Source organism: Stomoxys calcitrans, chromosome 2 (genome assembly GCF_963082655.1).
Source record: "Stomoxys calcitrans chromosome 2, idStoCalc2.1, whole genome shotgun sequence".
Taxonomy (NCBI): domain Eukaryota; kingdom Metazoa; phylum Arthropoda; class Insecta; order Diptera; family Muscidae; genus Stomoxys; species Stomoxys calcitrans.
Genome location: NC_081553.1, coordinates 68029984 through 68102072, shown reverse-complemented (window position 1 = coordinate 68102072; position 72089 = coordinate 68029984). Strand labels below are relative to the sequence as shown.

The following is a 72089-nucleotide window of genomic DNA, read 5'->3' as shown; positions in this document are numbered from 1 at the left end:
TCTTGGCTGACTGCGGTGCAGTTTCCGAATCTAGACCTGTAGTTTTTTGGGTTGCCTGTGCAGCGAATTCCCGAGCCCAATTTAGAGAATCTCTCTCCCTATCAGTGAGAGTTTTAGTAACATTCGCACCAAGCCTCTCAACAAACCTGAAAGCGATGCGTCTTCTATTATTTCAACCTCTTAAAGAGCGTGTTGGTTTGGCGGAGAAGGCCGATGGCCTAGGCAAATTATAGGTATACGTCCTTTAGACTCGAACCAGGTGTCCTCGTCAAAAGCCCCTGCTGACCAGTCGTCTGTCGTCTAGTGGAGCCTGGTGCAGCCGCTCCACCAGTCGAGGTTTCAGTAGCTGACAACATGCTACCGCTTGATACCACCACCGCAGCTAAGATTTGGGAACCCGAACATTTTTTCGAAAAACGGAGATAACAAACTTTAGGGGCCTGCCAAAAGGCGCCCGGATTACTTAGGGCCTTGAATTTTGCACACGATCTCGTGCATTTCCGCTCTAACCAGGCATTAAGCGTTATTGGCGGACATGCCAATCTCTGTCTGGTCCAGCCGCTCCACCAGTCGAGGTTTTAGTAGCCAATAGACAACATGCTACCGCGTGATACCACCACCGAAGCTAAGATTTGGCAACCCGAACAATTTTTCGAATTACGGAGATAACAAATTTTAGGGGCCTGCCAAAAGGCGCCCGGATTACCTAGGGCCTAACTCGCTCTAACCAGGCATTCAGCGCTATAGGCGGTCATGCCAATCTCTGTCCTACGGTATCACATCTTTCCAAGGCTGGTCATCAGCCGTTGATCAGATGTGTGGCATAGTCCGAAAGCCTCGAAGCCTTATGGATTTCATCAAAGACTAATGTGATCCGTACCTAACTAATGGATCATTTGGTACCATACATAACTTTGTCCTCTTCCTAACGTGACACGTTCGCATACTAACGCCGATTCGTTCGCATACTAACGCTGATTCGTTGGCATTTTAACGCTGATTCGTTGGCATACTAACGCTGTTTCGTTCGCATACTAAGGCTGATTCGTTCGCTTACTAACGCTTATTCGTTTACATGGAGTCCATTCTAAGCATACTCCCGGGCTCTAGATCTGCCGCTCCACTGGAAACAGACGCAGATCATCAACCGCCTAATGGATATCACTATCGCAGCTATCCTTGAGTGACTTAAATTTTTCTTCCAAAAATAATGACCTATTACGAGTTACAGGAAAATTCTTGCCTCCAGAAACTTAAAAACGGGCGAACAGATTACCATAAAATTTTCACAGATTGTGTCTGGAAGGAATTATAGGCTATATAATTTTTTTTTTTTGAGTCCAATTACCCAGGAAATTACCCAGGGTCAGCAGGGGAACACCTCAAGGAGGTGTACTGTCTCGTCTACTTTGGAATATAGCCATTACCAATATATTATTATCTCTGGAAGAAAAAGTTGTAAAAGCGGTCGCGTGTGCTGATGGCATGGCTATTGCGGTTAGGGGAAAGTCTCCCATCACTCTAAGAGATATACTTCAGGAAGCTCTACGTGCAATAGTTAAGTGGGCTATCAAAAGTGGTCTGGGTGTAAATCTGTGAAAGACAGGTTACCTACAGTGGCACCTATCTCCTTGGGAGGAAAGTATGTTCCATTTACTGAAAACGCAAAATACCGGCGTGTAATAAATGATTATTTAGAGGAGTATTATTATTTATTAATCTGGTTCAAATAAGATAATAATCAGTATTTGTCCTCAGATTATTACCAGCCACTGGAGTCCCGAAGGTCAGCTAGTGTCTTGGTATTAATTTTATTTTTATGTTTAATATGATTTTATAAAAAGGAAAACAAGACGATGAAGACTTAGGTTTGCAGTCTCTTTATTTGTCAAGATACGGTAAAGAATGACAACTTATAGCTAAATGTATTGACTTATAAAGGGACAAGTAAAATCATGAAAACAATCTAGTATCCAATGGAATTAAAATGGAACAATTTGAAACAATGAAATACAAAAGTAAAACATATTTTCTCTCAACAAAAATTACAATTTATGAGGGTAGTTGGGACAGTTAAGGAAAATATAAATTAAGTTCAAATTGTCAAACATATAATTATAATAATCAACATTCATAAAAATCAAGGTAAATAAATACGGCCGTTACATCCTCCCCCTCTGGTGCATTAATCGCCTCGATGATGTCACCAGGACTTTAATGGTTAGTCTTGTTCGTCAATCGTGTGGACCTTCTGGGTGTAGAAGTGTGAGTGTTGTGTTGGTTGCTTCTTCCAGTAGTGCCCGCATTCGGTTGATTGTTGTGTTGGGTTGCTGGTGTGTGCAGCCGTTGCTGATGTGCGTTTGTATTGGTTGTTGTTTTCGGACGACCTCTTTTCCGAATCGGGTAGATTGGTGCAGAAGCATCGCCTTCATATGGTGTGAGCGCTGAAACATGATGTGTTGATATTGGTGTGTTTGGGTCATCAGTCTTAGCTATTGTGTAACAAGCTGATCCTTTTTTCCCAATAATAAGATATGGCCCATCACGTCGTGGTGTAAACTTTGAAGTTAAATTTTGACTTGCTTTGCTTAAGACATGCGTTGAGACCAATACTTTGTCGCCAATTTGATAATCATTTTGAGATTTGCGTTTTCGATCAACGTTTTCTTTATTTTTGTCTTGCATTTTCTCTTGTGTTTCATTAGCGATTTCAAGGGTATCTGCTAATCTCAATAAGTGTGGTGTGATTTGCGGTATAAAGTTCTCACTTTTGATTATGGCTTTGAAGTCATAGTGCACTTCGGTAGGAGATCTCAATTCTCTTCCAAACGTAAGATATGCCGCAGTGTGCTTTGTACTATCACATTTTGCAGTGTTCATTGCGAAACGAATTGATGGCAACATTAAATTCCATTGGGTATGATCCTTGCCAACACAAATTGACAGTTGGGTTTTAAGATCCCTGTTCTTTCTTTCCACAGGATTCGCTTCTGGGTGATACACTGGAGTGAAAGTCTGCTGGATTCCCAAACAAAAAGTCAATTTTTGCATCAAGGCAGATATAAATTGAGATCCGTTATCAGTATGAATTCTGCGTGGAACGCCATATCGAAGTATGATTTCGTTCAGTAAGATTAAAGCACAATTTTCTGCCGATGCTTCTTTAAGGGCAAACAATTCCATCCATCTGCTGCAGATGTCTTCGACGGCGAGGATCCATTGATGTCCATTGCTAGTTCGTGGTAATGGTCCAAATAAGTCAACGGCTATAATTTCAAATCGCTGTCTACTACTGACGGTTTGCAACAATCCAGCTGGTTTCATATTACTCGGCTTGTACTTTTTGCATTCGTCGCATGCTTTCACATATTTCGTGATATCCGATCTAATTCCAGACCAATAAAACAATGGGGCAATACGAGCAATAGTTTTGTCTATGCCATAATGTCCTGCTGTGGCGTCTTTGTGGTATTTTTGTAAGATTTCTTCTCGTAAAGAGTTTGGTATGACAAGCTGGCCGTTTTCCGAGTCTTGTTCAGAGCAATAACGATACAGAATTCCGTCGACTATTATGTAGCCACGACTTGCGTGTCTGTATGAATTTTCATCATTTTGTTCAAATGAGTCAATGATTTTCTTGAGCTCGGGATCGTCAAGCTGGGATTTGCGAAATTCTTCGGATCCTTTTCTAGGAAAATCGATATCAATCGAGTTACATTCGCATGAAATGCAACATTGTTCGCTTTCGCATGGTGGACGAGAAAGAGTATCTGCTACGACGTTTTGCCTTCCAGGGGTATATTCGAAGCGTAGATTATAGCTTTGTAGAAATAAAGACCATCGTGCTAGTCTTCCTATTGGAGATTTTAAAGCAAAGAGCCATTTCAGCGGCTGATGATCAGTTAAAATGGTGATTTCCGAACCTTCTACATAGCCTCTAAATTTCTGTATAGCCCAAACAACGGCTAGAGCTTCACGTTCAGTTGTTGAGTAATTGCGTTCTGCGGGTATAAGCAGACGGCTGGCGTACTCTATAGGGTGTTCTTTATCTTTCTCCCCCTGCAATAGTACAGCCCCGATCGCGTAGTTGCTCGCGTCTGTTCTAAGAAGGAATGGTGCCGATTCTTGAACTTGTTGCAATACTGGAGGAGAACTTAACAGCTGCTTTAATTTATTAAATGCCTGGTTTTCTTCGTTCCCCCAGTTCCATGTAGCTTTCTTCTTTGTCAAATTCGATAGGGGTCTGGCAACTTTGGAAAAATCGGGAATAAATCGCCTAAACCAAGAGCATGTTTGAAGAAAAGACATGAGCTGTTTCAAATTCTTCGGTTTTGGCCGATTAATTATGGCTGCAGATTTCTCTGGGTCAATTTTAATACCGCTTGTAGTCAAAATATGTCCCAAGTATTTGACCTCTGATCTGCAGAAAAAACATTTTCTGTCATTCAAATGAAAACCAAACTTTTTAAGCTTCTCGAAGGTTTGATCTAAATCAGACAAATGGGTCTCAAAATTTGGAGAGCAAATAATAATATCGTCAAGATAAGCCAGTATTAAGAGCTTTGGCAGACTTGAGCGAAACTTGTCAATTATTCTTTGAAAAGTGGCCGGAGCGTTCTTGAGTCCAAATGGCATTCGGTTAAATACGAATATACCGAATGGTGTGGTGAAAGCTGTTTTAAGCTTATCTTCTTCTGCAAGTTTTATTTGCCAGTACCCAGATTTTAAGTCTAATGTCGACATATACGGTGTTGCTTTAGCTGCATGAAGTAGGTCATCAATTCGAGGTAATGGATATGTGTCGGTGACAGTTATAGCATTTAATTTGCGATAGTCTACGCACAGTCGAATTTCATTATCCTTTTTAGGTATAAGTACCACTGGAAATGCCCAGGGAGATTCCTTTTCTTCTATGATTCCATCTTGCAACATTTTATCCAATTCTGCCTTCAACTTCACTTTCATAGCTGGTGAGATCCGGTATGGTGGATTGGCTATTGGCAGATGATTTCCGGTATTAATTTTGTGCTCAATGTTGGCTATTGGAGCAACAATATTTTCAAATATGTCGTTATGCTTATTGATAACGCTTTTCAATAAATCTTTTTGACTTTCAGTCAAATGTTCAGCTTCGTTTTCTCGAAATTCAAAATCGATCGCGTTTAATGTAACCGCTTGCGGTAAAACTTCAGTTTCCGCTTGTTTTTTCATTTTCTTCAATGGAGGGAATAAATTATTTTCATTTGGGATTTCAAAATCCTGTGGTATAGCATCAGCAAATATTTTTGTGATACCTCCTGGAGAGTAGTCGTTGGCGGGAAATTCAGCAACATTATTTGGATGTGTTGGGTCTTCTTCGCCATATGCTACAAACCATGATAAAAAATCTTGAACGTTTTCTTTCTCCCTTTCGGTTTTTGTTGTACTAGCATTCATTTGACTACGTTTTTCAATAGCCTTAGATGGCGTACATTTAAATTCAAAGATTTTGGATGGTTCGTCAACAAAATGCCAAGTCCTTTGTGCTAAATCCATAACCATTCCACATTGCTCCAGAAAATCTATACCAATTAGGGTTCGATTGTTTCTTGCCTTTGGCAAGCAAACAAAACGAATTCGTTTAAAACGTTTGCCTATAAGAATACAGGCTATGGTCGATAAGACCATTTCTTTTCTCGAACTTCCGTCAGCCAATGTCACCTCTGCAAATACTTCTTGAAATGGGACCTCCTTTTTCTTCAATAACATAAAAAGTTCGTAACCAGCTATGCTTGTCCTGGCAGCTGTGTCCAGATAAGCTTCTTGGTCCGATCCATTGACATTTATATTTATGGTTGGAACATTTCTACCAACAATTGTGGTTTGAATACTATTTAAGTTTAGTTCCTTTGGGCTTTCCATTATCTCTTTGTAGTTGCATTTTGGACAGTTTGACCTGTAAAATCCTGCAGCACCGCAGCCATAGCAGTTCAATTTTACTTCATCTTTGGTCTTTCCCCTCTTTTCGACCTCTATTCGCTTGTAACATACATCGGCTGTGTGGTTCTTTTTACGGCAGTATGAACAACGAACATTTGTCTTTTCTCGAGAAAGTTGGGGTTTAATGACAATTTCTGTCTTATTTTCAGTCATGAATAGCTCTATTTCTCGAGCGCTACTGAGAAGGTCCTGAAACGTTTTCACAGCTTCTCTTGGCACTTTCTCCCGAATGTTGACATTGATTTGATAGTAGATCATATCAATAATAGCACGCTCGGAAACTTTTTCTTTTAACAATGCAAATAACCGCCGTTTTCTGCAGATAAAACTGTCAGTGCTTTCAGTCGGTTTCTGCTTGTCCTTAAAAATTTCGGAGTAAATTCTCCAATCAGATTTGATGGGCGCAAATGCACTTCTTAACAGATTAATAGCATCCTCGAATGTGCTAGCCTCATCTTTAACTCCTTGCCACCATGATGATGCATATCCTTCTAACAAAAGGGGCATACTAATAAGAGCCAAACGATCAGAAATGTGTGTCGATTCCTTGTAGACCAGGATTGTTGCAATAAAATCCTCCACATTTTCCTTATCACTTGAGCCGTTAAAACGTGCGCTGCAAGTACTAAATGTGGCGCTAATTTGCGGTCTTACTTGGACATTACTTAACAATGATGCAATTAACTGCTCGTTTAAGTTGTTATTATTTGACGAACTCTGGCTATTCCGATCGGAAAAATCTGCGTTCAGTGCTGAATAAGCCGTACTAGCATTTGGAATATTAGATGACGATTGATGCATATTTGCTGGGGCTGAGCCTTGAAATTGGAAATTATTTTGATGTGAACTGGTCGATGGCATAGTCCTACTAGTTTCGGTATTAGCAGACTGATCAATTGCCACTTGACCCATGTTCGAATTCTGATCGTTATTTACCGTAGAAACTGCATTATTTCCATTAGAATTCATGGTGTTATTTGGGTTTTGGCTATCCACAATACCTGCGCTTAAAGAATTCATGGTTGTTCTTGGCGTTTTCTTCATTGCAAGAATTTTCTTTATTAAGGCTTGATGGTAACCCTGTTGAGTCTATCTAAGAGAATATCTTTCTCCAGAAGAGTATGTATGTATGTTCGAATCTTAAAGATTGATGGAACGTAAAACACTTCGAATTCCAGTGAGAGCAAGAGAATTTAATCGACACCAATGGGAGAAACAGCTAAAGCTTTAAGCAAGACTTACTCCAACAACAACTTGTGTGTGATGAGCGAAACCAACATATGCACAAGCACAAGTTACGAAGTGATATTGGAACAGCGGCTTGGTAGGCAATGTGTATATCTCTTGATGTGATGATCACAGCAAAGCAACAACACACTGGTAAAACGAAATGCTGGGAAGAAGAAATGTTTTCGCAACAACAAAACCCTTTGCCTAGACTGTTGATAGACTGGAGCTGAAGCAACAGCAATGAGATGTGGAGTTAAAACATGCGGGAGTCACAACAACAACAACCAACCGTGGGCGATGACTCACGTATGGTGATTCCCTTTTTGTAACAACAACAAACAACTCAACCTGATGATAGCGACGGCAACAGCAGCATAAGTGGACGGCAATTGAATAAATGCGAAACACGTTTCTTCTTTTATTTTGCGAAAATTATGTTTTGCAAAAATTTAAATATTTTATGCAAAACTGTTGTAGAATTTTCAGCAAAATATTTAAAAATTTTACGGTGGGCGCCAATTGTAATAAATGATTATTTAGAGGAGTATTATTATTTATTAATCTGGTTCAAATAAGATAATAATCAGTATTTGTCCTCAGATTATTACCAGCCACTGGAGTCCCGAAGGTCAGCTAGTGTCTTGGTATTAATTTTATTTTTATGTTTAATATGATTTTATAAAAAGGAAAACAAGACGATGAAGACTTAGGTTTGCAGTCTCTTTATTTGTCAAGATACGGTAAAGAATGACAACTTATAGCTAAATGTATTGACTTATAAAGGGACAAGTAAAATCATGAAAACAATCTAGTATCCAATGGAATTAAAATGGAACAATTTGAAACAATGAAATACAAAAGTAAAACATATTTTCTCTCAACAAAAATTACAATTTATGAGGGTAGTTGGGACAGTTAAGGAAAATATAAATTAAGTTCAAATTGTCAAACATATAATTATAATAATCAACATTCATAAAAATCAAGGTAAATAAATACGGCCGTTACAAGCGTGTTTTGGTGGACAAGAAACATCTTAGAAGAGGCAAGGGGTAACTCTAGCCCTATACACCTGCAAGAGAGCCATTGGAAAAGTTGGGGGTTTAGGCCGAGTGTCATGCATTGGGTATATACTGCAGTTGTCAGACCTGAAATGCTATATGGTGTTGTGGTCTGGTGGACGGCGCTTTAAAAGCCCACCTAATGTTCAATACTCAACTGGATCCAAAGGATGGCTTGTTTGTGCATCACAGCCGCACTGAGAACGACACCATCTGAATTTAATGCAACATCTGATGCCTCTGGTCATTGTGGCTAGAGGCCGTGAGGCTAAGGGAACTTTCTCTTTGGTTATGTGGCGGCTATGGACACTATGTTATCCTTGATACAATATCCGATGTTCCAGGCAGTGTGAATAACACCCAACCTGAGCCGCGTTTTGATCAAAATTATTGTACCACTATTCCTGATAGAACCGATTGGAACTACGATATCCCTGGTAACAGAAGTTACATAGACTTCTATACGGATGCTTCCAAACTTAACGACCAGGTGGGCTTTGGGGTGTACTCTAAAGATCTAGAACTGGTCATATCGAAGAGGTTACCCGATCACTGCAGTGTGTATCTAGAGGAGTTTCTTGCACGAAACCTTTATTTACTTTAAAGGCCAAAAGTCTGGGCTACAATATAGGAGTCCAAACAAAGGTATAAGCAAGTAGAGCAAACATTTGCCCATGAACATTTCATTAAAGAACAGAAGCAAACTTCTCACATACCAATGAGTTCTGTCCGATTCAAGTTTGAGCGCAATTATAAAGAGCATCCTTTTTACAGCAGAGTCTGAACGGCGTCCCGTTGTGCGACAACTCTATGGGGAAAAATTTTTACGTGACTTCTATGCATGGCATAGTACCCCACAAATTTCGCCAACATTAGGAGGAGATAACCACACCTTAAAAATTTTCCAAACGTTTAGCATCATTGGCGGACTTGAGTACCTCTGCGCTTTAGTGACAAAAATTCGATATCCACATTCGGAGCGAAATGTTCCCATCTTAAAACTCTACCGAATCGAGACTTATATATCGACCATTGCAATATAGGGCTCAACTGAAAAGTATAAGAGCGTTAAAGGAAGCTCTGCGGAGGATGCCCAGTTCGGCTCCTACAAGCTTTAATGTTTGCCTGGTTTGGCAGAAATTAGGTAAAATTATGTCCTTCATTAAAAATTACTTTGTTTAAATTTTTAGCAAAATCCATGGTCTAATATCCGGCACGACGAACTTTATTTAAATTGGAAGTTATAAATATTTCCTAAAAGTTTCTCCAAGAAAACTTTTATTATTTCTTCGATAACGACTAAAGTGAGGCGTTTGTGATGTGACCTTGTCAAGAATAGAAAATTATCTCGACCTTTAAATTAATTATCTCTGATAATTTGTAGTTAAGCTAATATGCTTAAGAAGACAAGATGCGACAAAACAACCATTTACCAATTCTATTCATTTTAAATTAATTTTCTTATTGAGATCTTAACAAAGGTATGGAAAATTAGGCTATGGCATGACTATTTTGCCTCAAAACATATTTTGTTATGCGCGCTTGAACTCACGCACTCACATTTGTTCTCAGCCACTTCGTCAAGCATTCATTTTTAATGACTTGTCCAAGAATTCCCCATCACGATCTCCAGGGGACGTTTTAAAGTTCTGCATTGTTTGGTTCCAACAATAGCATGGTGTAAATTTATGTCATACGCATGGTCACTAGGTATGTGGGTAAGTGTATCAAAGCAGCGCTGTTGTATGAACTGAATGTTGGTGTATGATATCAAACCAAAAACAAAAAAAATGAATGAGGTAACATGAAAGTTTTAAGCGAACACACTTGTGTTATAGTTTAACAGCTTATTAGAGACAGTTTGCGCTTGCGCACTGCCATTTATGTTGGTTTATGTGGTCTACTGTTAGGCTTTCTTAGATAAATGTGAAGAGATTGTATTGTGGTAGCATACTTTTAAGTGGGATTAAGAAATTGCTTGGCATGTTTGTGTGATCACCACATTTTAAAATTTTAATTTGAGGCATATTTTATTGAGTTGTTTGTAATGCTATTGATATTTAAAAATTTATGGCCAAAACTTCTCTCTCTATTGATGGAGCTCAACGTCTATAGAAAAGAAGAATGCTGATGTAGTAGGGAGCGTTTATAGCCCTCCTCAAGTTTCTGCTCCACCCTCTTATTCGCTTATTTCTTAGCGAAGTGCTCGCCTCTCCATCAGGAGTTGAGGTTCCACTATTTGTCTTGTTCGAGGATACCATTTCGATATCCTCCTCACCCGTTTTATAAAGCTGGATTGTCCCAACTCCAGAGATCCCATCGCAAGTATACTCTCAAGTTGACAAGTTGATGTTGTATTGTCTGATCAGTGTGTTGTTGGTTGTCGAGAAGTGTGGTTTATTGCTCCACATCAGGTAAGGTCCTGCGAATACTGCGTTCCTGCCGAATCCATGGGTTCCGGTGGATTCCTGGTCCGTGGATTCCCACACCATTGACAAAGTGCAGAGCTTTTTCGTATAATATTTCACTCATGGATGTTGTGATGGACGAATGTCATTTCATTCACTCGGGAGTTCAAGGGACCGCAAGGCAGTTTGTATCCCGAATGAATGCATTCACCCTGGGATCAAGCGTTAAACCCCCGCAAGATCTGTTACGGAAACAAATATTTCAAAAACTTTATTAAATATTTATTTGTTGGTTTTAATACAGGATATTGTCTAGCTTTGGAGTGCAACGATTATTTTTAAGGTTATTGTTGAGGCATTTTATGCGCTTCTCGGGTGGCGATTTCTTTTCATTCACGAAAGTTCTACTAGAGCTTTCAAATGATTTATGGTTTACACAGAAAATAATTTTACAATACTCAATAACATTTTTACAGATTTTAATATCCACCACCGAAGGATGGGGGTATATTCATTTTGTCATTCCGTATGCAACACATCGAATTGTCCATTTTGGACCCTATAAAGTATATAAATTCTTGATCAGCGTAAAAATCTAAGACCATCTAGCCATGTCCGTCCGTCTGTCAGTTGAAATCACGCTACAGTCTTTAAAAATAGAGATATTGAGCTGAAACTGTGCACAGATTCTTTTTTGTCCATCAGCATGTTAAGTTCGGAGATGGGCAATATCGGACTATATCTTGAAAAAGCCCCCATATAGACCGATCCGCCGATTTAGGGTCTTAGGCCCATAAAAGCCACATTTATCATCCGATTTTGCTGAAATTTGGGACAATGTGTTGTGTAAGGCCAGTCGATATCCTTCTCCAATTTAGCGCCGATCGGTCCAAATTTGGATATAGCTGCCATATAGACCGATCTCTCGATTTAAGGTCTTGGGCCCATAAAAGGCGCATTTATTTTCCGATTTTGCCAATATTTGAGGAAGTCAGTTGTGTCAGGTCCATAGACATCCTTCTTTAATTTGGTCCAGATCGGTACAGATTTGGATATAGCTACCATATAGACCAATCTTTCGTATAAGGTTTTGGACCCATAAAGGTCGCATTTATTGTCCGATGTCCCCGCAATTTGGGACAGCGAGCTGTGTTAGGCCCTTCGACATCTTTTAGCAATTTGGCGTAGATTGGTCAAGATATGAATACAGCTGCCATATAGACTGATCTCTCGATGTAAGGTCTTGGGCCCATAATGGTGCATTTATTGTCCGATTTCGCCAAAATTTGGGAATGTGTGTTCTGTTAGGCGCTTCGACACCCCTCTTCGATTTGGCCCATATCGGTTCAGATTTGGATATAGCTGCCATATAGACCGATCTCTCCATTTAAAGTCTTGGCCTCATAAAAAAGCGCATTTATAATCCGAAATTTGACACAGTGATTGACACAGTGAGACCATCACCGCCTCCCCAAGAAGCCAATTTACTGGAAGATCAATGATTGAGGTCAGACAGATAAACCTCCTCCGGAGCGGCTACACACGCTCTGATGGAGAAAATCAGCCTTAACTCAGGAGCCATGGGCGACCAGCATAAAATTTTCTGGACTGAATCATGTCAACTAACAATTGTTCTATGCTTACACAGGAACTCGGCCGTGGACTTGTGCTCTTTGTCATACAAATTTAAATTATATCCTTCCCCTGAGTTCTCAATGTCAGTGCTGAGACAGGAAGATGGTATAGCATACCTGGCATTATTTTATATGCTTTTCGACTCCGACACCGCCATCCAAGTCGGAGCTGCAACGACTGATGAGGAAGGCAAAACAAACAGATTATGATATACTAATAGGGTGCGTTGGAGCACTCCTTCTAGTATCATCCCTTCATTAAATTCAGAACAGCACGCCTAATCCGATAAGCTTCCGGAATAAGGTGAAAACGAACTAAACAAAGTTTGGAAGAGTACTCAGAGGAAAACCTGGGCAAATAGTTTAGATTATCCAAGCATAAAGATGTTACGACGGGACTCACAGAGACACCCGAATCTTGCGCACTGCGTTTTGCGCGCATTAAAATCTACTCTGTTCATTCGACCCCACTTAGAAATGACCAACAAATTTTGGCAGTGTGTTACGTTCATAATCCGCCTCCTGTCTTCAATCTCTCGAAGAGTCGGCCTATAGTCGAATGAAAATGAATGACAGAGGTTGCTGTCATCCGCGAACGAGTAGATCGGATTCGAAGTCAGCCCCAGTAGATCGTCAATGAGAATAAGAAAAAGAGAGTGAGAAAGGACAGAGCCATTGTGGTATTCCTGCGGTCAATTTATATTCGTCAGATGAGAACCCATCTACAACAACTCTTACAGTGCGATCTCTGAGAATGCTCGATATAAATCGAATGAAGTTATTACCTACTAGAAAAGCGACAAGCTTTGATTAAAGTGTATCGTGCCAGACCCTATCATTTGATAGATGCCCTGGAGATATCCAGAGCCATTACCTTACTCTCACCAAACTGGTGCATAGAGCGTCTCCAACGTTCAGACAGGAATGCCATCATGTCACCCGTGGAGCGATTTCTGCGGAACCCTTATTTTCGGTCGCTTAGAAGACCATTGGACTCTAAGTATCTCACAAGAGATACTTAGGAAAGCGCAGAGCATAACGCTTTTGGTCGGTAATTTGCAGGGTCGGTTGCCTCACCCGCAGTAATAATGCAATAAATTGGTTATTTGTTAACCGATTCTCTCGGCAGGAAGGAAGGACTTTCTAATGAATCTCGACATTACTGGTGATTTCCATAGAAATTGGTCCAGATTTAGAAATAGCTCTCATATATATAAATATATCGCCCAATTTTACTTCTAGAGACACTGCAAGCGCATTGATTCACCAATCATCCCAACATTTTGTACAACGCTTTCCTCGACGTCTTCCACAATATCCATTAAGTTTGGTCAAAATCGGTTCAGATTTAGATATAGCTCCCATACACATTTTAGTCCGATTTTGAGAAATATTGCAATAAAGTGCTCATTTGCGAATCGCTTCTCTCGAAATGAAGCAGGAAGGATTTTGTCTTGACTCTCCATATTACTGTTGAATTTCATATATATACTAGCTGACCCGGGCCCGCTCCGCTGCGCCTTCTTTTACTTTATATGGAACAAAAGTTTCCTTGGAATATTTATTTTCGACAATTAAAGTGCTTTTAATGAAATACCATGCTACGAAAATAGTATATCGCTTGACTTACAGTCTGAATCCCATATCTTTATTGCTCTACGAATTTAAGTTTGGATGTAAGGTGAACTCCATTCTTAAAATACTTCATTTCAGCCCGATATTCTCATGATGTCTGATTTAGTGGTATTTTAGGAGGAGAGGTGTTCCCCCAGATACTTGGCCCTGAAAAAATATCAGCATCGTGCTCTTGTCTCAAATACCATTTGTTTAAACCCCATATTGCCATTGGCTTAAGAGGAGTTTACAGGATGGGGCGTCCCCCAAACACATGGCCCTAAACTAGGTTATCAAATTCGTTTTCTAATCTCATTTAAACTCCTTATTGCAAAATTCAGCAAATATGTCCGGTTTGGGGTATTGGCCCTAAAACACTATGAATATTTAGTTCCACTCTCTTTAAGACCCAAATTGTCTAGGTGAGCAAATACGTTCTATTTGGGGATTGTTATGGTGGTGGGACGCCACCTAGACAGTTGGCAGTCTACTCCCAAATACCTTTAATTTGAGCCCCATATTTCCATAGTCGGCAAACATGACCGGCTTGGGGGGTGTTTTGGGAGATGGGCGGCCACTCAGTGAGTTGGCCTTGAATAGATATATTGGATTCGTGTTCCACTTTAAAAACCCTTTTATTTGAGCCTCATATTGCAATAGTCAGAAAACACTTACTATTTGGGTGGTGTTGTGGGGGTGGGGTGGCCCCATAGCAATTTTTCCCGAATATTGATATCAAATTCGTGCTTTACTCCAAAAGACTTTTCATTTGAGTCCCATATTGCTATGGTCGTAAATTTGTCCCCTTTGAGGGATGTTTTTGGTAAGAGGCAGCGCCCCAAACTTGGTCCCATATTTGGATATGAGATTCGTATTCTATATTCAAATACCTTTTATTAAAGCCCCATATTCCCATGGTCAATAAATAAGTCCTGTTTGGGGAAGGGGTGAACCCCCAGAAACGTGGTCCCACATTTGGATATCAGATTCGTATTCTACTCCCAAATACATTTCATTTGAGTCCCATATAGCCATGGTCGGTAAATATGTCCGATTTAGGGGTGTTTTGGGGCTTGGGTGGTCCCCCTAGCACTTGTTCCGACAAATGGATATCAGATACGTTTTCTTATCTTAAATACCTTTCATTTGAGTCCCATATTGGTGTGATTGGACTAAATGTATGTTTGGTAGGTCTTAGGGTGGGGCAGCCCCCCTAGGTACCCAATCCGAAATTTGGATACCATATTTTTAGTTTTAGGGTACTATATGAGAGAACACAAAATTTCGCATAAATCGCACCACCTATCTCCGAGATCTGGCATTTCTGAAAATTAGGGTAAGGGGGAGGGTTCGCCCTCCCTTCAGATATCAAAAAATGTAGTACCCTATTTTCACCATTGGGTCATTATGCACCATCTGTTAAAATTTCAAGAAAATCGGTTCAGACGTTTCTGTGTTTATAAGGAACACATAAACATACAAACAAACACAAATTGATTTTTATAGCCTCCACCATTTAATGGGGGGTATACTAATTTCGTCATTCTGTTTGTAACTACTCGAAATATTCGTATGAGACCTCATAAAGTATATATATTCTTGATCGTTGCGACATTTTATGTCGATCTAGCCATGTCCGTGCGTCCGTCTGTCTGTCGAAAGCACGCTAACTTCCGAAGGAGTAAAGCTAGCCGCTTGAAATTTTGCAGAAATACTTCTAATTAATGTAGGTCGGTTGGTATTGTAAATGGGCCATATCGTTCCATGTTTTGATATATCTGCCATATAAACCGATCTTGGGTCTTGACTTCTTGAGCCTCTAGAGGGCGCAATTCTTATCCGATTTGAATGAATTTTGGCGCGAAGTATTTTGTAATGATATCCAACAACTTTGCCAGGTATGGTTCAAATCGGTGCATAACCTGATATAGCTGTCATATAAACAGATCTGGAGACTTGACTTATTGAGCTTCTAGAGGGCGCAATTTTAATCCGATGGGAATGAAATTTTGCACGACGTGTTTTGTTATGATATCCAACAACTGTGCCGAGTATGGTTCAAATCGGTTCATAACCTGATATTGCTGTCATATAAACCGATCTTGGGTCTTGACTTCTTGAACCTCTAGAAGGCGCAATTCCTATCCGATTGGAATGAAATTTTGCACGCCGTGTTTTGTTATGATATCCAACAATTGTGCCTAGTATGGTTCAAATCGGTCCAAAACCTGATATAGCTGTCATATAAACCGATCTTGGGTCTTAAATCCTTGAGCCTCTAGGGGGCGCAATTCTTATCCGATTTGAATGAATTTTAGCACGAAGTATTTTGTAATGATATCCAACAACTGTGTCAAGTATGGTTCAAATCGGTTCATAACCTGATATTGCTGTCATATAAACCGATCTTGGGTCTTGACTTCTTGAGCCTCTAGTGGGCGCAATTTTTATCCGATTTAAATGAGTTTTTGCACGAAGCATTTTGTAATGATATCCACCAATTGTGCCAAGTATGGTTCAAATCGATTTGTAACCTGATATAGATGTCATATAAACCGATCTTGGGACTTGACTTCTTGAGCCTCTAGAGGGCGCAATTCTTATCCGATTTAAATGAGTTTTTGCACGAAGTATTTTGTAATGATATCCAATAATTGTGCCAAGTATGGTTCAAATCGGTTCATAACCTCATATAGCTGTCATATAAACAGATCTGGTGACTTGACTTCTTGAGCTTCTAGAGGGCGCAATTCTTATCCGATTTAAATGAGTTTTTGCACGAAGTATTTTGTAATGATATCCAACAACCGTGCCAAGTATGGTTCAAATCGGTTCATAACCTGATATAGCTGTCATATAAACCGATCTTGGGTCTTGACTTCTTGAGCCTCTAGAGGGCGCAATTCTTATTCGATAACTGTACCAAGTATGGTTCAAATCGGTCTATAACCTGATATAGCTGCCATGTAAACCGATCTGGGATCTTGACTTCTTGAGCCTCTAGAGGTGGCTATTATTATCCGATTTGCCTGAAATTTTTTTACGACGGATCCTCTCATGACCATCATTATGGTCTGAATCGGTCTATAGCCCGTTACAGCTCCCATATAAATCGATCTCCGAAAATTTCATTTGAGATATGTCAATGCATTTCTTGAAGCAACTCAAGTTTCGAAGGTTTGGGGTGCATTACACCCTCGAATGGATAGGAAAGCACTTTGTCTTCTTCAATTTCTTTTCATTTGTAATCAATTATAAAACATTCCATTGATTCAATTTCCCTAAAGAGAGAATTACCATGGATTCTTAGTATCGATTGATATGTTGATTGAACATTGTTTAAAATCTATACAAACATTGTTTTCAATACTTAGCCACAAACCACTGGCATTCCTTTGAGATGTTTCTTTGTTTAAATTTGTTTTCTTAAAATGCAGATATTTTTCTATTTTGTTTTATTTTTTGCTCAAAGCAAATATCAAACATACTACATGCGTACAAATACAAATTAAATAAATACATCAATAAATTAAAATAAGAATAATAAATATTTTGAACAGATAGTGTTTCGATAAAACAAAGTTTACAGTTTTTCATTCCTTAGGCATTTTTAAGTTAACATAAATATTCTTGGTATGAAGAAAGTTGCTTAAGTCTATGCACAATTAAATTATTAAAGAAACAATCGTCTTACTTGACTAACGGATGACAGGCAGAAGATGTACAAATGAAAATGAGAAAATAGGGGAAAAATCTTAGAGAACTGTTATTCACCGATGGCTCACTCAGTAAGAGGCAACACAGAAATGAACGTTGATTAAGAGTACAAGAAAGAAAGAAAGAAAGAAAATTCCAAAGGCTTCCAGAGTGCCATTGAAATTAGACTGACACCACAATACAGCGGGCATAGGAAATCGCAACATGCCACTGTGAGTGATACCAAAGAATCATGCCATTGTCTAAAGGTTAGATTTCCATATGCCAGAGGCATGCCAAGCATCTGAACAAAAGTTCAAAGTTAAGATAACGCTAAAGCTGCCCGATGGTGGAAGCAAAGATACGTTAGAGTTTAATTGAAAATCGAAGCATTAAAGGAAGGCTAGCTTACTAAGAGACACGGTTTGAAGAACAGAAGCAAGCAAATCAAAGACCATATGGAAATTAATTTCTAAAAATAACTGTTACAATAGGCCATTGAATTGTGAAAGATAGAGTTGGCGATATAAAGGAAAAAGTCTTTTTGAAGAATAACAAAAAATCATGTTCTTTGGAAAATGCATTGGAAATTGAGTACAAAATTATGATAGAATCTACTGAAGACTGTTCTGAAATGATGAAATGTCACAAGTCAATTGAACGTTAAGGCAGAGAAGTCAATAGCACCGTTTTCTCAAACATGGATTATAATTTGTGATAGCCATAACATGTAAAATCGCTTAAGTAATGCCCCAGCATTGGCTATCACCATGACAAATTTTAACCCAATTTTTAAGAATACCACTTTGAGAAGTTTAGATTGTGTTTGTGAGCTCTACATTTTGCGAGTCGTTTTTTTTATGTCTGTATCTATTGTGAAAATATTAAATTATCTATAAGATAATTTAGTTTTTCATTTGGAACAAAGCACTAGCTGATAACTGTCTACTTTTACACCTTGCGGTGTCTACTACTTTTTGAATCTCCTCACTTGCCTCCTGCATTTATAACTTGTGATCCGTTGCTGATGCCGTTTGTTGTTGTTGTTGTTGGTGATGTAATGACTGTTGTTGTTGTTGTTGTTGCTGCTGTTCCTGCAGTTGTTTGGTATAACTTCGATAGGCCAATTCCTGAGCTTCATTTAGGGAACGTCTATCCCAGCCGCCACCACCACCTCCACCGCCCGAGGACCAACCGCCGCCGCCACCACCACCTCCTCCTCCCGATGACCATCCGGAACTGCCGCCCGATTTACCACCTCCCGACAAGAGTTTCTTTAGACCCATAATGCCTGCCAGCAGCAGTGCTATCTTAGATATGATCAATGCTTTGCCGGCCAGTATATACAGCATACCCATGGCAATGGGTATCATGCCCATCATTTTCATGGCCAATCCCATCATCATCATGCCCATCATTTTCTTCATTTTGCCACGACCTGTAAATGAGAAAAAAACAAAATATTCACATCAATAAAAAATTGTCAGGGTTAACAAAAAGGGGAAAGTATGAGCATTTTTTAATTATTTGTCACACAAAGAGATGCATTTTTGTTTGTTTTATACCCTCCACCAAAGGACGGGGGTATAGTAATTTTGTCATTCTGTTTGTAACTACTCGAAATATTCGTCTGAGACCCCATAGAGTATATATATTCTTGATCGTCATGACATTCTAAGTCGACCTAGTCATGTCCGTCCATCCGTCCTAGCCATGTCCTCCAAAAGCACGCTAAGTTTTGTAGCAGTAAAGCTAGCCGCTTGAAATTTTACACAAATTCTTCTTATTAGTGTAGTTCGGTTGGGATTGTTAATGGGCCATATCGGTCCATGTTTTTGATATAGCTGCCATATAAACCGATCTTGGGTCTTGACTTCTTGTGCCTCTAGAGGGCGCAATTCTTATTCGATTTGAATGAAATTTTGCACGACGTGTTTCGCTATGACTTCCAACAACTGTGCCAAGTATGGTTCAAACCGGTACATAACCTGATATAGCTGCCATATAAACCGATCTTGGGTCTTGACTTCTTGAGTCTCTAGAGGGCGCAATTCTTATCCGATTGGAATGAAGGTTTGCACGACGTGCTTCCGTGTGATATCCAATAACTGTACCAAATATGGTTTAAATCGGATGATAACCTGATATAGCTGCTATATAAACTGATCTTGGGTCTTGACTTGTTTAGCCTCTAGAGGGCGCAATTCTTATCCGATTGGAATGAAATTTCGCACGACGTGGTTCGTTATGATATCCAACAACTGTGTCAAGTATCGTTCAAATCGGTCTATAACCTGATACAGCTGCCATACAAACCGATCTTGGGTCTTGACTTCTTGAGCCTCCAGAGGGCGCAATTCTTATCCGATTGGAATGAAGTTTTGCACGACGTGGTTTGTTATGATATCCAACAACTGTTCCGAATAAGATTAAAATCGGTTCATAACCTCATATAGCTGCCATATAAACCGATCTGGAATCTTGACTTCTTGAGCCACTAGATGGCGCAATTCTTATCCGATTGGAATGAAATTTTGTACGATATATTTCCGTGTGATATCCAATAACTGTACCAAGTATGGTTTAAATCGGTCAATAACCGGATATAGCTACCATATAACCCGATCTTGAAACTTGAGCCTATAGAGGGCGCAATTCTTATTCGATTGGAATGCAATTTTGCAGGAAGAATTTTGTTATGATATCCAACAACTGTGCCAAGTATGGTTTAAATCGGATGATAACCTGATATAGCTGGTATATAAACTGATCTTGGGTCTTGACTTCTTGAGCCTCTAGAGGGCGCAACTCTTATCCGATTTGCCTGAAATTTTGTACGACGGATCCTGTCATGACCATCAACATACGTGTTTATTATGGTCTGAATCGGTCTATAGCCTGATACAGCTCTCATATAAATCGATCTCTTTATTGTACTTCTTGAGCCCCCAAAGGGCGCAATTCTTATCCGAACAGGCTGACATTTTACACAGGTCTCCAACATATAATTTAATTGTGGTCCGAACCGCTCTAATAGCAGAGCAAATTTTTTCTTTTATCCTTTTTTTTCGCCTTAGAAGAGATGCCTGGAAAAGAACTCGACAAATGCGATCCATGGTGGAGGGTATATAAGATTCGGCCCGGCCGAACTTAGCACGCTTTTACTTGTTTTTCGTTTGTATTGGTTTTTTATACAGTGTACTTTTAAATGAAACCATTGTTTATGTAGCACTCACATTCCAATTCAACTTGAATATTAAGTTTATGTATAAAGAACTTTTTTTTTTTTGGAAATAAAGGCAATTTTTTAGTACCAGATGTTATTCACTTCATAACTTGATATTGAATACAGTTTTATTGAGGACAAGATGTTTTTTTGGTATTTGCATAACAGCAAACAATGTTTTTTATAGGTAACATCACTGCTGTAGTACAGGTATAAGAATCACTTTCCGATTTGAGTTAGCTCTGTCCATCTGTCTGTCTTTCCATGTTAATTTATGTACATAGAGAAGGTTGCAATTTTCATTCGATTGTCTTCATATTTTGCACTGGTTTATTGAAAATAGAAGAAATCGTTTCAGATTTGGATATAGTTTCCATATACAGTCGAAACCATATAACTGTAATACACTTTAGTTAAAAATCTCGCTTAAGTGAAAGTCGATGCAAAGAACCATTCATTTTTGGTGTTATTCAAAGCAATTGAATCCGCTTAAGTGAAAATCGCTTAACTGAAAATACCTCTAAACTGAAAAAGTTTTTACAATCCAAATTTCATTCTAATATGAAGCTAAAATCGCATAACTGAAAAAGTTATTTCTATGGGAAACTATCCGCATTTTTAAAAATTCGCGTAACCAATAAAATTCGTAGGGACATATTTTAATATATCGCTTATGATTGTTTATGGCTTTTAAAGTGTTCCACCGAGCATGACTCTTTCTCAACTCAAGTTATTTCATACACTTCTCCTTATCCACTTATACTTATATCGCTTAACTGGAAATTAATTTCTTTTATCCGAACTATGCTTAATCGAAAATTACGAATAAGTGATGTATTCTGAGCGTTTAACATATCCAGTTTTGACTGTGTTCATACTAGCACACCCTCGGTCGCTTCGCTAATATTGAAGCTATTTAAGAGTAGCCAAATCGGATTAGTGCGCCCTCTAGAGGCTCAAAAAGTCAAGACCCAAGATCGGTTTATATGGCAGCTATATCAAAACGTGGACCGAATTGGCCCATTTACAATCCCACCCGACCTACACTAATAAAAAGTATTTGTGCATAATTTCAAGCGCCTAGCTTAACTCCTTCGAAAGTTAGTGTGCTTTCGACAGACAGACGGACGGACAGATGGGCATGGCTAGATCGACTTAGAATGTAATGACGACCAAGAACATATATACTTTATGTGTTCTTAGACGCATATTTCGAGGTTTTACAAACAGAATGACGAAATTAGTATACCCCCATCCTATGGTGGAGGGTATAAAAATGTCAAAGGGCCTAAAACAACTCACTGTCCCAAATTTCAGGGAAATCGGTCACAAAAATGCGCCTTTTATGGGCCCAGACCTTACATTGAGAGATCGGACTATATAGCAGCTGGATACAAATCTGGATCGATCTGGGCCAAATTGAAAAAATAAGTCGAAGGGCTAAATACAATGTTCAACAAAATCGGACATTAAATATGAGTATTATGAGCCCAATACCTTAAATCGAGTAATCGGTCTATATCCTAATCTGGACCGATCTGGGCAGTCTTCAAGAAAGATATCTAGGGCCTAACGCAACTTACTATCCCAAATTTCAGCGAAATCGGTTAATAAGAGCGCCTTTCATGGGGCCAAGATCTTAAATCGAAAGATCGGTCTATATGGCAGCTATATCCAAATCTGGACCGATCTGGGCCGAGAAGAAAAATGTATAGCGCATAACGCAACTAACTGTCCCAAATTTTGGCAAAAGCGGAAAAATGCGCCTTTTATGGGCCCAGACTTTAACTGAGAGACTCGTTCTACATGGCAGCTGGATACAAATCTGGACCGATCTGGGTCAAATTAAAAAAACAAAAATGTCAAATAGCCTAACACAATTCGCTGTCTCATATGTCAACGAAATCTGACAAAAAAATGCGCCTTTTATGGGCCCAAACCTTAAATTGAGAGATCGGACTATATGGCAGCTATATCCCAATCTTGACCGATCTGGGCCACATTGAAAAATATCTCGAAGGACCAAACACGACTCACTGTTCCAAATTTCAGACAAAAATCTGACATTCAATGCGCCTTTTATGGGTCCAACACCTTAAATTGAAGGAGGATGTCGAGTGGCCTTACACAACTCACTGTCTTAAATTTCAGCAAAATCGAAATAAATGTGACATTATTGGGCCTAAGACCTTAAATCGGCAGTTTGGTCTACATGTGGTCTATATCATGATATAGTAGTAGTAGTAGTATTTGTTTCTGGAAAAAAAGTATAAAAGTGAAAGCGTATGCTGAAGTTGTGGCATTTGCGGTTACTGGAAATTTTCCCAGCACTCTAAGAGATAAACTAAGAGAAGCTCTACATGAAACAGCAAGGGTGCTACCAAAAGAAGTCTAGGTATAAATCTGTGCAAGACAAAAGTAGTTATTTTCAGCAGGAGATACAAGTTGCCTACAGTGGAACCTGTCTTCTTGGGTGGATAGAATGTTCCATTTACAGAAAACGCAAAATACTTGGGTGTTTTGCTGGACAGGAGATTATACTTCAAATCCGACATTTGGGAAATGGCAAGAAAGGCTATAACTGTAAAAGAGCCATTGGGGAAAGACCGCGTGTCATGCATTGGGTATAAACTGCAGTTGTAAGACCTATAATGCTATATGGTGTTTTAGACTGGTGGACGACGCTTCAAAAGTCCACCTACTGTTCAATACTCAACCGCGTCCAAAGGATGTCTTGTTTGTGCGCAATAACCGCACTGAGGACGACACCATCTAAGGCTAGACAAATTGCTGTGACCACCACTGTGAGGCTAAAGGAGCTTGCTATTTGATCATGTGGCCGCTAAGGACACTGATACAATGTTTGATGTTCCAGGCAGTGTGGTTTACACCTGCCTGATCCGCTTTTTGTTACAAGTACAATACCACTATAACTGATAGATCCGATTGGAACTACAATACGATGTCCCTGGTAATAGAAGTTATATAGACTTATATACGGATGGTTTTAAACTAGATGACAAGGTGGGCTTTGGGGTGTACTCTTAAGATCTAGAACTGGTTATATCGAAAAGTTTATCGGACCACTGCATTGTGTCTGGAGCAGAGATCCTTGCAATTAAGTAGGTTGTGGAATGGCTATGACATAATGGCATTACGACGATTGGTATAAATATCTTCTCGGACAGCCATTAAATCCCTGAATAATGTTTTTCTGTGGAGGCCACCGTAGCGCAGAGCTTAGCATGTCCGCCTATGACGCTGAACGCCTGGTTTCGAATACTGGCGATACCATCAGGAAGAATTGTCAGCGGTGGTTTTCCCCTCCTCATGCTGGCAACATTTGTGAGGTACTATGCCATGTAAAACTTCTCACCAAAGATGTGTCGCCTTGCGGCACGCCGTTCGGACTCGGCTATAAAAAGGAGGCCCCTTATCATTGAGCTTAAACTTGAATCGGACTGCACTCATTGATAGGTGAGAAGTTTGCAGCTGTTCCTTAGAGGAATGTTCATGGGCAAAATTTGTAGTAGTAATGTTTTTCCCTGAATGATTCCCCTGATCTGGGTGCCGGGCCACAGAGGTATCTAAGGGAATTGAAAAGCGGATGAGCTTGCGGGACTAGGAACTACCTTGCACATTCCAGGGAAACTGGTATGGCTCCAACGACGTGTAAGCTAAGTTTTCAGGACCAGGCCCGAAGGACAACGAATGATAGATGGTCACAAAGAGGGGGCTGGGAGCATTCCAAAACTTCGAGGCCTAATCTAGACTTGAAGAGGTCTACCGCTTTGCTGTCACTGGCTAGAACAGACGTCTCAATCATTGTGTCCGTCGTGACAGGTCGGAAAAATGCTGACAAACTAAAGGTTGTCAGTAATGACTTTTGCCGAATCTGTATGAGGGCGTCGAGGACTACAGAGTAGCTTCGGTGTGTGTGTCCCGCACTGGCATTCAAAAGGAATTTTACTTTAATTTCTTTTTTTTTATTTAATTTCTTTGAGAGCTTTTCTGATTTAGCGGATGTGAACATTAGCAAGTTGTTGGGCTTTTTTAAAGCGATCTGAATGGTTCAATGGTAAGGACTAGAAGTCGTCTTCCTTCTACTGTTCCTTTGGTATAACAATGAACGAAAACATCTAAGTGAGTCTGATGGCAGACTGCCACTTAATCCTAACCTACCCTAACCTTACCTAGTATAGCGACTTAAAAGATGATGAGTTTTTGGATCCTTGGAAAAACTCGTTGTCCTTTGAAAACATCTTTAATATTTGGTAATTTATCTCTGCGCAGATTTGAGTCGCATATTGTTTCCATTTACATGTTTTTATCCTCAAATGTAAACCAACGATACAATTTAGTGTCAATTTTAGGTTGCGGATGTTCAAATGCTGTTTTTAATTGCTTCGTTTCTTAAAAACCTTGGGCCCAAAATTTTCTGCTATGTTAGCAAAACAAGTAAAAGCGTGCTAAGTTAGGTCGGGCCGAATCTTTTACACTCTCCACTATGGATCATATTTGTCAAGTACTTTGTACGGTATTTCCATTTAGGCAAACAAAGGATAATGGATAAGAATTGCTATGCTGTATCAAGTTATGGATCGAAACGGGCCATACTTGGTTTGGATATTAGAGACCATAGTAGAAGTCCTTGTGCAAAAACATGCAAACCGGAGAAGAACTGCGCACTCTAGGGATTCGAGAAATGAAATGCGGAGATCGGTTTATATGGGAGCTATATCAGGTTATGGGCAGAGTCAGACCATATTTGCACGTTCAACATGGTCATTGGAGAAGTTGTTGTGGAAAATCTTAGTCGAATTAGACAAGAACTGCGCCCTTTAAGGGTTCAAGAAGTGCAATCAGGAGATCGGTTTATATGGAAGCAATATCAGCTTTTAAGTCCATACTTGGCATGTATATTGGGTCACAAGAGAAGTCACTGTGCAAAATTTCAGCTAAATCGGATAAGATTTGGCTGATTTTTAGAGGCTCGATAAGTATAGAACTCTGCGAAGTTTCAGCTAAGTCGGATAAGATTTGGCTGTAAATTTTAGAAGCTCGATAAGTTTAATCGGGACATGGGTTTATAAGGGGAGCTATATCAGCTTTTAAAAAGATTCAGACCTTGCATGGCATGTATTGGGTTGCCCAAAAAGTAATTGCGGATTTTTCATATTTTTTCACAGCTTGCGACTCTGTAATTGCATTCTTTCTTCTGTCAGTTATCAGCTGTTACTTTTAGTTTGCTTTAGAAAAAAAAGTGTAAAAAAAGTATATTTGATTAAAGTTCATTCTAAGTTTTATTAAAAATGCATTTACTTTCTTTTAAAAAATCCGCAATTACTTTTTGGGCAACCCAATATATTGGAGGTCGCAAGAGAAGTCACTCTGCGAAAGTTCATCTAAATCGGATAAGATTTGGCTGTAAATTTTAGAGGCTCGATAACTATAATTGGGATAAGGGTTTATATGGTAGCTATATCAGGTTTTGAATCGATTCGGACCATCTGTTGAATGTCATAGAAATCGTCACAGTACTCAATTTCACTAAAAACGGATGAAAATAGCGTTCTCTAGAGGCTCGAGAGATCGGTTTATATGGGAGCTATATCAGTTAATGGACCGATTTGGACCTTGCTTGGCACACTTGTCCTAACACGACGCGATAGGCAAAATTTTAGCCAAATCGAACGGTTTCCAGGGGCTCAAGATCTCATGAGGATAACTTTATTCATTAGACCGTGATTTCGACAGACGGACGGACATGGCTAGATCGACTTAAACCGCCATTAGACGAATTTTTCAAGGCGTTGCAAATCGAATAATGAAATTAGTATACCCCCATCCAATGGTGGAAGGTATATAAATGAAGTAATATTTGTTTTATCAATGGGGCTGCTTGTGATTGTCTATGTAATCGGCTTAAGTTGTTTGTGTTAACTTGTTCGACAAATGCTAATCATTGCTACCGTCATTTTTCGAAGATTTCTAAACTTCTTCATGCGCTTTACCCTTTTTTGCTACAACTTACAGCTCGATTAATTTATTTGTTTACATATTCTCGCAATTGCTTATTCCTTTTCCTAATACATTTTTCTTCGCAAAAGTTTTTGTCCAAATCTCACCTCCAAACAAAGTGAGTTCACAGATTTATTGCATTTGATAAATGCCATTGTTTTTTATTCCATCCCATTTCAGTTGAAATTGTCATAAAATATTGGCTTTCATTCGCTGAAAGCTTAACGTCATCATTTGTTTGTGGACGCCAACTGGAGCGATTTTCTTTTCGTATTGAGATATGCTACCACTATCGTTTGGTGTGTATGTGTGTGTGTGTGTGCGTACATTGGCAAATGTGGTACCATTTTAAATGCAGTTGCTTTATGTGACCATTTGGATTGTCCTACGTTTCAATTTAAGGTTTATGGGTCAATTTCGTGGTACGCCAGCGAACTGAGAAATGGTCAACAAAACTTTAAAGCCACAGCACATAAAACCACCAACAGAGTCAACCCATTAAGAGACTCGTAAAGAGTGTCACAAAAAACAAAGAAAAAAAAAAGAAAATAAAAAAAACATTGCTTTGACCGGCTTAAATTTGTTTCACTACTTTGTGAGCTGGGATTTGTACCCCCATTGTGGTGTTTTTTTCCTTTTGGTAACAAAAAATGTTTGCAGAAAATTCCCATGGTAATTGACAAAGGCTGTGTATGAGGGCATTCTTTGAGATTTAACCGAAAAAAAAGTTGCAACTCCACAAGGAAATATGAAAATTAAAATTTAAATACAACCTTTGTACTTCGAAACTTGTTTATAAACTTTATGATGGTTTAATAATTCCAACAAAACACCAGGGAAAGTAAAAAACTTCTTTATATACTTTGTCGTTTTTTTTTTTTTTTCGTAGAGAACCAGCTTAGATGGTGTGCCAAGTGTTTAAAATGCAAAGTTACGGGCCATTTAGAAAGGTATTATGGCCAAAGACAAACTTTTTGGGTTTGGAATGTTGGTTTCTGTTCGCATGTCTCTGGGCAATGAAAAAAAAAGTTTGTTTTTCTTTAAAATTTCTTCTTTTCTCCACAGATGTTTGGCCAAAATACATGTGGAGACCTCTTGGGCTCTCAATATGATTTGTAAAATTGTTGAATTAGTGAAGAGATTCTTACGAAAAGAATGAGCGAAAAACTTGTGCCAAGATAATTGATAACTGCTTTAGGTCAGTGTTTCTTATCACCATGTATTTGCAAACAAAAAGGGCTTGAATATCCTGCATTAATAAACCAAAGAAGTTTATTTGGGAAATTGGTCTTTATGCATTTATGGAAAGATTTTACATTACGCTCCAATGTAGACCCCTTCAATGGTCGCTGACTTAAAATCAGGACATCTTTGCTTTCTAGAGTGTCTCAAAACACAAAAACTTTTCTTTTGAAACGCATACCCTCAATTTTTTACCCTCTATGACATTTTAAGTCGATCTAGCCATGTCTGTCCGTCCGTCCGTTCATCCGTCCGTCCATCCGTCCGTCCATCCGTCCGTCCATCCGTCCGTCCATCCGTCCGTCCATCCGTCCGTCCATCCGTCCGTCCATCCGTCCGTCTGTCCGTCCCTCCATTTATGGAAAGATTTTACATTACGGTTCAATGTAGACCTTTCAATGGTCGCTGACTTAAAATCAGGACATCTTTGCTTACGAGAGTGTCCTAAAGCACAAAAACTTTTTTTTTAACGCATACCCTCAATTTTTATATCCTTCATGACATTTTAAGTCGATCTAGCCATGTCCGTCCGTCTGTCCGTCCGTCCATGCGTCTGTCCATCCGTCCGTCTGTCCGTCCGTCTGTCCCTCTATCCGTCTGTCCGGCCGTCTGTCTGTCCGGCTGTCTGTCTGTCCGTCCGTCTGTCTGACCGTCCGTCCGTCCGCATATAAACCGATCTTGGGCCTAGACTTCTTGAACCTCTAGAGGGCGCAATTCCTATCCGATTTGGCACAAATTTTGCAAGACGTGTTTCTTTCCGACATCCAATAACTGCGCTAAGTATGGTTGAACTCGGTTCATAACCTGATGTAGCTGCTTTATAAACCTATATGGGATCTTGACTTCTTGAGCCTCTAGAGGGCGCTATTATAAACCGATCTCCCTATTTTATTTCTTGATCCCCTAAACAGCGCAATATTTATTTGAATTGGCTGAAATTTTACACAATGACTTCTACTATGGTCTTCAATATTCAGTGATTTTTTTTATGACCTTTAACATACTTGTCGAATATGGTCTATAGCCTGATACAGCTCCCCTATAAACCGATCTCCCTATTTTACTTCTTGAGCCCCTAGAGGGAGTAATTCTTATGCGATTTGGCTAAAATTTCGAACATACCATAAACATACATGCAAAGAATGGCCCAAAATGATATAAAATCTGATATGGCCCCCATATAAACCGACCCCTGATTTTAATTCTTGAGTCTATAGAGGGCTTAATTCTTATACAATTTGGAATTTTGAAATTTTACACAATTGCATCTACTATGGTCTCCTACATCCAAGCCAAGTATGGCCCGAATCATTTCATAACCTGATATAGCTCAAATAGCATTTCTTATCCTCTATGCTTTGTTTGCCTAAAAAGAGACACCGAACAAATAACTTGACAAATGCGATCCATGGTGGAGGGTATATAAGATTCGGTCCGGTCCAACTATGACCGCTTTTACTTGCATTTCCATTATTGGTCAAATGGAAATCCGTATGTGCTTCATAAATCAACACTTCATCCACAAAAAATAACTGTTTGGTGCGGTTTGCATGCCGGCGGCGTCATTGGACCATACTTCTTCGTCGACGATGTCAAACGTCACGTTACCGTGAATGGACAACGCTACCGCACTATTTTCGCTGATTATTTTTGGCCCAAATTGTAAGATATAGACCAGGGTGAGATGTGGTTTTAACAGGACGGTGCCACAAGCCACGTGGGATGTTAAAAAAGACTTTAAGTTCGACCGGGACGTAGTTTGGATACCCACCACCTCGAATATATATATTAACCACATCTCACCATAGTAGGTTTTAGTGGCAGTCTGCCATCAGACTCACTTAGACGTTTTCGTCCATTGTGATACCACAGGGACAGAAGAAGAAGATGCCTTCTAGTTCCTACCGTTGAACTATCCAGATCACTTTAAAAAGCCCAACAACTTGCGAAGGTTCATATCCGCTAAATCAGACAGGTTTTCATAGAAATAAGAATCTAAAGTGGAACTTCTTCTGACTACCAGTGCGGGACACACACACAGAAGGGGTTCGATGTCCTCACAGCTTCTGCAAAAGTCGTTCCTGGCAACCTTCAGTCTGTCTGCGTGTTTTCCGATTAGACAGTGACCTGTCATGACGGACACAATGACTTAAGCGGCAGACTTCTTCATGTCTAGATTAGGCCACATAGTTTTGGAATGCTCGCAGCCCCCTCTTTATGACCATCTATCATTCGTTGTCCTTCGGGCCTGGTCCTGAAAACTTAGCTTACACGTCGCTAGAGGTATACCAATTTCCCTGGAATGTGTTAGGTAGTTCCTAGTCTCGCAAGCTCATCATTCCCTGGGATATCTCTGTGGCCCGGCACCCAGATCAGGTGAATTTTGAACTGTTCAGCGGTTTTTGTGCTCAGAAAAACATTATTCAAGGATTTAATGGTTGCCTGGTTGTCTGAGAAGATATTTATGCCAGTCGTCGTTATGCCAATCGTCGTTATCTTAGTCATTCCACCACTTCCTTAATTGCCAGGATCTCCGCTTGATACACATTGCAGTGGTCAGGTAACCTTTTCGATTTGACCAGTTCTAGATCTTTAGAGTACACCCCAAAGCCCACCTGGTCGTTTAGTTTGGAACCATCCGTATAGAAGTCTATGTAACTTCTGTTACCAGGGATATCGTAATCGGTTCTATCAGGAATAGTGGTACAGTACTTTTTATCAAAAAGCTGCTCAGGTAGGGTGTAATCCACACTGCCAGGAACATGGGATATTGTACCAACACAGTGTCAGTAACCGCCACATGACCAATGAGAAAGCTCGCTTAGCCTCACGGCCTCTAGCGACAATGACCAGAGGCATTAGGTGTAGCAATAAATTCAGTGCATCAGATGGTGTCGTCCTAAGTACGGTTGTGATGCACAAGCAAGCCATCCTTTGGATCCGGTTGAGTATTGAACAGTAGGTGGACTTTTGAATCGCCGTCCACCCAACCACAACACCATATAGCATTATAGGTCTGACAACTGCAGTATATACGCCATGCATGACACGCGTTCTCAACCCCCAACTGGCACTACTGCAGGTGTATAGGGCAAGAGTTGCCTTTCTTGCCCTTTCTAAAATCTTGGGTTTGAATTTCAATTTCCTGTCCAACCAAAGGAAAATTTTTTTACTTTATTTCGCTTAAATTTGACACTGTGATTGGCTTTTGACCACTCGACACACGTGGTCAGATGAAACAATATTCGAATATAGCACTGTAATATACCAACCTCCCGACTAGGCTTCTTGACCTCATAAGAGCAACAATTTGAATAAGATTTCGTTAAGATTGTGAACCATGAGTTGTGCTAGACGCCTTTAAACCTGTGTGCGTATAAGACCATATTTGGATATGACTGCCCTTTTTGGTATATTTTCCACGAGTTTTGATGGCACATAGATTAGAGGCCACCGTATCGCAGAGGTTAGCATGTCGGCCTATGACACTGAACACCTGGGTTCGAATCCTGGCGAGACCATCAGAAAAAAATGTTCAGCGCTGGTTATCCCCTCCTAATGCTGGCAACATTTGTGACACCTTCTCTCCAAAGAGGTGTCGCACTGCAGCCGCCCTTCGTACTCGGCTATAAAAAGGAGGCCCCTTACCATAGAGCTGAAATATGAATTGGACTGCACTCATTGATATGTGAGAAGTTTGCCCCTGTTCCTTAGTAGAATGTTCATGGGCAAAATTTGTGTTTGTATAGATAAGATATTGGCCATAATGGTCGACATCCAAAGTTCGATACAGCCAAGCTTTATAAATTTTTACTTATTTCATGTTTCCCCACGTTCTTGGTAAGTATGGTCCAAATCGGACCATATCCAAATTTGGCTGAAATTTTGTCATACTCTAGGTCCAAAGGAATGGTTCAAATTATTGGGTTGCCCAAAAAGTAATTGCGGATTTTTCATATAGTCGGCGTTGACAAATTTTTTCACAGCTTGTGACTCTGTAATTGCATTCTTTCTTCTGTCAGTTATCAGCTGTTACTTTTAGCTTGCTTTAGAAAAAAAGTGTAAAAAAAGTATATTTGATCAAAGTTCATTCTAATTTGTATTAAAAATGCATTTACTTTCTTTTAAAAAATCCGCAATTACTTTTTGGGCAACCCAATAGTTCATAACCTGATATAGTTTCCATATAAAACAATCTGCCGATTTGTTTCCTACGGCCTCAAGAAACTTAAATTTTTGGCTGATTTGTCAGATGTGTTGTACCCTTCAACTAAGTAAACTTTTGTAAATCTTAGGCAGATTTTATGGTGGTGGGCTCCCAAACTTGAAGGCTTGTCAGTAAACTTTTTTTCTATTAATTTTTTCATTGCCACAAAACAATTTTCGAGGTATTGCATTTGAAATATAATTCATCTGCATTTAGATATTATTTTGCCTATTTTCTTTAAATGATTTAAAGATTGCCATACAGCCAAAAATTCTTCTGAAGCCAAATGCCTCCGGAACCAACACAATTCAAATAGAGACTTTATGATTTTTGGAAAAACTCGTGCTGTGACAAGTATTTTAATATTTAATCAATTTGAATTGAAATCCACATTTCAGCAACACAAAATATTTCTATGAAACAGGTTTTCATTAACGTCTCTTCAATTTTGCATATAAACAGAATTCAATGAATTCTTTTGAAATAATTTCTTAATTGAAATTTGAAATATTTCAAGGTAAAAAAGACAAAACCAAACAATTTCTCGAAAACTAGTTCAAATTTTTTGTCTCATTTACACCAGAACATAGCTTGAAAATTTTATGTGCATTCTACTGACACTGGGTGCCTTGATTGGCAAGCACACGATCACCCTTCTACACACTTTTCCCATTTCATCCACCCATAAACAAAATTTCTAGCTTCCCACAAATGGTGGGTAATTGTGTCAAAAGCTTGATTTTAATTATTATTTAACACAGTTTCAGTCACGTGAAATGTTAGCGCTGCCGGCAAGACAAACAATTTATTGTCTCAACTTCATAATATCTCCATATACATTTGAGCCAAGCATCAGCCTCTTTCTTGTCCATTAAACTTTGGGAACATGCAATCTTCTCACTAGGTAAATCCAAAGAATATTGTTAATCTAGTTGGTATTTGCTCTCCTACTTCTTAACTTTATTAATTCGTGGTAGAGGTAAACAATGGAATATTGTATCACAGTGGGATGGAATATATTAAAGCCTAATACAATTTTAAAGAATTTCTTTGTCGTCTTTAAATATTTTAAATATTTTTTTAAATATTCTTCGATGATGCCTGGAGTTGATGGACACCAAATAACGGTTAAGAGTGACCTTAAGTTGGGAAAGTTCAGTTCAATCTCGTAGGAGAAAATGAAGAACCGGTCAATAGCAACGCGATAGGCGTAGAAGTGGTATCGGTGAAAACCCACAACTTTGGTACAGGCACATGCTCCTGTATTGACAAAGAGGCAAAGGTAAAAAATGGTATTGGTTTGCTTAGGATATGGAAAGAACACGACGGCAACTAGGATTTAAACGACCTTTGGCGTCTAGACAAAATAAGTTCAGCGCAGCAGTAATAAGATTGAAAATCAACAAGGCAGCAAAAACCGATGGGTTACCAGCTGAATTATTTCTGACATAAGGCTTTCCTTCTGGAGGGATAAAAAAGGAAATCTGGGACTACCTTCATATAATGTGCTTAAAATATGCAAAAAACGTATTTCCAAGCTGCTTGTATCTGGTAGTGGCGGTGCACAGTGGGATGGAATCGAAAAAAAAACTTATAAAAAAAAATATGGCATTTGAGAACGAATAGATCTCCATCTTTCTATTACTCTTTGAAATTCCAAATTTTTGGAGCTGAAAAGTTATCGAGATTATGTGCAAACTTTCGAGACCCTATGAGGTCGGGATACTCTTGGCAGGCAATTATACAGTTTAAAAGCCAAAAAAATGTGAAAAAGTGAATTTTTTGGTTAAAAAAAAAATATGTTCGTTGATAAGTCTTAATTTTTCTTTTGTAAAGAGAACATATTATAAATGCTTTTTAACTGAAGTTGGGATAAGATGTGTCAATTTAAACGGATGCAAAATGTCCTCTCAAAATAAGTTTTCTTTTTTTTAATTGGAAAAACTCCTCGAGTTCTTAAAATGCGGAGTCCAGAATACTTGCAAAAAAACTATAGCACCAAACAATATTTGTAGCCTCCACAGTCAAAAAATTCCGATTTTGAAATCATCTTTGCCGAAATGGTTGTGTTGGGGCTGTTTGTAAAAGAGTGTGGAATGTTTTTTTTTTTTGGTTTTGTAAGGACATTTTTATCTGCATCGCGACCTTACCGACCTGGTTGCTGTTGCCCTGGCGGTCAGTTTACTGTCGTTAAAGATATTAACACTCGATGTCCTCGTGTTATGGTCAGGTAGTCGCAAAAGATATCTTAGTCCCTGAGTCTCAATATGGACCCACAGGACCACTCTGTTCTCTGTCCATGTGGCATTAACTTCCAGACGGCAATACCAGAGTTCAGTCAACCCAAGACGGAACTCTGGTATTGCTGGCATCCTGCCTCGCACTCAACCTCAAGTGTCAGGCATAGAATCGGAAACCTCTTCCATTTCTTTCTGGTTTTATATCGTCGCCTCGATTTACCACCATGGTATTCTGGTATGCTCTTCTATCCATTCCCCATCGTCTTTAGCCTCAAAGCCGTAGTGGCTTAATCTGAATGTCTATGAGTCGAAGTCCAGTACCCTAGTGGGCTTGGTCCTCAACGCCTCGCCTATGCCAAGACAAAATGTTCGCTGAACCTGAACCTCTCAAACTACTCAAGCGTAAGTAAGTAGTGATCCATTCTGGCTGCTGTACAGGCAGTAGACTTTCATCGGATTCAGGCCCCATTTCGCCCCGTCTACATTCATAGTGCCCAACATCTGTCTTGGTACGCCCCTGAATGTGAATGTAATTTAATTTCCTGTTTAAGATCTTTCTCAAGTATTTGATCTTGTCAGATATCGAAATCGTTCCATTCAGGAAACGTGATGCGTCAAATTGGCCCACCTTCATCTTCCACGTGAACAGGCAGATTTCAGTCTACTCTGGGTTAACATTGAGACCCCTAGGTCTAGCCCAGTCGTATGCCATCTCCAAGACCCTTTCGGCCTGTCTGCATAGCTGATTCTCATCCTTAACCCTAAGAAGTATTATGGCATCGTCTGTGTTGCAGACGGGTTCAAATCCCACCTAAGTCAGCATCCGTAAAAGGTTACATACGGTGGTCACCTAAAGGAGTGGCGATAAAATATCCCCCTGTCGCATGCCCTGTGACACTTCTCCATTATATTTATGTCGTAGGACCCATAATTTATCCACCTGTTTCTTAGCATATAGTTTATCAAGTCTCTATGGACCCGGTCCACCCGGTAGTGATCTAAAGATTGGATCAGTGTGTCGATACGACCATCCGGTGGAGGTTTATCTAGGTGACCTCAATCATTGGTCCCCCAGTAAATGGGCATCTTCGGAGTGGGCCATATTCACATCGTCTGCTCCCTGTTCCTAAGGCTTCATTGAGTTTCCCGTCACTCCACTGCCTGATGTTTCAATATTAGGATCTTTGCCTATCCTAGTCATCCCTCCCTTTTCGGTTACCTTCGGGTCCCTTTTTGTTAGGTTGTATGGAGTTTCCAGTCTCTGCACTGCCTGATATTTTTATGCTGGGATCCTAGTCTTCCAAATCTTGAGTAAATGGGCTTCTTGTGGGTTCATCGTCGGCTCCCTGTTCTTTAGACAGCATTGAATTTCGCGTCCCTACAACGTCTAATGTTTAATATTAGAATATTTGCTTATCCTTGTCTTCCAAATATCAAGAATGTCGGTGGTGGTCTTGTCGTCACCTGCCACTATGCGGCCTGATGACTCAATATGAGGATCCTTGTCTTCCCAATCTATCCTAGTTTTCCCAATCTTTCCTAATTTTCCCAATCTTGAAGAAGACAGTCTTGCCCTCGTAGAACCCTACGTTTTTACTCTTTGCCAAACTTGTCACAGAGGCTTGATCATGCCCACCACAAGAGAATTCCTCCTTTCTCTCCTCCCTGTGGAAGTCCTACCATTTCAGGTTGTTATGGTGGTAGGACGTTCCCTAGACTGTTGGTTCCGAATGTTTATGTCAGATTCTTGGTCTACTCCTAAATACCCTTCATTTGAGCTCCATTTTTCCATAGTCGGCAAACTTGACCGGTTGGGGGGATGTTTTGGTGGATGGGGGGGCCACACAAGGACTTGGCTTTGAAAATATATATCGGATTCGTGTTCTACTCTAAAATACCTCTTGTTTGAGCCTCATATTGCAATGGTCAGCAAATACTTCCTATTTGGATGGTGCTATGGGGGTGGGGTGGCCGCATAGACACTTTTCCCAAACATTGATATCAGATTCGTCCTTTACTTCCTTTCATTTGAGCCCCATATTGCTTTGGTCGCAAATTTATCTTCTTTGGGGGATGTTCTCGGGGATGAGCGGCCCTTCATACACTTGGTTCCACATGTGGATATCAGATTCCTGTTCTACACTCAAATACCTTTTATTTGAGCCCCATACTGCCATGGTCAGTGAATAGGTGTTTGAGGGGTGTTTTGGGGAAGGGGTGGACCCGTAGAAACTTTGTCCCAAATTTGAATATCAGATTCGTATTTTATTCGCAAATTTCATTTGAGTTTTTGGGGGTTGGGGAAGTCTCCAAACACTTGGTCCGAAAATTGGATATCAAATTCTTTTTCTAATCTTAAATACCTTTAATTCAGCCCTATTTTGCCATGGTCAGTAAATAAGTCCTGTTTGGGGGGTGTTTTGGGGTAGGGGTGGACCCCCGGAAACTTTGTCCCAAACTTAGATATTAGTTTCGTATTTTACTCGCAATTGCCATATTGCCATGGTCGGTAAATATGTCAGATTTAGGGGTGTTTTGGGGGTTGGGGTGGTCCCCCAAATACTTGGCCCCACAATTGGATATCAGATACGTTTTCCAATCCTTAATACCTTTCATTTGAGTTCCATATTGTCGTGATTGGTCTAAATATATGTTTGGTAGGTTTTGGGGTGGGGCGCCCACACTAGGTACCCCATCCGAAATTTGGATACCAAATTTTTGTTTGTAGGTTACTATAAAAGAGCGTAAAAAATTTGCTTAAATCGCACCACCCATCTCCAAGATCTGGCGTTTGTGAAAATTAGGATAAGGGGGAGGGTCCGCTCCCCCTTCAGATATCAGAAAATGTAGTATTCTTTTTTTCACCCCGGGATCATTATGCACCATTAGTGAAAATGTCAAGAAAATTCGTTCAGCGTCTATAAGGAACACACAAACAAACCTACGAACAAACACAAATTGATTTTTATATATAAGAATAAAACCTCAGAACCTCCATAGAAATTATTCCCAGCTTTTAACTTATAGACCTTTTCATGACGAAATTAACTCGAATTTATGTAATTTCTTAAAATTTTGACATTTCATTTGATAATAATATTGTATTGAGTTAACTGCAAGATTGATCTGGTATTAGGATAGTTTTGATAGTTCACCAAGACATTTTGTCCTTTATTCTTGTCTTGGCTTTTTCTAATTCACTACATCACAAATAGAAATTTGGTGTTATTTAACCATGCATACTCCTAGCAGTTTTTTTGCGACAATAAAACATGTCTCATTTTCTTGCCATTATTTTTAAATCCACATTCTGTGCAACTTCAACTCACCTTCTTCTAGTCCACGGCCAATTTCATCCGATGATATTTTGGGAAAGCTAACTTGCAGAGTATGTCCATTGAAGAATAGGCTCAGACGGTCTATCAACATATTGGTTAATTTTGTATCACGATCTTCACCCGAACGCGACAACGTAGATTCCAAATCATTTTCACTGAGCGAGGGTCTCACCAAAGGTACCCCCACACTTGGAGTCATGCGCACGACCTTAATGCCATCGGCCACAGTAATAGAGTCAATGTAGGATATCCGATCTATAAAGGATATAGCCTTTTTCTTAAGACATGGCACAAAACCACCATCGGCGCGCGTACATTCGTCGTAGACACGAAGTATGGTACGAGCTCCGGCATTTTGCATAGAGTTGGGTGAGGAGATATTCTCAGTGCTGGCACTTATATGCATGGGTAGACAACACAGCAAGGATAACCACAAGAGAAACACCATTCTTTTTTTGTTGCATACGTTAAATGTCTTTTTATGAATCACCATGGTTGTGTTTATACAGTTTTTTTTTTTTTTTAATTTGGTTTTTCTTGTATTTCTAAGCACTTTGTGAAGGTTAATGTTTTGGGTTTTTGTTTTATATTTTTTTAAATTTTTTTAATCCTCCAGTTGTTTGATGTAATCCTTGTGTTTAGTTCATTTGGTAAGCACAACCACTGATTTCTCTCCTTATTAACCTTAGTTTTTGATTTCTTTATTTTTCCTTTGGGATGTGCTCACTTTAGATTCTGTTATTAAACTAACGCCGTTTGCATTTGCTGTCCATACCTTATATACGAGCACCGATTAAGCCTAGGCTGCTAAGGCTATCTTCTTACCATTGATAATAGCTTTGGCTAAGCAATTTTGTTTTGTTTTGATCTCTCATTCGTTAAACCTCCGCTTGTGGTTGCTTTCTTTGGTAGCTTAAGAGTTTTGTTTGTAGTGGTGTAGCAGTTTTGGCGCTTAAATTTTTTAGGCTCACTCTCTCTCCACAATGTTACCAACAAACCTTGGCCTTGTCTATTGTTGAACATGGGAATTGGCCAAAGCTTCGAACTTGTGCGTTCATTTTAGGTTGTTTGGTTGTATGGCTCTCAATTGTTGCAGATGTTCATGAAAATTTTTGATAGATCAGGGGAGTAGTAGTTTAGCGCACTCTCATTCCATTGTTGCCACCAAGAAATGTAGATTTCTGTAAGCAAATTATTTTGCAAAAGAGGATGCAGATATTAATCTGCCCCATGTCATTATGGACATACACCTAGGTCAGTAATCGGCTTGTTGTGCGCTCTAAAAACTATAAAGTAACCTCTAAAAAGAAAAGTTTGAGTTAAGGAATTCCGTGCGACTAACAAAATCCTTAATTGTTTTCAATACCACTCCCCTAAGTTGGTTCATATCTGGTATTGTGTCGGTATCTGTTAGACGCGAAAGCGGGGCAATGACAAAGGAAATGCTCCAACGTCTCATAATCTTCCCCGCTCGCCCTACTCATGCTATCACTTGCCGCACTGATTTTACATATAACTGCTCAAAATTTCTGCGATATTGAATAAGAATTAAGCCTTCAATGAAAGGTTTTCTGTATTAAAATGCGGAAAATCGAGAGATTACCATATAAACAGATCTCCCTATGTGACTTCTTGAGTCCTTACATGCCACAATTTTTGTCCGATTTTGCTGAAATTTTGTATGCAGTGTTTTGTTGCGACTTTTAACAACTGTGCCAATTACAGTCCAAATCAGTCTATAACCTGATATAGCTCCTATATAAACCGGTCTATCGATCATTCCTGTTCGGTTCCTTACTTTACTTTAATTGGCTATGACAGAATATTTGTTCCACTAGCCGAACATAGAATAGCATTCCAAGCCCCTCGATCTTCTGCGCTCATTCTAAAATCTGTGACACCAAGTTTCGAGGTGTTCCCTACAACTTGATCTTTCCGTCGGGCTTTTGGTCTTCCCGGTTTGCGTGTACCACCGTGTTTGCCTTCAAAAGACTTCTTTGCTGGAGCTTCTTCATCCATTCTGACAACATGACCTAGCCAACGCAGCCGTTGTATTTTGATGCGTGTAACTATGCTATCGTCGTCATACAGCTCATACAGCTCGTGGTTCATACGTCGCCTATATTCTCCATTAACGCAAACTGGTCCATATAGTTTACGAAGAATCTCTCTCTCAAATACTCCAAGTATTGCCTCATTTGCTTTCACAAGTAGCCATGCTTCAGAACCATATAACAATACGTGTATTATCAGAGTCTTGAATAGTGTAATCTTCATCCGTCGAGAGGTGGCCTTGTTTCTAAACTGCTTACTTAGTCCAAAGAAGCATCTGTTTGCCAGTATTATTCTTCGCTTTGTCTCAAAACTGGTGTCATTCGTTTCGGTTATGACGGTGTCAAGGTAGATAAAGTTATTGACTGTCTCAAAATTGAGGTTCCCAACTTTCTCCATTTTCTTTATCTGCTCGGTTGTACAAGGCGTATTGGGAGTTGAAACCATCCATTTCGTCTTATCTCCATTTACTGCCAGACCCATTTTCACTGACTCTCTTTCGATTCTTTCAAAGGTTGCAGTTACTACTTCCGGTGACCGACCTATGATATCGATGTCGTCGGCATAGGCGAGTAGCATGTGTTCTCTTGTGATTAGTAGTGTGCCATATCTATTCACATCTCGTATAATCTTCTCCAACAGGTTAGTAAAGAGATCACACGATAGGCTGTCTCCTTGTCTGAAACCTCGTTTGGTATTAAATGGTTCGTAGAGATTCTTTCCTATTCTTACTGAGGAACGCGTATCAGCAAGTGTCATCCTGCATAGTCCTATTAATTTTGCAGGGATACCAAACTCAGACATGGCTTGAAATACCTTTGAACGTATAGTGCTATCGAAAGCGGCTTTGTAGTCATCGAAATGATGGTAGGTGTTGATTTGTCCTTCTCGAGTCTTTTCCAGGATTTGGCGCAGTGTGAATATCTGGTCAGCGTAAATATTCTTGATCAGCGTAAAAATCTAAGACGATCTAGACATGTCCGTTCGTCTGTATGTTGAAATCACTCACGCACAGATTCTTTTCTTGTCCATAAGCAGGTTAAGTTCGAAGATAGGCTATATCGGACTATATCTTGTCATAGCCCCAATATAGACCGTTCCGCCGATTTAGGGTCTTAGGCCCATAGAAGCCACAATTATTATCCGATTATCCGACCGATCGGCCGATTTGAGACCTTAGGCCCACAAAGGCCACATTTATTTCCCGATTTTGCTGAAAATATTCTGAAACTTGGCCCAAATCGGTCCAGATTCGGATATAGCTGCCATATGGACCGATCCGCCGATTTAGGGTCTTAGGCCAAAAAGCCACTCTTATTATCCGATTTCGCTGAAATTTGCGGCAGTGAGTTGTGTTAGACCCTTCGACAGCCCTTTTTAATTTGGCCCAGATCGGTCCAGATTTGGATATAGCTGCCATAATGACCGATCTCTCGAATTAAGGTTTTGGGGCCATAAAAAGCGCGTGTATTGTCCGATTTCGCCGAAATTTGGGACAGTGAGTTAGGTTAGGCCCCTCGACATACCTCTGCAATATGGCACAGTTCGGTTCAGATTTGGATATAGTTTCCATATAGACCGATGTCTCGACATAAAGTTTTGTGGCCATAAAAGGCGCATTTATTTTCCGATGTTGCCGAAATTTGGAACAGTGAGTTGTGTTAGGCTCCTCGACATACTTCTTTAAATTTGGCCCAGATCGGTCCAGATTTGGAAATAGCTGCCATATAGACCGATCTCTCGATTTAAGGTTTTGGGGCCACAAAAGGCGCATTTATTTTCCGATGTTGCCGAAATTTGGAACAGTGAGTTGTGTTTGGCCCAAATCGGTCCAGATTTTGATATGACTGCCATATAGACTGATATCTCGATTTAAAGACTTGGCCCCATAATAGACGCATTTACATTTCTATTTCAATGAATTTTGACACAGTAACTTATGTTAGGCTTTTCGACATCCGTGTCGTATATGGTTCAGATCGGTTAATTTTTTGGTTATATCTACTTAAAAGACATATTTTGTAATACACAATTGAACAATGACTTTTACTTATAAGTAATTGGTCCAAATCGGAACATATTTCGATATAGCTGCTACGTGGCATAAAATATGCATTTTTTACCGGATTTTGACGAAAGGTGGTTTACATATATACGCGAGGTGGTGGGTATCTAAAGTTCGGCCCGGGCGAACATAACATCTTTTTACTTGTTTTTGTTTATTCTGGAAGGCAAACGCCGGATAACCATACTCAGATGTGCCTTTTCCATTGACAACAGACTATCTATGTTCGATTTCGAGCGTTCGTCTCGCAGAAGGTTTGTTTGTTCACATCCGGATGAATTGCATTCTAGTGATTTAACGATATATCCTTATAACGCTCCTGAATTCCATGGAAAATGTTCGATAGTGGTGGGTATACATCCAATATTGACAAAAGAGCAAGGCTTGCACCCGATCTCGCAAGCATGTCCGCCTTCTCAGTTTCTATGATTTATGATCATGAAGCCAGACTATGATTCCTCTGCAGACAATTTAAGGCCTCTCAACATCAACCCAAGACTTTAGATCTTATACTCGTGCCAACTAAAGACTTCAATGCTGCTTGACTATGGCTGTAGATAGTGACATTAGATCGATCTATACCTCTGGATAGCACAATCTCTGCCGCCCTAGTTATCGCAAAGACCTCTGCCTGGAAAATGCTGCAGTCATCACGCATTCCTAATATATAGTCGGCGCTCTACTACTTCCGTCACTACTTGTCCGTCTGCAGTTCTTTCAATGTGCTGTCCAGTATACAGGTATGGCTAACTGGAGTTTTCCTAAGCAGGTCAAGCTGTAATAGTCTTAACAGAGTCCTCTCTGGCGACGACTTCCCATGATAACCTCTAGGGACATTGTCGCAGTAGTGTCGAAAGCATAAAGTGCTTTTGAATTTGGTTATATATATTTTATTTGCTTGGTGGAATCTTGAAGTTAGATGGAAGCACGATCGCTGGGGTGCTTGGTGGGTCTGTTTGCGAGCGGGCACACTCTACTTCACGATTAGGCTCGGGGATTCGGCTACTGGTAGGTGATACGGAGGCACACCCTAATAATTAATCACGCAGAGTAATTGCTCAGTGGTTGACCCCAATACACGGGTGGCTGGGGCCAACACTAATATACGTTACAGTTCGGGTGTCCGTCAGCTTCATTCAAAAAGACTTGGGCAAGATAATTTCAATTGTCCAAGCATAGAAGACATTGACTAAAATATCAACAGGATTACGACTGCACTGGGGGGGTCCTTCGAAGATAGTTGTCCCCTTCGGGAAAGGGTATTCAGCCCAAGAAAAACCCTGGATGACCGGGGAGATTCGCAATATTGGGAAAGAGGTCCGGAGACTTTTTAACAGAGCACATCATAAAAAAGCGGAAATTTATTGGGATGAGTATTACACACGGCTCAAGGAATACAGTAAGATTACCAAAGCGGCAAAACATGAATCCTGAAAGCTTTTCTGCGAATAGATCGATAGCGTTAATGACGCCGCCAAGATAAAAAAGTTTCTCTCATTTATTATTTATTATTATTTTATTTTAAAACTTGATTCTTAACGAATTTTGTGTTTTTGGCAACCCTCCACAGTTGCATCAAATTGTTTCTAGTTTATTTTGCACTTTTCCAACAAAGCTTTTGGATTTTTATCTAAAATTATGTTTACCTGCTGTCAATGTTGGTTGAGAGGTTGGATGCCTGGTCGCTTGTTTGAGGGCGATGTTATGTATTTTTCGGCCAATAATCATTATGGTATCGCTTTAGCAAACAACGCCCATTTTTCTTATTTTATTGCACAAACTTGTTAAGCGTTGCATTCCAGAGAAAGGTATTGTTAGTTTAGGAAATTTTCTATGAAATATGGAATTAAATCGTCCGTTCGGCTATCAATGCGCTGTCAGTTGGCAAATTGGTAGCTTTATTTGTCAAATGCCAAAATCTTTAATATTATGCATAACGGGGAGCATTTGCACAAAATTAAGTTTTTGCGAGGAAAATAAAATAAATTTACGAAAATGTCTAAGTATTTTCTGCATGTATCTCATTTCACTATTATATTGCATAATGTTTAACTATTTAATAATTGTTCTTATTTTGTTGCAGATTTGTCGTACTTTTGCTGTTTGGTATGTACAACTAAAATTTTTACTCTTAATATTTTGCCATTGCAAACAAATATTAGCCATGCCTCTAGAGACTTGTTTGGCATGGGTATTAAGGAATGAATTCGCATTCAATGAAGATCATTTGTGATTTATTGAAGTTTTATCGGATGTTCTGGGTATACTTCTCTCACATCAATGAGTGCTGTCCGATTAAAGTTTAAGCTCTATGCGGAGCCCGAACTGCGTGCCGCATAGCTACACCATTTAGCAGAGAAGTTTTAACATGGCAGGGTACCTTACAAATGTAGCCAGCATTAGTGAGGGGATAACCACCGCTGAAAATTTTGGTTGATGTTCATCTCGGGATTTGAAGTATCCCCTGTTCCATAATAGAATGTTCATGGGAATTTAAGTAACAAAATCGGAATTTCCGCTACTTGGGGGAGGTATAGTAAAGTCGTCTTACAGTCAAAAAACAATAGCCAAAGCTCCAATTTTACCATATATATTTTTTTTTTTGCTTTCTTCTGATAAAAAACTAAGATGAGAGAAGATAGGGTTTGATTTGTCCTTCTCCGGTCTTTTCCAGGATTTGGCGCAGTGTGAATATCTGGTCTATGGTGAATTAACCAGGTCAAAGTCATAGACTTTTGGTTTTAATCTTTCACACAGTACGCTGGAGAGTATCTTGTATGCGGTGGGGAGGAGACTAATTCCTCCATAGTTTGCACATTCCGTTCTGTTTCCTTTCTTGTGTACAGGACATAGTATGCTGAGGTTGCAATCATCGGGTATGCGTTCTTCTAGCCAGATCGCGCAGACAAGCTGATGCATATCCCTTATCAGCGTGTCGCCTCCGGTCATAAATAGTTCAGGGGGTAACTCGTCGGCTGCTGCTGCCTTGTTGTTCTTCAGTCGGGTCACTGCTACTTGGACTTCATTCTGGCTAGGAGGTAGACATTCTATACCATCATCGGGGATTGGTTCTGCGGTAACCCACCCCTTCGCCGCCAACGTCGGACGGAATGGATGGAGAATAGGAGTAGGTCATACCATTGCGTTATTATCGAAACGACAAAGGAAACCTGGATGGGATACATAATATTTCCGATCGGATACCTGCGAAGACACTTGAGATCGAGACCAAGTCACCGCTGTCAGAGGCAAAGTCTTGGATTGACGGAAATTTGGTTATGTAATCTGGGAGATCATAGAGTGTTAGAAAGAGATCAACGCCTTTTCTGAAGATGGCATGATCTGCATCGTTTGGGAGCGGGGCCATAGTGTAATAGTAAGGGCAAATGATATAGCAGACGATCAATAAACTTGTTTAACCTGAACCCTATCGGGGCGACGCATTCCGTTTTACGGACGTGGACGTCGCCATACCGACGAAACGGTCGTTTTGGCGACTATAATTCAATGGAGAGTTCACGATCGTGAAAAAACGAGGCCATTACTGAAAGAAAGTTAACAGCAGGTCAGCAATGCTTTTGGTATTATAACGAGACATGAGATGATTGGCGCCATGGTCACATTGTCCGAAGACGAGGACGTAGAAAGCGACGACAGCTACGCTTGTGACCTACTGCAGTCCATGTTCGCACAGCACCTTGCAACATATTCAGTGTGACTATACTTCCGTAGTGATGTAAGGCCAGAGCAAGATCGGAAATGTACCCACTCCATGAACCGCTTACTCCCCACCGACCGATGATGGGGGCGGTTCTGACAAACCGAACATAGCCAGAACCGAACGGATCAGAAGCGTGCGGAGAAGGCACTCCGGATGTGCTACTGCTGTCTATGTTCGCACAGCACCTTGTAACATATTCAGTGTGACTATACTCCCGTAGTGATGTAAGGCCAGAGCAAGATCGGAAATGTACCCACTCCATGTACCGGTTACACCTCACTTGCACCGACCGATGAAGGGGACGGTTCTGGCAAGCCGAACAGAAGAAGAACCGAATGGATCAGAAGCGTGTGGAGAAGGCACTCTGGGATGTGCCTCTCCCATGACGAAACAAAAGACCAATACGTACACTGAGGCATCAGCCATTGCCGATGAAGGATTCCATTGGGTCAATCCGGTGCGTACAACCGGCTGCCATGGGATGGGCGGATCAATATCACTCTCTTTTCAACCTAACCTGACCTGGTCCCCAATTTAGCAAAAATTTGTAACAGTGAGTTTTACTAGGCCCTCCGATATCTAAGTCGAATATGGTCGGTATCGGACCATATATGGATATAGCTGTCATATAAACACATCTGCCGGGTCTTGAGTTCATAAAAGTGCAAGCCATTTGTGAAGCTCAAAATCCTTAAAAATCGCTATCCTTAGATATGAGTCTATCAGTGTTTTTTGACATCACTCAAACAGCCTCTTCCATCAGCTTCATGATGTTTTCAAATTTCTCCTTATTTATGAATGTTGTCATCAACTTTGATTACACAACCAGCAATGAAAGTGACTTCATCACTTCTCTCACCTTGTCAACGTTTTTGGTGAAAATGTCACCGGTTTAGTTGATCGGCGGGATTGCTTTAAACCACTCAACCTATTAACTCTGTTGTCCATTTGGAGTTTCCTATTTTTAGTTTTCCACCAATTGTGGTTGTAATGAATTTTTCAATTTGTCCATTTAATTTTGCTGGCATTTCTTCTCTCGGTTGTTGTTTTTATTGACATCGTTAGACGTAGAAGCCACCAGTTGCCATATTGTGGACTTGTTTTTCACAGCTTGATTTGTTTACCAACTCATTATGGTAATACTTGATTACACATTTAATTGCAATCAAGGCGGCACTCGTAGCTTTGCACACCGCACTCTTCCGCAGGTTTGCAATGTTTTTGCACTGCCATTGTCACCATAATGATGACGGTAGCGTTCGTTGGTAACCACGCCGCGCTGTGTGGCTCATAGATATGGTCATGATGGTAATTGCCAAGAAAAATCTTCATTAATTTGTTGACTTTCAAACGAGGGGTGGGTTGAGGGTAAAATAGTCAATATTTGTTCAGAAAAAAAGTCCTTAGAATCCCATACGTTGGATTAGGTAAAGTTGGAATGAGGGTGCGGATATTAATTCGCCCCATGCCCCGCGCTCTTAATAATAAAAAGTAACCTCGAAAAAGAAAACCTTATGAGTCTATCAGCCTTTTTGGCATCAATCAAGCAGTCTCTTCAATCAGCGTCATATTTTCCATACCACGCCCCTAAGTCGGTTCTTGTCTGGTATTGTGTCCCCACCTAAGAGCCCGTGTCTGTTAACCGCGATAGTCGGGCAATGATATAGGAAATGTCCCAAGGTCTCATCATTTGTCCTAAATGCCCTTCACATGCTACCACTTGCCGCAACGATTTGGAATAAGTGCGTAGTTCTAGCTATACTGACCTCCTTCTTACTTCCTTACAGTAATAGCCTCGTCTTTTCACGATCTAGATCCCCTCATAGGATTTTCGCCGTCCTACCGACCGTTTCGCTGTTCTCCAATATTGCATGCGCATTCGTCGCGCACTCCCTTAACTCGGACTGCGTCGACCTGAAAGGCTTCGGGTTAACCAAGTTAACCAAGTTCATAGACGGCAGTCCTCTGGCCTTCACCGCCAAATCCTCTGGCCTTTAATTTCCCCTGTGTGTCCCGTTATGATACCGAAAGGTTTACTGACCTCCTGCTTACTTCCATTCAGTAATAGCCACTTTTTTTCATGTAGCTGATCTTCCTATAGAATTTTCGTTGCCCTACCGTCCGTTTCGCTATCCTGTGTGGCCCGTTATGATACTGAATGCTTTACTGACCACTTCCTTTCTGTAATAGCCTCGAAGCTACCGTAGCGCAGTGGTTAGCATGTCCGCCTATGGCGCTGAACACCCGGTTTCGAATCATGACGAGACCAACAGAAAAAACATTTTTCAACTGTGCTTTTCCCCTCCTAATGCTGGCAACATTTGTGAAGTACTATGCCGTGTAAAAACTTCTCTCCAAAGAGGTGTCGCACTGCGGCACGCCGTTCAGACTCGGCTATAAAAAGGAAGCTCCTTATCATTGACTTTAACTTGAACCGGACTGCACTCATTGATGTGAGAGAAGTAAGCCTCATTCTCATTGATGTGAGAGAAGTTCACTGTTCCTTAGTGGAATGTTTATGGGCAAAATTTGCTAAAAGCTTCGTCTATACACGATCCGGAACTCTTCATAGGATTTTCGTTGTTGGTATAAATCGGTTTATAACCTGATATAACTCCCATACAAACCGATCCCCCGATTTGACTTCAGCAGCCAATGGAAGTCCCAATTTTTGTCCGATTTGGCTGAAGTTTTGCATGTGGTTTTCTGCTACGACTTCCAACAAGTGTGCCAAGTATGGTTCATAACCTGATATAGCTCCCAAAAAACCGATCTCCCGATTTGACTTCTTGTTATAGGGCGTTTATTTGTAGGCTCGAAATGGGGCCTGAATCCTAGGATAGGCTCTACCGGAGCGTAATTAGACCAATACTTACTTACGCCTCAGTAGTTTGGTGGACTGCTATGGAGAAAAAGTGCAACATAAGGACCATACAACAGGTTCAGAGAACATGTTGTCTTGGCATAGGCGGAGCGATGAGGACTACACCCACTAGGGCACTGGAGGCTATTCTAGATATCCAACCCATTGATATACAAATTAAGTGTGAGGCAGCCACTGCGGCCATGAGACTTAAGGCGATGGGAGAATGGATTGAGGATGGGAGAATGGATTGAGAATGGGAGAATGGATTGAGGATGGAAGGAGCTCATACCATCGCGGTATAATGGAGGCGACGATAGGAAACCTGGAAGGAAATGGAGAGGCTTCCGATCGGATACCTGAGATGAACCCTGAAGTCGAATGCGAAGCACTGCTGCCATCGGCACAGTCCTGGATTGGCGGAACCCTAGTATTGCCATCTGGAAGATCATGTTACACGGATGGATCAAAGCTAGACGATAGAGTGGGTCTGAGGGTTTACATTGAGAACCCACGGACTGAAATTTGTTTTAGACTGTCTGACCATAATACGGTCCAGCAGGCGGAGATCCGGGCGATCACGGAGTGCGTGAAGTGGTGTGGTGCTAACACACGTCGAGTGTGAACATCTTACCGATCGTAAACCGGCCATAAGGGCAATAACTACCGGGACGGTAAGGTCACGAACAGTCTTGCAGTGTAAGAAAGAGATTAACGTCTTCTCTGAGGATGGCAAAATTCGCATCGTTTGGGTGCCGGGCCATAATGGAGTAAGGGAAAATGAAAGGGCAGACGATGTGGCAGTGAAGGCCAGAGTCCGGGTAAAGGGAGTAGGCGACGAATGCGGATGCAACATTGTGGAACAGCGAAACGGTCGGTAGGACGGCAAAAATCCTATGGGGGGATCCAGATCCAGACATAGACGAGGCTATTACTAAAAGGAAGTAAGAAGGAGGTCATTATAGGTATTGGGTATCATAACGGGACACAGGACTACGAGCTCACTTATGTAAAATCGGTGCAGCAAGTGATAGCATGTGTAAGGCATGCGGGGAAGATGATGAGATGTTGGAGCATTTCTTTTGTCATTGCCCGGCTTTCGCGTCCAATAGATACCGGTCCTTAGGTGGAGACCCAATTTCAGACATGAACCAACTTAGGGGTGTGGTATTGAAAACAATTAAGGATTTTGAAAGTAGCACGGAATTCCTAACTTAGAATGTTCTTTTTAGTGGTTACCTTATAGTTTTTAGAGCGCACAACAAGCCGATTACTGGCTAAGGTGTATGTCCATATTCGCATGGGGTTGATTAATATCAGCACCCTTTTTTTGAACCTAACCTAACCTAATTTATTATAGCTGCCTACAACTGTGCTAAGTTTGGTTCAAATCGGTCTATAACCTGTTGTAGCTGTCATATAAACCGATCTTGAGTCTTGACTTTTTGAGCCTCTATAAAGCGCAATTATTATCCGATTTGACTGAAATCTGGCATGATGTGTTTCGTTACGACTTCCAACTACTGTGCAAAGTATGGTTCAAATCGGTCCATAACCTTATATAGCTCCCATATAATCCGATCTTGATCCGATTTGGCTGAAATTTTGAATGGCTGGTATTGTTATGACTTCCAACTACTGTGCCAATAAAGGTCTAAATCAGTCTATAGCCTGATGCAGCTCTCCCTATTCTACTTCTTCAGCTCCTAAAGGACGCAATTCTTTTTCGAATTGGCTGAAATTTTACACTATTCGATTATGGTCCGAATCGGACCATAACTTGATGTAGCTTCAATAGCATAGCAATTATTATACCCTCCACCATAGGATGGGGGGTATACTAATTTCGTCATTCTGTCTGTAACTACTCGAAATATTCGTCTGAGACCCCATAAAGTATATATATTCTTGATCGTCGCGAAATTTTATGTCGATCTAGCCATGTCCGTCCGTCTGTCTGTCGAAAGCACGCTAACTTCCAAGGAGTAGAGCTAGCCGCTTGAAATTTTGCACAAATACTCCTTATTAGTGTAGGTCGGTTGGTATTGTAAATGGGCCATATCGGTCCATGTTTTGATATAGCTGCCATATGAACCGATCTTGGGTCTTGACTTCTTGAACCTCTAGAAGGCGCAAATCTTATTCGATTGGAATGACATCTTGCACGACATATTTCGTTATGATATCCAACAATTGTGCCAAGTATGGTTTAAATCGGTCCATAACCTGATATAGCTGCCATATAAACCGATCTGGGGTCTTGACTTCTTGAGCCAAGTGATGGCGCAATTCTCATCCGATTTGGCTGAAATTTTGCATGAGGTGTTTTTTTATGGCTTCCAATAACTGTGCTATGTATGGCGTAAATCGATATAGAACCTGATATAGCTGCCATATAAAACGATCTGGGATCTTGACTTCTCGAACCTCTAGAGGGCGCAATTATCGTCCGATTTAACTAAAATTTTGCACGAACTGTTTCGGTAGCACTTCCAACAACTGTGCTAAGTATGATTCTAATCGGTTCATAATCTGGTATAGCTGTCATATAAACCGATCTTGGATCTTGACTTCTTGAGCCAAGTGATGGCGCAATTCTCATCCGATTTGGCTGAAATTTTGCATGAGGTGTTTTGTTATGGCTTCCAATAACTGTGCTAAGTATGGCGTAAATCGATATAGAACCTGATATAACTGCCATATAAAACGATCTGGGATCTTGACTTCTCGAACCTCTAGAGGGCGCAATTCTCATCCGATTTGGCTGAAATTTTGTTCAAGGCCTTCTCTCATGACCTTCAACATACAGCGGTCAAAAAAAGTATTCATCATTCAATGTTTTTTTTTTAATAAGTCTACAAAAGACAATTGGAATAAAAACATATTAAACTAATGATGCAGTAGTGCTTGTGTGATATATATGTACACAATTTCATTGTTTTTAAAGAAAAAAATAGTATTTATTGGAACAAAAAGGGCCATTTTACAGCTGAACACAAAAAATTAAACAAAAAAAGTATTCATCATTGCAAAAAAACAAAAAAAAAATAACATAATTTAAAAAAATTAATACTTTGTTATTCGACCACCGCGTCTTATAACTTCTTTTAAACGGTTTGACATCGATTGGACTAATTTAGCGGTTATATTTTGGTCTATATTAGCCCATTCCTCCATTATCACCTGTTGCATTTGACTCTTGCTCGAAAAATTGCGCGTTCTCAATTTGCGTTCGAGATGTTCCCAAAGATGTTCAATTGGGTTCAAGTCGGGACTTTGAGGAGGAGTTTTAATGACTTTGGGGCAGTTATACAGCATCCACATCTTGGTATTTAAAGCAGAATGTTTGGGGTCATTATCTTGATAATATTGAAAGTTATTACCAAGCCCAAGTTTTACAGCACTATCTTTTAATTCCTCTTTAAAATGTCAATGTAATACTTATGATCCATTACTCCATTAATAATTTCAAGATTTCCCGCTCCTGAAGCCGCCATACACCCCCAAACCATTAAACCACCTCCACCATGTTTTGCAGTAGCAACTGTGTTTCGTTCTTCAAGCTCTGTATTTGGTTTTCTGTACACTATGACCTTTCCATCGCACCCAAAAAGATTAAACTTGCTCTCGTCTGCAAAAATGACTGTTTTCCAAAATGATTCGGGCTGTTTTACATACATTTTTGCTAAGTTTAGCCTTTTCACTCGGTTTATTTTATTTATAAAGGGCTTCTTACGTGCAGTTCTTCCTCTGTAACTATGCCTTTTGAGTGTATTTCGAATTGTTTGTGTAGTAACTTCCTTCCCTAAATATTCCATAGTGTTTTTACGAAGAATGGTCGCATTTGTCTTCGGAGTTTTCTGAACTTGCCGCACTAGCCAACGCACATCTCCAACTGAAAGTGCTTTTGGTCGACCAGATCTTGGTTTATTGTCAACAGTTTTCGTTTCTGTCCACTTTCTGATGATGGATTGTATAGTAGATCGTGGTCTATTTAATATTTCACTGATAGTTTTTTGAGTTAAACCATTCCTGTGGTGTTTTATTATCAAAACTTTTACCTCATCAGAAACCTCGTTTTGCTTACGACCCATTTTGACAAAAACTATATTTTCAATGAAATTAAATATTTGCTGTCAAGGGCAAAGCCTCCTTTACTAAATAAAACAGAAAAGGGGGATTCCCAAATAATATTTGAATTTGACTTTGATGATAGCACATCAATGATGAATACTTTTTTTGTTCTGTTTTTGGTGTTATTATATAAAATTGCATTTTTTGCGCTAATTAAATTTATTTTTTGAATTTATTTTAAAACATAACGAAAACGAAAAATAAACTATTGCATAAAACTGCATTATTTGTTTACTTTAAATTTTCTTCAATTACCCAAAATAAGTGAATTTATTATCAATTTTGCTAATGATGAATACTTTTTTTGACCGCTGTACGTGTCTAGTATGGTCTGAATCGATCAATAGCTTGATACAGCTCCCATATAAACTTATCTCCCGATTTTGCTTCTTGAGCCCCTACAAGGCGCAATTCTTATCCGAATGAACTGAAATATTACACAATGACTTCTACAATGTCAATCAGCATTCAATTATGGTCCGAATCGGACTATAACTTGATATAGCTCCAATAGGATAACAGTTCTTATTCAATATTCTATGTTTGTCTAAAATGAAATACCGCGCATAGAACTCGACAAATGCGATCAATGGTGGAGGGTATTTAAGATTCGGCCCGGCCGAACTTAGCACGCTCTTACTTGTTTTTTTTTTATCCTTTGTTGACCTATAAAGAGATTCGGGGAAAAGAGCTCGACAAATGCGTTCCATAGTGGAGAGTAGATAAGATTCGGCTCGGCCGAACTTAGCACGCTTTTACTTTTTTACTTTTGAACATTTTCCAGCAATTGCATACCTCACTCACTAGCCACCAATATCGTTTACATTTTTTTTTATTTTCTGCATGTTTTTTTTTTCTTTTCAATTCAACAATGTGTGAAATCCTAACTACTTTTTGAAACTGATGCTTGCCAAACATATCATCATTTGATGCAGCACCATTCAAGTTGGCGCTAATGCACCAACTGTGAATACAGACTAAACACATTAGGATGATTGATATCAACGGAACGTGTGGAGGTTTTTATCTGTTTTTTCTCATGAACTCATAAAAACACAAAAAATGACTTGAAAACTTTTTGCTTAACGGCATTCAGTTTTGGTTGGTGATGGTTGGTAGCACTTCATTGGGTAAATTTTTGCTTGCCAATTGAATGGTGGCATTGGGTATAGGCTACTTAAAAATAAGAAATTGGCTTGAAAGAGTAAATCCATTATTAGTCTAATGTCAAAGCAAAATGATGTTTAAAGCGATGTGGATAAAGAGAACATATGCCAGCACCATACCTTCATATTGGGTTGCCCAAAAAGTAATTGCGGATTTTTCATATAGTCGGCGTTGACAAATTTTTTCACAGCTTGTGACTCTGTAATTGCATTCTTTCTTCTGTCAGTTATCAGCTGTTATTTTTAGCTTGCTTTAGAAAAAAGTTTAAAAAAAGTATATTTGATTAAAGTTTATTCTAAGTTTTTATTAAAAATGCATTTACTTTCTTTTAAAAAATCCGCAATTACTTTTTGGGCAACCCAATACTTACTTGCCTTTAACTTGTTATGTGTATTATCCCAAAAGGCGCTACATCTTCTTGGTAGGGGCTTTCTCGTTACACCATTACCAACACATTATAACCCCATAATTTTTATGTCGTTTATGCCGATTTTTTTTTGTTTTCGTTGCAATCATATCTACATTGGCTTTCCTTCTTCTCTTTGCCGTTCAAATTTTGCCATGTCATTGACATTGACACTATGACTTTTTTCCATATCTCTAACAAGGATCGTGACTTTCGATTTCTTTTAGAGGCCACGGCAGCAGCTCGACTTCACTTTTGCTACTGTCTTGATGTTTTCCTGCGCTTCATGCCGCTCTTGCCGCTGATTATGATTCGTAGAAACCTTCAAACGATGATCACTTCATAGAGGCTAGGAAAAGCAATTTATCTTTTGCAATTTATGGGAAATACCTAATCAGCATAGCCATTGAGTTTTCCTGGCATTTTGGGAATGAAATAAATGTTAAGCCTCGAAGGAGAAGTCATTGGCTTTCTTCAGATGATGGATTTGTTCAAATTTGTTATGTTAGATTGGGGGAGTGTATGGTTGGTCATAAGAAAAAATATGGTCAATAAGGAAATTGGGTAAAACAAATTATTATTTGGTTAACATGCCAATGTATTGGGTTGCCCAAAAATTAATTGCGGATTTTTCATATAGTCGGCGTTGACAAATTTTTTCACAGCTTGTGACTCTGTAATTGCATTCTTTCTTCTGTCAGTTATCAGCTGTTATTTTTAGCTTGCTTTAGAAAAAAAGTGTAAAAAAAGTATATTTGATTAAAGTTCATACTAAGTTTTATTAAAAATGCATTTACTTTTTTTTTAAAAATCCGCAATTACTTTTTGGGCACCCCAATATAAGATAGGGTCGCAAATGGATACTTCGATGTGTTGCAAACGGAATGACAAAATGAATATACCCTCATCCTTCGGTGGTGGGTCTTTTTATACCCTCCATCATAGGATGGGGGATATACTAATTTCGTCATTCTATTTGTAACTACTCGAAATATTCGTCTGAGACCCCACAAAGTATATATATTCTTGATCGTCGTGACATTTTATGTCGATCTAGCCATGCCCGTCCGTCTGTCCGTCCATCTGTCTGTCGAAATCACGCTAACTTCCGAAGGAGTAAAGCTAGCAGCTTGAAATTATGCACAAATACTTCTTATCAGTGAAGGTGGGTTGGTATTATAAATGGGCCATATCGGTTCATATTTTGATATAGCTGCCATATAAATCAATCTTGGGTCTTGACTTCTTGAGCCTCTAGAGGGCGCAATTCTAATCCGATTTGAATGAATTCTTGCACGACGTGTTTTGTTATGATATGCAAAAACAGTGCCAAGTATGGTTCAAATCGGTTCATAACCTGATATAGCTGCCATATAAACCGATCTGGGATCTTGAATTCTTGAGCCTCTAGAGGTCGCAATTATTATCCGATTTGAATGAATTCTTGCACGTAGTATTTTATTATGATGTCCAACAGCTTTGCCAAGTATGGTTAAAATCGGTTCATAACCTGATATAGCTGTCATATAAACCGATCTTGGGTCTTGACTTCTTGAGCTTCTAGAGGGCGCAATTCCTGTCCGATTTGACTGAAATTTTGCGAGACGTATTTTATTCTTACTTTCAACAACTATGTCAAATAAGGTTCAAATCGGTTCATAACCTGATATAGCTGCCATATAAACCGATCTGGGATCATGACTTCTTGAGCCTCTAGAGGTCGCAATTATTATCCGACTTGCCTGAAATTTTGTTCGGTTGATCCTCTCATGACCATCAACATACGTGTTTATTATGGTCTGAATCGGTCTATAGTCCGATACAGCTCCCATATAAATCGATCTCTCTATTTTACTTCTTGAGCCCCCAAAGGGCGCAATTCGTATTGGAATTGGCTGACATTTTGCACAGGTGTCCAACATATAATTTAATTGTGGTCCAAACCGGACCATATCTTGATATCGCTCTAATAGCAGAGCAAATCTTTTCTTATATCCTTTTTTTGCCTAAGAAGAGATGCCGGGATCCATGCGATCCCGCGATCCATGGTGGAGGCTATATAAGATTCGGCCCGGCCGAACTTAGCACGCTTTTACTTGTTTATACTAGAAAGTTTCTCAAGTAATCTGACGAAAACCCCTTGGTATTCCTTAGTTTCTCTCTGTAGATTTTGAGTTTTCTTTTAAATAAGGCCCATAGTTTGATGTTACTAGTACCCCTAGCTACAATGAGTGTTGCTCTGTCATCTTTCCTAACTATCTTAAGGTCATTGATATGTTTCAAAAATGGTAAACTCGTCCAGGTTCTTTGTTGGCAAATCGTTTTAGATATCATAACAGACCACCTTTTCACATTAGCTCATTTCGAACTTTCTAATGAGATTTCTTTCAATACCAGAATAACATTGCGCAACTACATAAAACGATTTACAATTATCTTGATTTTGTTGTACAATTGTAGAAATTTTTACTTAAGTGTTTGCTTTTTAGTGGTGGTTGTTGTCGTACTTTTTGTGGGAAATCCATTACAACATACGGGTAGTACATCTCTCCAAATTGATTTTACTTTTGACTGGCCAAAAAGCGAAAGTTAATTATTTTTATGGCACTTTTTTTATTTTATTGTAGTTTGTTGTGTTTTTATATGAAATTCGCGGAAAAAAATAAGTTTTTCTTTATGGTTATGTTACAACTTAATTCGTTAATTAACTCAGCGTACGGTCAAAAAGTCACAATGTCTTGGACAACAGTCTCACCCAAGTGTGACAGGGCCATCTGCATTGCCATGAAATATGTCCCGCGTATAAACAAAAGACTTAAAGGCAATCTCGTAAAGTCATTTCAATTAAGTTTATATTCGCCAAACCAAAAAGAGAAAAAACAAAACACACGCATTGTGGGGAAAATTTTACAAGATTTTTAGAAAATTATGATAGGCCTTTTTAGTTATACTCGCAATAATAATTTATTACTACATTTATCAAAGTTTTCATTTTATTATGCTTGTATTACACATGCGGTTGTTAATAATTTCATTTTAAAGAGAAATGTTTGAAATATTTATGCCTAAATGAAATGCCAGGCAAACTTGTAGTTTATAAGTTGCATAAAATTTAGGGTTGGATGGTCAATTGTAAATTAGAAAGGTACTTATTGAAAGTGGCCGCGAAAGGGCTGATGTTTTACACACAATTGCAAATTTTGCCCATGAACATTCTGAGATCAGTCCGATTCAAGTTTTAAGCTCAATGATAAGGGGCCTCGTTTTTATAGTCGAGTCCGAACGCCGTGCCGCAGTGCGACAATTCTTTGAAGAGAAGTTTCACATGGCATAGTACCTCACAAATGTTGCCAGTATTGGGAGGAGAAAGCCACCGTTGAAAATGTTTTCTGATGGTCTCACCAGGATTCGAACCCAGGCATTCAGCGTCATAGACGGACATGCTAACCTCTGCGCTACGGTGACCTCCACAATTGGGGCTAGCTTATTTGAATTCACCATATCTTAAATTTGTATGTTGAGAATGTTGATGCCAAACATGGACCTAGTGACACTGATGAATCAGCAGTGATGATGCAGAACATAAATTACATTAAAATGGCGAGGCTACTGCTGAAATCATTGTTTGTTGTCGAACGTGTAAAGCTAGACTCTTTACGCGATTCAGATTTGGATATAGCTGCCTGACTTCTGGATCCGGAATTATTACCCAATTTGGGTGAAATTTTGAACAGAGTTTTCTGTTACGACTTCGCTAGGGTAGCTTAGTGTGATTTAAATCGGTGTATAGCCTGAAATAGCTGCTATCTCCCCCATTTGACGTCTTGAGCCTCTGGAATCTTCAAATATCGTAGAGAACATAGAAGACTCACATGGGAATTTTTCAAATTTCCTTATATTTTTATACCCACCACCATGTTATTGAAGATAAATTCCGAATTTAACTAGTGGAGACACAAACCACTGACTTAACAGTCCTCTGTTACTGGCATTAACAGAACACTGTTAAGCAACTTTGTTGCATACAAACTTAACTAATTTCAAAAAAAGAAAATATTTGTTCGTTAAAAGTTAACTTCAAACTACACAAAAAACCAAAAAAAAAAAATACAAGTAAAAGCGTGCTAAGTTCGGCCTCCACCATGGATCGCATTTGTCGAGTTCTTTTTCAGGCATCTCTTCTTAGGCAAAAAAGGATATAAGAAAAGATTTGCTCTGCTATTAGAGCGATATCAAGATATGGTCCGGTTTGGACCACAATTAAATTATATGTTGGAGACCTGTGTAAAATGTCAGCCAATTCGAATAAGAATTGCGCCCTTTGGGGGTTCAAGAAGTAAAATAGAGAGATCGATTTATATGGGAGCTGTATCGGGCTATAGACCGATTCAGACCATAAAAAACACGTATGTTGATGGTTATGAAAGGATCCGTCGTACAAAATTTCAGGCAAATCGGATAATAATTGCAACCTCTAGAGGCTCAAGAAGTCAAGACCCATGATCGGTTTATATGACAGCTATATCAAAACATGGACCGATATGGCCCATTTACAATCCTAACTGACCTGCACTAAAAAGAAGTATTTGTGCAAAATTTCAAGCGTCTAGCTTTACTCCTTCGGAAGTTAGCGTGCTTTCGACAGACAGACGGACGGACGATGGCTAGATCGACATAAAATGTCGCGACGATCAAGATTATATATACTTTATGGTCTCAGACGAATATTTTGAGTAGTTACAAACAGAATGACGAAATTAGTATACCCCCCATCCTATGGTGGAGGGTATAAAAATCAATTTTTGCTTGTTTGTTTGTGTGTTCCTTATAGACTCAGAAACGGCTGAACCGATTTTTTTCAAGTTTTCACAGAAAGTGCATAATGATCCCGTGGTGAAAATAGGGTACTACATTTTTTGATATCTAAAGAGGGGGCGGACCCTCCCCTTACCCTAATTTTCAGAAAAGCCAGATCTCGGAGATGGGTGGTGCTATTTAAGCGAAATTTTGTACGCTCTCTTATAGTAATCTACAAACGAAAATTTGGTATCCAAATTTCGTATGGGGTACCTAGGGGGGGCGCCCCACCCAAAAACCTACAAAATATATATATATACGCCAATCACGACAACATGGGACTCAAATGAAAGTATTTAAGATCACAAAACGTATCTGATATCCAATTGTCGGACCAAGTGTTTGGGGGACCACCCCAACCCCAAAACACCCCTAAATCAGACATTTTTACCGACCATGGTAATATGGGAATCAAATGAAAGGTATTTGCGAGTAGAATACGAATGTGATATCCAAATGTGGGACCAAGTTTTTGGGGGTCCACCCCTTCCCCAAACCACCCCCCAAAACAGGACTTATTTACTGACCATGGCAACATGGGGCTTAAATAAAAGGTATTTGGGTATAGAATACGAATTTGATATCCACATGTGAGACCAAGTGTTTGAGGGGCGCCCATCCCTGAGCACATCCCCCAAAGGCGACAAATTTACGACCATTGCAATATGCAATATCTGATATCAATATTCGGGAAAAGTATCTATGGGGCCACCACACCCCCGTAACACCACTCATATAGGAAGTATTTCCTGACCTTTGCAATATGAGGCTCAAATAAAAGGTATTTTAGAGTAGAACGCGAATCTGATATATATTTTCAAAGCCAAGACACCAAAACACTCCCCAAAACGATAAAGATTGCCGACTATGAAAAAATGGAGCTAGAATGAAAGGTATTTGGGAGTAGATCATGAATCTGATATCAACATTAGGGACCAACTGTCTAGGTGACGTCCCACCACCATAACAACCCCCCAAATAGGACAGTGGACACTCAAGACATTGGAGCCCGATATTCATAGTTTTAAAGGCCCATACCCGAAACCAGACATATTTGCTTGCTTTTGCAATAAGGGGTTTAAATGAGTGGTATTTGAGATTAGAAAACGAAATTGATATCGAATTTTGAGGCCAATGGCGATATGGGGTTAAAATAAATGTTATATGGATATATGAGAATAAAGCACGTTGCTGGTATATTTTCAGAACACCCCTAAATCGGGCATATTTACCGACCATATCAATGTGGAGTTTAAATGATAGGTATCAAGAAAGGGGCAGACAACTTTTCCAAATTTTGCCCATGAACACTCCACTAATGAAAACGGGCAAACTTCACGCATATCAATGAGTCCAGTCCGATTCAAGTTTAAGCTCAGTGATAAGTCGAGTCCGACCGCCGTGCCACAGTGCGACAACTCTTTGGAGAGAAGTTTTACATGGCATAGTACCTCACAAATGTTGCCAGCATTATGAGGGGGAAAACCACCGGTAAACATTTTTTCTGAAGGTCTCGGCAGAATTCGAACCCAGGCGTTCAACGTCTTAGGCGGACATGTTAACCTCTGCGCTACGGTGGCCTTACATGTTTTGGTACGCCTACCGATTAGGATGCCCTTTAGATTTTTTAAAACTAGGCACCACTCTAATATGATGATAATGTGAATGACTGCATCACTTGATGCACTCTTGATTTCGCATATCTGATTTCGCATATCTATCGAAACTCTGTGTGGAGAATGTTTTAATTAACCAATTTCAATTCAAAGTAAATAAAAATATATTTATTCAACTCTTTTTCAATGCCGACTTGGCACAAACTACGAAAACCAAATGCTCGCACATTCCAAGTCTCTGGCAATAAATTGCAGAATTTATGAACATTTTCACTTTATATCTGTATGTGCAATTTAGAGTACATGGACCTTAAAACATCGACGCAGCCATTTAGGCACTTCGTCGCATGAGCGCATAATTTAAAACGGGGTGTTACTTGTGAATGGGTGTATTTTTTTTTTTTTGAAGTCGTGACAGCAACAATGGGTTCAGGCCATGGGGAAGCCTGAAAATATGGATTGTTACTGCCACACTATCACCTGCTGCCAAATGAGATGGTGTGCTGATTGATAGGCAGGCATATGCAGAAGAAAGAAATTTTTGTTCAAATTGATTGACTGGTCGTTCAGTGGTGCATCCGTCTGCCTCTCCAATCTAAGACCATACGCTTACAGTTAAGAGACTCGTATACGGGATGCATAGAGCTGAACAAAAAAAAAAAAAAAACAGTAAAAAGGTATTAAGTTCTGCCAGGTCGAACTTTGGATACCCACCACCTCGGGTGTATATGTAAACCCCTTTTCGCCACAATCTGGTGAAAACTGGATAACTAATGCACCCAAATTCGATACGGATATTGAGTGGTCTAATAAATATAAGTCACTGTTGAATTTTCTATTTCAAATTTCAACAAATTCGGGTAATAAATAAAGCTTTTATGGGCTTCAGGCCCTTCATCGGCAGATCGGTCTATATGGCAGCTATATCTAAATAATGTCCGATACATACCATATTTAGGACGGACTTCGGGAGACCTAAAACTACCCACTGTTTCAAATTTCAATGAAATCGGGTAATAAATAGAGCTTGTATGGGCTTCAGATCCTTTATCGGGAGATCGGTCTATATGGTACCTATATCTAAGTATAGTCCGATCTGAAACATATTTGGGTCCTATATTGGGAGGCGTCAAATTACCGATTGTTTCAAATTTCGGCGAAATCGGATAAAAAAATAAAGCTTTTATGGGCTTCAGGCCCTTTATCGGCAAATCGGTCTATATGGCAGCTATATCTAAATAATGTCCGATCTAAACCATAGTTCGGTCAGATGTCGGGAGGCTCAAAATAACCCACTGATTCAAGTTGCAGCGAAATCGGTTAAAAAATAAAGCTTTTATGGGCTTCAGACCCTTTATCGGGAGATCGGTCTATATGGTACCTGTATATAAATATAGTCCGATATGAACCTAATTTAAGTCCTATGTTGGAAGGCGTAAATTTACCCACTGATTCAAATTTCAGCGAAATCGGTTAAAAAATAAAGCTTTTATGGGCTTCAGACCCTTTATCGGCAGATCGGTCAATATCGCAGCTATATCTGAATATAGTCCGATCTGAACCATATTTGGGTCCTATGTTGGAAGGCGTAAAATTACCCACTGATTCAAATTTCAGCGAAATCAGGTAATAAAGCTTTTATGGTCTTCAGACCTTTTATCGGGAGATCGGCCCATATGGTAGCTATATCTAAATATAGTCCGATCTGCACCATATTTGGGTCGGATGTTGAGAGGTTTAAAACTGCTCACTGTTTCAAATTTAAGCGAAATCGAATGATACATAAGGCATTTATGGGCATTATAACCTTTATCGGAAAATCGGTCTATATAGCAGCTATATCTAAATATGGTCCGATTTGGCCCGTCCAAGAACTTAACCAGCGTGCATCAAAAAGACCTTTCTGTGCCAAATTTCAGCTCAATATCTCAGTTTTTGAAGGCTGTAGGGTGATTACAACAGACTGACGGACAGACGGATAGAGGGACAGACGGATAGGGGGACAGACGGATAGACGGACAGACACATGGACATCGTTAAATCGTCTTAGAATTTTACGCCGATCCGATATATATATACTTTGTAGGGTCGGTAATTGATATTTCGATGTGTTGCAAACGGAATAAATAAATGAATATACCTCCTATCCTACGGTGGTGGGTATAAAAAATCTGCAACATACTACAGGCAAAACAAGGTAAAATGAAGTAATTTCAAGGTCTACATGGAGGCAAATGAAGCGCAACACTGACCGTAAGTCTATAACTGTTATTAGAGGCATTTGTGGTAGGTATGGTTCCAGTGCAATCACAGACATTGCAGACAGATATTAACTAAGAGATCATTATTTTGGTTTTATTTCATATTGGATTTTTTTTTAATTAAATTGGTTGTAGTAGTTGTGTTAGATAGGTACACTCTTAAAATTTAATGCTGGTAACGGAATGGAAAGAATATTTTAAGTAATAACTGACAAATCTCAATAGTACTGAAAAAAAAAAGTCATTTGTGTTTGTAATGCTCCCGGCAGGTTTGGAAGTACTTAAGTACTTGCATAGCAGAAGTTTGACGCTTGTGTTGGAGACAATATAGTGGCAGCTTAATCTTCGCCTTATCAAAGAATTTTGCATACGTCGTCGAAGCATATGTTTTAAAGAAAAAATGTCTTGCATTACAGCAAAATGAGGGAGAATGATTGTTCTTAAAGAGGAAGAGAGCTTTTATTTCTAATCACAGATGATTATAAAAACAAGTAAAAGCGTGCTAAGTTCGGCCGGGCCGAATCTTGGGAACCGACCACCATGGATTCTGCTAAAATATTGGAGCTATATGTAGTTATCTAGACCGAAATGGACCGTACTTGGCGCAATTGTTAAAATTCAGGAAACACTATATGCAAAATTTCAGCCAAATCGGATCAAAATAGTGGCTTGTAAGGGCTCAAGAAGTCAAATCGGGAGATCGGTTTATATGGGAGCTATATCATGTTCTTGACCGATTTAAACCGAACTTGGCACAGTTGTTCGAAGTCATAACAGAACACTATTTGCATCGGTTTATATAGGAGCTATATCAGGTTATAGACCGATTTGGGCCTTACTTGCCACAGTTGCTGGAAGCCATAACAGAACACTTGCAAAATTTCCGCCAAATCGGATGAAAATTGCGGCTTCCGAAGTCAAACCGGAAGATCAGTTTATATGGGAGCTATATCTGGTTATAGACCTGATATAGTTGTTGGAGGTCACAACAGAGAGCTATGTGCAAAACTTCAGCCAATTTGGACAAAAATCGTGGCTTCCATGGGCTCAAGAAGTCAAATCGGGAGATCGTGTTATATGGGATCTATATCAGGTTCTTGACCGATTTGGACCGTACTTGGCACAGTTGTTGAAAGTCTTAACAGAACATTGTGCACAAAATTTCAGCCAAATAAGAAAAAACTGTGGCTTCCATTGGCTCAAGAAGTCAAATCGGGAGATCGGTTTATGTGGGAGTTATAACCAAATTTGAACCGACGTGGCCCATTTGTAATCCACAACGACGACGATAGCGTTCGACTGCTATCGTGATTTTGACAGATGGACGACGGACGGACATGGCTAATTCGAATCAGAATTTCGAGACGATCAAGAATAAATATACCTTGTGGGGTCCTGGATCAATATTGTGTGTTACAAACGGAATGACTAGATTAGTATACCCCCGTCCTGTGGTGGTGGGTAAAACAAGCAAAAAAGATAATTGTCTTAAAAGATTTTTTTTTTTTGCAGAAATTAGGAAGAAAGTGGAAAACCCGTTTATATGGGACCTATATCGGGATAAATACTGATTCAGTTCAAACACAGCACAGTTTTTTTAACGAGCGCAAGAAGGCAAAAAGGTGATCGGCTTTTAAGCGTTCTGTATCCGGTTTTGCACCGGTTCGGTAACATCGGTAACCGGTAACAAACTCGGATCTGACCGATTTGATCCATTTACAGTCCAATCGGTTTTGCACTAATAAAAAGTATCTTTGTAGAATTTTTGGGGCTCTAGCTCCTATTTTAGCGTCTAGATTAATCGTTAATTAACATGCTGTGTACAGACAGACATACGGTCATATAAGATTTAATTAGCCAATCAAGAATATATACATTGTGTGGGGCCTCAGATGAATATTTCGAGGTGTTACAAACGGAAAGAGTAAATTAGTATACCCCCATCCTATGGCGAAGGGTATAAACATTTAAACCAATTGCCAAATTCTATTAAAGTATAATAAACACCATGTCTTTGTAAAATATGGGTTGCCCAAAAAGTAATTGCGGATTTTTCATATAGTCGACGTTGACAAGTTTTTTTAACGGCTTGTGACACTGTAATTGCATTCTTTCTTCTGTCAGTTATCAGCTGTTACTTTTAGCTTGATTTCGAAAAAAAGTGCGCGAAATTTTGTTTACATTTGTTTGTTTGGCGTCAATTTTAATATGGGTACCACATGTATTGAAAGAAATTCATTTAACAAACCGAATCAACGCTTGTGATATGCACCTTAAACGCAATGAATTCGATCCGTTTTTAAAACGAATCATAACTGGAGATGAAAAATGGATTGTTTACAACAATGTTAGTCGAAAGCGATCATGGTCCAAGCATGGTGAACCAGCTCAAACCACTTCAAAGGCTGATATCCACCAAAAGAAGGTTATGCTGTCTGTTTGGTGGGATTGGAAGGGTGTGGAATATTTTGAGCTGCTTCCAAGGAACCAAACGATTAATTCGGATGTTTACTGTCAACAATTGGACAAATTGAATACAGCCATCAAGGAGAAGCGACCAGAATTGGTCAATCGTAAAGGACAACGCTAGACCGCACACATCTTTGGTCACTCGCCAAAAACTGAGTGAGCTTGGCTGGGAACTTTTGATGCATCCACCATATAGCCCTGACCTTGCACCATCAGACTACCATTATTTCGGTCTTTGCAGAACTCCTTAAATGGTGAAATTTTCGGCAATGATGAGGCTATAAAATCGCACTTGGTTCAGTTTTTTGCAGATAAAGGCCAGAAGTTCTATGAGCGCGGAATACTAAAATTGCCAGGTAGATGGCAAAAGGTTATCGAACAAAATGGCAATTATATATTTGATTAAAGTTCATTCTAAGTTTTATTAAAAATGCATTTACTTTCTTTTAAAAAATCCGCAATTACTTTTTAGGCAACCCAATAGTATGAACAATATGAAATTAAACCTTGTTTAAAAGCATTTACTTTATTGAAATCTAAAGTCGTCACCCGGATGGGTAACGGTAATACGCGTATAAATTTTCAACAAGTAAAAAGGCGTTAAGTTCGGGTATATAGGTAAACCACCTTTTGTTTTAATCCGGTGAAAAAATTCATAATTTATGCTCCCATACTTAGCTATATCGAAATATGGTCCGATTTGGGCCAAATTCGGCACAGACATTGAGACTTTAAATCGAGAGATCTGTCTATATACCAAATTTCGGCGAAATCGCCCAATAAATGCGGCTTTTTTGGACCAAAGACCTTAAATCGAAAGATCGGTCTATATGGCAGCTATATTCAAATTTGTACCTATCTGGGGGCCAAATTGAAGATGTGTGTCGAAGGCCCTAACAAAACTCACTGTAACAAATTTTGGCAAAATCGGACAATAAATGCGCCTTTTATGGGTCCAAATCCAAAACCATAAATCGAGGGATCGATCTATATGGCAGCTATATCCGAATCTGGGTCGAACTAAGCCAAATTGAAGAAAGATGTCGAGGAGTCTAACACAACTCACTGTCCCAAATTTCGGCGACATCGGACAATAAATGCGCCTTTTATGGGCCCGAGACCTTAAATCGGGAGGTCGGTCTATATGGCAGCTATATCCAAATCTGGACCGATCTGAGCCAAATTGAAGAAGGATGTCGAAGGGCATAACACAACTCACTGTCCCAAATTTTGGCAAAACCGGACAATAAATTCGACTAAGGCCCTAAGACCTTAAATTGGCGGATAGGTCTATATGGCAGCTATATCCAAATATGGACCAATCCAAGGCAAAATAAAAGAAAGATGTCCAGCGGCCTAACACAACTCAATGTCCCAAATTTGAATAAAATCGGATATTAAATGTGGTTTTTATGGGCCTAAGACCTTAAATTGGCGGATCGGTCTATATGGGGGCTATATCAAGATATAGTCCGATGTAGCCAATCTTTGGCCTGTGGACAAAAAAAAAATCAGTGCAAAGTTTCAGCTCAATATCTCTATTTGTAAAGACTGTATCATGATTTCAACACACAGACGGACGGACATGGCTAGATCGTCTTACATTTTTACGCTGATCAAGAATATATATACTTTATAGAGTCGGAAACGGATATTTCGATGTGTTGCAAACGGAATGATAACAACTACATTTTGAATCGATCTAGCCATGTCCGTTCGGCTGTCCGTCCGTAAGTCTGTCTGTCGAAAGCACGCTAACTTTCGAAGAAGTAAAGCAAGCCGCTTGAAATTTTTCACAAACACTTTTTATTAGTGTAGGTTCATGTTTTGATATAGGTGCCATATAAACCGTTCTTGGGTCTTGACTTTTTAAGCCTCTAGAGGGAGCAATTCTCGTCCGATTTGACTGAAGTTTTGCACGTGGTGTTTTGGTATCACTTCCAACAACTGCGCTAAGTATGGTTCAAATCGTCTATGTTTTGATATAGCTGCCATATAAACCGTTTTTGGGTCTTGACTTCTTGAGCCTCTAGAGGGCGCAATTCTCCTCCGATTTGACTAAAGCTTTGCCCATAGTGTTTTGGTATCACTTCCAACAACCATGTTTAGTATGATTCAAATCGGTTCATAACCTGATAAAGCTGCCACATACGATCTGGGATCTTGACTTCTTGAGCCTCTAGAGGGCGCAATTCTCACCCGATTTGGCAGAAATTTTGTACAGCGGCTTCTCTCATGACCTTCAACATACGCGTCTAATATGGTCTAAATCGATCAATAGCTTGATACAGTTCCCATATAAACCTATCTTCCGATGTTGCTTCTTGAGCCCCTACAAGGCGCAATTGTTATCCGAATGAACTGAAAATTACACATTGACTTCTACAATGTTCAGCATTCATTTATGGTCCGAATCGGAATATCGCTTGATATAGCTCCAATAGCATAACATGTTTTATTCAATATTCTTTGTTTGCCTAAAAAGAGATATCGCGCATAGAACTCGGCAAATGCGATCCATGGTGGAGGGTATATAAGATTCGGCCCAGCCGAACTTAGCACGCTTTTACTTGTTTTTTTGTTTGTTTCTCTTTCGAGACGAGCTCAAGGGACGGAGATTTTTTTAACAAATGGAAAAGGAAAGCCAGAGATTGCAACTTTTACCTTCACCTTACCAATACCCACCCGGGTGGCCATGGTGGGTATTGCTAACGCGAAGGTTTAAGTATTTTGTGATGATACGGCTTATTTAGTTGTATGCGGACTCTCAAGCGTCCGCATACAACTAAATATCGTGGATTCCATAACCATTTTTGACTCTGAAAGCAACCAATTTTAACATAACAATGGAGGCTCCCGTCCTCTTTTTAAGTTTATCTCGCAATGCCGCCGTTGCCCAGAGGTTAACATGACCGCTTATGGCGCTGAACGCCTGGGATCAAATTCAGGGGAGAATATTGCAAAATTTTATCCACTGCTAATGCTGGTGACATTGGTAAGGTACAATGCCAAGTGAAAACTTCTCCCCAAAGATGTGTAGCACTGCGGCACGCCGTTCGGACTCTTTTATACAAAAAGGTCCCTTATGATTGAGCTTGAAAAACTTGAATCGGTCAGAAATCATTGATATGTGAGAAGTTTGCCCCTGTTCCTTAATAGAATGTTTATGGGCGAATTTACAATTTCCTATCTCGCAATGTCTCTCCATACGCTTGTCCGTTTGTTACTTAAAATGTCCCTCCTTTTTTATTTATGATTCCAATGCCCATTTTTCAATATGACACAATTTTTTACAGTATATCTCAATGTTTCCCTTAGTGTTTCCCTTCACGTGTCAAAGCAATTACATTTGATACTCTCTTTTTTGTACCATAGATTTTACTTTGCATAAATAGATGCAGTTGTTAACTCTACCTTATCTTGAGCCACATTGGCTGTATATCGAACCTTTTTTTTTACTAAATGTTCACAAGTTTTTCCTTTAATTCCGTCTCTTAGGCTGATTGTAGGAAAAAAGAAAGTTGATACATGTTTGAACGTAAGCTACTGTAACTCATTGTTATTGGGTGAGTAGACATGTAGACAAAATACATGCTGTTCTATAAACAGTGTTCATGTTTTCAACTTTTTGAAAAGGACTTTCCCTTTTTGAAGTATGGACAACAGGTGGTTGTGGGTTCCTTCTGTGTTGCAATTGAGCAGCTTGCAATTTGTTAAGAAAATTATAGGCTATGAATAACACTTCATATACGAATGGGTGTCTACATGGAGGATGGTTTAAGTCGTTATAAAGGAATTGAATTTATTTTTACATACCCACCATCATAGGATGGGTGGCATGAAAAATGTAACACCTCGAAGTATTGATCTGATACCCAATAAAGTATATAAAGGGTGATTTTTGAAGATCTATAGGAAAGTTAAAAAAAAACACTAGAAACACTCAAAAAAGTGCATAAAATCTTTATTTGAATTGATAGTACATTCCATATAATTTAATGTCTGAAGATTTTTTTTTGATTGTTTCTCTTTCGAGACGAGCTCAATGATCGGAGATGCAAATGAACAAGAAAAACCAACCACTATGGGACGCGTTTCGTCTGTGATTATAAGACTTTTCAACCATATTAGGTGTGATGGCTTCAAGGGCCGTGCGTTGCTATGTTGTATTTGAATCATATTAATAGCTAAAACGCATCAATGATACAATTACCACATTAACCACACTCGACAAGCCTGTCTATTAGCTGTACATTTCCTAATGCATGTATTTTTGTGTAATGAAAGAATTCTGTCTGTGGCAAATTACACTTCTTCCGTACTACACATGATTTTGTGTAGTATGGCCATGATTTGAACCTGAGCATACGGAGCAACAGCGAGAGCCATTGCCGTTGTCTTAGCGTTCGAAGCCATCAATACAACTTCCAACAGATGCACAAAATGATGTGTAGTACGGAAGAAGTTTAATTTGTCACAGAAAGAATGTCTGTCATTACACAAAAATACATTCATTAGGAAAAGTACATATAATAGACAGGCTTGTCGAGTGTGGTTAATGTGATAATTGTATCACAGATGCGTTTTCGCTCTTAATATGATTCAAATACATCATTCCAACGCACGGCCCTTGAAGCCATCACACCTAATATGGTTGAAAAGTCTTCTAACCAAAAACAAAACGCATCCCATAGTGGTTGGTGTGTGTTGCTATCTTTGGCTTTCCTCTTGCGTTTTGGGCAAGAAGAATTGGATACGTTACAATTCGCATCATTTTTGAAGAAATAGGGTCCAATGAAGCCACCAGCCTGTAAACCGCACCAAACTCTGACTTGTTCTGGATGCATTGGTACCTCTTGCAATGTTTCTGGCTGATCTTCACTCCAAAATCGACAGTTCTGCTTATTTACGTACCCATTGGGCCAAAAATGAGCTTAGTCGCGAACAAAATATTTCGCGCGATGAACTTTCTTAACAGAGCACACATTTTGATACGAATAACGATATCCTCTTGAAATTTTGCATCGATACTTGTCATCGATGTAGGTGGTTATTGATTGGAAATGGGCCATACCGGTTCAAATTTGGATATAGCGCTCATATAAACCAATTCCTATTTTTTGACTTGAGCCCCTAGAGATCTAAATTTTCACCTGATTTGGCAACAAAGCAAATTCTGTTTTCAGACATCTGTGCCAAGTATGATCTGAATCGGATTACTGACATAACCCCATATAAACTCTTTCAAGGACTTTTTGTGCTACATAAGCCTCATTTTTCATCTAATTAGACTGAAATTTGGCAAAACGATTTCTATTATGACTTCCAGCATCTGTTGTTGTTGTAGCAGTGTGTTGTACACTGAGTCGGCTACCCTTGCCAATGAAGGATTCCATCGGGTCAGTGCAGTCCGAATAAAGCTTAAGCTCAATGATAATGGGCCTCCTTTTTTATGCCGAGTCCGAATGGAGTGCCGCATAGCGCCACCACTTCAGAAGGTTTAAAATGGCAGGATGCATCACAAATGTAACCAACTTTAGTAAGGGGATAACCGCCGGAGAAAATTTTTCTGATGTTCATGACGAGAGTTGAACCCAGGCGTTCGGTGTCATAGGCGGACATGCTAACCTTTGCGCCACGGTGGCCCACATATAAACCGAAGAGCGGATTTGACTTCTTTAGCTCTTAGAAGCCCCACCGGATTTGTCTGAACATTGACATAAAGACTTCTCTCATAACTTCTTGCCTCTGTGCAAAGTATTATCTGAATCGATTATATACTAAAATAGGCCTTCTTAAAAACCGATACCACGATATGACTTCTTGAGACAATAGACCGATTTGATTGATGAAAAATAATTCAAATACGAGCTGTGTATAGATAGACATCTAATTTTTTGGGGAATCCATGTTAAGGGTTGCCAAAATTCGGCTCGGGCGAATTCCATCCATTTTGCTTACATAAACATTTTTAAATTTTTGGGAAAAAATAAGTAGCATGGGGGTCATATTATATATACCGATTTGGACCATACTTGTCGGAGTTTTTGAAAATTAGGGCAGAAGTCATTGTGCAAAACTTGAGCCAATTACACCCTCTGGAGGCTTAAGGCGTTAAATCGGGAGATAAGTTAATGTGGGAGCTATATCAGCTTATACACCGATTTGGACCGTACTTGTGATAGTTATTGAGACACTTAACAGATGTCATAATGCAAAATTTCAGGCAAATCAGGTAATAATTGCGACCTCTGAAGGATCAAGAAGATAAATCGGGAGATCGGTTTATATCCCATATAAACCGATCTCTCGATTTTGCTTCTTGAGCTCCTAGAAGCCCCCATGACATTTTAAGTCTATCTAGCCATGCCCATCTGTCTGTCTGTGGAAAGCAATCCTTCCTCCGAAGGAGTAAACATGCGTGGCAGTCATGGTCCGAATAGGTTTAAAATATGGTAAAGCTCCCAGATAAACCGATCTCCGTCCATTGTGATGCCACATCAACAGAAGAAGGAAGATGCCTTTTAGTTCCTACCGTTGAACCATCCATATCGCTTTAAAAAGCCCAAAAACTTGCGAATG

At 39.6% G+C, this 72089-nt stretch overlaps 1 protein-coding gene across 1 annotated transcript; it reads right to left on the bottom strand.

Annotated features, from left to right (window-relative positions):
- Positions 1-18293: 18293 nt before the first annotated feature.
- Positions 18294-38344, bottom strand: LOC106082242 (uncharacterized). The gene is made up of 2 exons (XM_013244633.2): positions 37888-38344; positions 18294-19060 (listed from the first exon to the last, which is right to left on the bottom strand). The coding sequence occupies exons 1-2, from the start codon at positions 38342-38344 to the stop codon at positions 18627-18629; spliced, it is 891 nt and encodes a 296-aa protein (XP_013100087.2). The 3' UTR covers positions 18294-18626.
- Between the last annotated feature and the right edge of the window lie 33745 nt (positions 38345-72089).

Excerpts from the sequence above, each read along its gene's own strand:
- LOC106082242 (XM_013244633.2), bottom strand. The coding sequence starts at position 38,344 with ATGGTGTTTCTCTTGTGGTTATCCTTGCTGTGTTGTCTACCCATGCAT. Across the intron at positions 19,061-37,887 it reads TGGCCGTGGACTAGAAGAAG|GTCGTGGCAAAATGAAGAAA; the intron begins GTGAGTTGAAGT and ends TCTCATTTACAG.